Source organism: Dysidea avara, chromosome 1 (assembly GCF_963678975.1).
Source record: "Dysidea avara chromosome 1, odDysAvar1.4, whole genome shotgun sequence".
Classification (NCBI taxonomy): Eukaryota; Metazoa; Porifera; class Demospongiae; order Dictyoceratida; family Dysideidae; genus Dysidea; species Dysidea avara.
In genome coordinates, this window is record NC_089272.1 from 51481092 (window position 1) to 51553180 (window position 72089).

Here is a 72089-nt window from a genome sequence, read left to right on the forward strand (position 1 = left end):
AATGTTCTCCCATTTATTTATATGCTGGGCTGTTGACAGACGCCAGTCCATATGTACTCTCTTGCCCAGACCGCTTTTTCCCCTTTGTATTTGGGTGGGGGGAAACTACCCTAAAAACTGAAGATTCAAGATGTGTGGCATTCAAAGTGGATATTTAGCCGACAGTTTTTGAAATTTATGTAGCCAGTCATTAGCTACTAGCTAGAGTGTGTTACGAAGGGGCCGCTCTTGTTGATACTGTAACATTAGGCCACACCAAGTCAAACCTTAGTTTCTGGTCACCCGCCCGCATGGTAAACCTGGAACCCTAGTTTATGAGGACTATTATTAATATTACAGGTGCTTAAGTGCATGTGACCCAGCAAGACACTTATTTTTTATTGCAAAAGATCGAGATACTCTAATAGAGCAGTCAGGGATTCCAATAGAGCAGTCACACTACTCTTAACTCTAATATTAGGTATATATGCGACACTAATAAAATGTTTCTAACTATAGCTAGTTTTGTCGTTGATTATATAGCTGTTCAGATTATAACTGTTACTAATACTTTTGTAACCAAAGAAATTTCAGTAGCATTAACTACTAGCCCATCATGTGCAGATGGGCCATAGCTTTAACTTTATAATTCAAATGTAGTCCTCTAATGATTAGTCTAGTAACTTCAAATTCCTTATCACTGAACACTGCAGGGGTATGGAAAGCCGGCAACATTCGGTGAGCTTAAACTTAAACTTTTCCATAACTAAAATTAGATTGGCAAGTAGAAACCCTTATAGTTTAAACATTCCCAGATGATCACTAAAAAACACTAGTCTGGAGCGCTCAATGACTCAAAACTTTGACAGTTACTTTTCTCAAGGTTACTGAATAGAAGGCTGGAAACACATAGCTAGTGGGCTAAGACTTCACATTTGAATGAAGAATTTCTGATGTGAAAATAGAAGTTAAATTTCATTTTGGATCATGATCATTTGAACAACTTAGCTATAAGTCATAGTAATACTTTCCTGACATAGCTAATGAGACATTTATTTCACTTGGAAAGCATAAGTAGCTACATGAGCAAAACATTTCCTATAGTATATTCTAAATAAATAAATAAATATACTTAAATGCTATACATCAGTGTATAGCTAGCCATGATCCATCGTGTATAGCTAGCCATGATCCATCAACAACTTCCCTAGTGCATTTTTTGCCGAAGCACAACTACTTATGTTGTTGGTTAAGTTTGACTAAAAACAAAATCAACATGAATTTGCTAAATTGAGCAAATAATAATACCATACAGTATATTGTCACAGTAGAGTCTATAGTCCTGAAGTCCTGATCATCCGCCCGCCCGCATCCATTTGTAGGCTTGGGAGTGACCAGAAACTAAAGTATGACTTGGAGTGGCCTTATTGCCTAATTTTAATGTACAAGGAAGACCATGTGGATATACAATGAGCCTGCAGCATTTTCTGTGACTTCTCAGCTCCCCACTAGCTTGGCTTCTATCTAAACTTATATATTCCCTCCTTACAACAACTTCTTTGCTTGGTTGCTCTTTTTAACATGTGTTGGTAGCTACATTTCACTCAGTCAGTGCATGTAGAGAGTTCAGATGTGTGACAAATCGTCCTGTAGCTAGAGAACTGAGAAGGTGCCGTACTAGAGGTGCAGTGATATCAATATTATGATATCTGATATAAGCTAATATCAAAAAGCCGATAAACATAGCATAGATACGTTTTAAATTCCGTTGTAAAGCAACAGTGAAACACACATGTTTTTGGGTAGCTGTGTCAGTAGAAAAACATGATTATGTTCAAGGTATAAGCTATGGAAGCCCTACACGATTCAACCAAATTGTATCTGCGCATTGTTACACATCTTGCTGATCCCATGCCGGTACACAAAAAGAAGGCCAATATAGCCAAACCGATTATCGGTTGACCTCTAAGCAACACTGGTACATGCATTTATTGATTTTGATGCTTGAGTTTAACTGTTAGCACACATTGCCAAACCTTTGTTGTTAAAACCATAAAATTTAACTTTATTATTTGGTCAGCCAAGTGAATTTGTCACATTTGTAGTTCAGCCTGTTTAGATATATGTAGTAATGCTTGAATATAGATATGTCATGCATGTGTAACAAATGTAATAGACTACATCTAACCATGCCTTCTATGCAGATTGACGATACCTCAAAATTATGGACATTTTGGGACCTGACTAATTTTAGCTGTGGTATTCAGGTTTTCTGAGGTAAAAAAGTATTGACTTTCCCTGTTGACAGCAAACTTTTTTTAATAGAGAGTTTGTTAAGAGAGGTTCCACTGTACTCACAAGAAGGTAAATGGAGGTAACTCCATGAATATTTTGTGTCCGCGCTCATAACTTATGGCTAACAGAACCAAATTAGCTGCAAAGAATAAACATGACATGCACATGTACCTTATCACTTACAGTGACCACTATATGGTAAATGCCCAATGCCCTATGAATATGTAGGCCATGGCCTTTCAGTACAGTGACCGGCTTAGGTGAATATTGAATTTTGTAGGATGGTGATGCACACAGATCTGCTAAAACTTTATTGGCCATCCTCCATCAACACGTTGACCTGTAGTGCACCTTACAATGGTTTGTGTGAAGCAGTTGTGTCTGCTAATTGTCTTTCTAATGCAGTTGTGAAAACTGTGGTGTATATGTTGCCTAAAATTTCTGTACTCTGTGTGAAGTGGGATGATATAATTGTGAAACTTATGTAATTTTGATGAAAATGAAAGTGATACCGTATGCCTGGTACATTTGGCGAACATTAAATTTGGCGATTTGAAAGAAACAACGGTTTGGCGGACATTTAGTTTGGCGGATTGCATGAACGTTGTACTATGCTAAACTAGTACTGGGTAGATAATTTGCATTGGCGGTGACTTTAATTTGGCGATTTCAGCTAAGTTTGCCAAACCGCCAAATTAAAATCATCGCCAAATGTACCCTGCATACGGTATGATGGAATGGTGCATGTGAAATTTGTGTGATGTAAATGTGAATCATGTGATGTTGACGCGATCGATGTGTGGAATGTCTGCCACTGTAGTGAAATTCAACTGTGATCATGTGAAAGTGAATTGTACAAATCTTAACTGTGTATCTCAATTGTGAGATGTTAAGAGGACCACCACAATAAGACCACCTCATTATAGCATTATAGTGACCATGTCAAGTGTACTTCATGACCTCATTAATAAGACCCCCTTCATGTCAAAAGGTTCCAAATTATCAAGGTGTACTTGATTACCTCAAATAATGACCATCCCATAAAAGACCACCTTATTATAGTGACCATGCCAAATGTACAGCTAAGGTGTACTTCACGACCTTGTAAATAATACGTACCACTCCGTAATAATGACACTTATAAATATGTATGCACTATGGATAGTGTGTGCTTTTTGTTAATATAGCCTGGCACCTCCATTGACGAAGGTAGTTGGCAGGAAATGTGAAACACATCTGCTGAGGAAGGTAACTGCACTGAGGTATTGAGTCTCAACTGTATACAGCTACTTGAAAGATTCTCCGTGATCATGATGTGATTCAGTCAAGGTATGGTGTATGCATAAAATTTGTAACATTTTTAATGAATGTTTTTTTAGTGGAAATGTGTATGACATTCTTTTGACCACACCACACACAACTATGACTATGTATATTATATAATATTGTGGTCTACCTGTATACCTCTATTGACCTCATCTATTACAATATATCACAAATCTGCATGTACGTACATCACCTGACGTACATACTTGTGTGTTGTGCGGTTGTATGTACACTACTGCATGGAAGGACCACATTTAGAAGAGAGCGAACATCTGTGTGTGTATATGCAGTCTATGTTTTCTCCTTCAGTTTAGTCATGTTTGCTGACATAAGACTGCAGCTTCTAGCTATGATTATTAAACATGATGAACCTGACGCCAATAAGTTTTGGGAATATCCAGCTTTGGTAATTCCTTGAATAGACTTGTGGCTATCCGATGGTAGCTTAATGCCATTACTGTTATGAGCATGATTTATCATGCTCACATATAAAAAGTATTCATATCCACTTTCCATTACTGTCACGAGCATGATTTAATTATCATCATCAACTGTCATGAGCATGAGTTGTGCTTTACTCAAGGAAGTGGATGTGCTTATATAGTTTTGGTTCTGATGGCCCTGATACCTACAATGATATCCAGTAAATGAACTGAATTACTGGTTCCATACTTTACACTACAGTATATAGATACCCTTATGCACCTTCTCAGATTCAGGTATTAGTTATCAATGGGGCTTTCCACCATTGGCTCATAAAGTAGCTAACATTCATGTGGTCAAATGTCATGAAGATCACACTCTTAGTTGTATAAAGAAAATATCTGTTTGATAGTTTGGCATCTGGTAGTATTTCAATTACCTCACCATGCAATATATATGGCCAGCCAAATGCTGCACTTTTCCAGCTCATTTGTAGATCACCCCTAGCTACTAACATGTTGATGTTATTCCTTTTGAGTGACTGCATGCATGTACGTACTTCACCTGACGTACATACTTGTGTGTTGTGTGGTTGTATGTACACTACTGCATGGAAGGACCACATTTAGAAGAGAGCATACATCTGTGTGTGAATATGTAGTCTCTATGTTTTCTCCTCAGTTTAATCATGTTTGCTGACATAAGACTGCAGCTTCTAGCTATGATTATTAGATGAACCTGACGCCAATAAGTTTTGGGAATATCCAGCTTTGGTTGTTAAGTAATTCCTTGAATAGACTTGTGGCTATCTGAAGGTAGCTTAATGCCATTACTGTTATGAGCATGATTTATCATGCTCACATATAAAAAGTATTCATATCCACTTTCCATTACTGTCATGAGCATGATTTATGCCTTACTCAAAAAAGTAGATGCTTCCATTTTGTATTCTTACTTTATTTTTTTTCTTTTCGTTTCAGGTGTCATTGTGGTTACCAGCTGATGAGTCCCGCCACACTAAAAAAATAGGGACGAAAAGTCTGATAAACTTACCGGTTTGGTGTTGCCATTCAACAAGGTACAAGGTGTGTGTTTACCAATTCAGTATTGTAATTGTACCTGGATGTGTGTGTGTGTTTGTGTTTGTGTGCATACATCTGTAAGACTTACCAGTGTGGTGTTCCCATTCAACGTACAATATGTGTTGCTATGGTTACCAGCATGTTGCTATTTAGAGTTCTTCAGGACTGTACTTGGGTGCGTGTATGTGTGGTGTGTGTGTTTGGTGTGTGGTGTTTGGCGTTTGTGTGATGTTTGTGTTTCTCATTTGTAGATCACTCCTAGCTATCATTGATATTACTCCTTCTGAGTGACTGCATGCATATACGTACATCACTGTGGTTGTATGCATGGAAGGACCACATTTAGAAGAGAGCGCACATCTGTTTGTGTATATGCATGTATGCTCTACATTTTATCCTTCAGTTGTCAGTTTAGTTATGTTTGCTGACAAAAGACTGCAGCTTCTAGCTATGATTATTAACCATGATGAACCTGACGCCAATAAGCTTTGGGATTATCCATTGGTTGTTAAGTACAATGTTTACCATTACTGTAAGCATGATTTATCATGCTCATGTGGAAACAGTATTCATATCTACTTGTCATTACTGAGCATGATTTATCATCATCAACTGTCATGAGTATGATTTATGCCTTGCTCAAAGAAGTAGATGCTTCCATGTTGTATTCTCCTTTTTTTATAACTTTTTTTTTTCATTTCAGGTGTCATTGTGGTTACCGGCTGATGAGTCCTCCCACATTAAATATTAGGGACGAAAAGTCTGTTTATAGACTTACCGGTTTGGTGTCGCCATTCAACAAGATACAAGATGTGTTTGGCAATTCAGTATTGTACTAGGGTGTGTGTATGTGTGTGTGGTGTTTGTTTGTGTGGTGTTTGTATTGCTCATTTGTAGATCATCCCTAGCTACCTATATATTGATGTTACTCCTTGAGTACTGCATGCATGTACATACATCACCTGACGTACGTACTTGTGTGTTGTGTGGTTGTACGCATGGAAGGACCACATTTAGAAGAGAGCATACATCTGTATTATGTACATGTATATGCATGTATGCTCTTCATTTTCCCCTTCAGATGTCAGTTTAGTTATGTTTGCTGACAAAAGACTGCAGCTTCTAGCTATGATTATTAAACTTGATGAACCTGACACCAATAAGCTTTGGGATTATCCAGCTTTGGTTGTTAAGTAATTTTACTTGAATACACTTGTGGCTATCAGACTACAATGTTTACCATTACTGTTATGAGCATGATTTATCATGCTCATGTGGAAACAGTATTCATATCTACTTGTCAGTACTGAGCATGATTTATCATCACCAACTGTCATGAGCATGATTTATGCCTTACTCAAAGAAGTAGATCCTTCCATGTGTATTCTCCTCTCTTTTTTTCATTTCAGGTGTCATTGTGGTTACCGGCTGATGAGTCCCCCCACATTAAATATTAGGGACGAAAAGTCTGTTTATAGACTTACCGGTTTGGTGTCGCCATTCAACAAGATACAAGATGTGTTTGGCAATTCAGTATTGTACTAGGGTGTGTGTGTGTGCGTGCATGTGTGTGTGTGTGTGTGTGTGTGTGTGTGTGTGTGTGTGTGTGGTGTTTGTTTGTGTGATGTGTGTGGTGTTTGTATTTCCAGCTCATTTGTAGATCATCCGCTACTTATATATTGATGTTACTCCTTGAGTGACTGCATGCATGTACATACATCACCTGACGTACATACTTGTGCGTTGTGTGGTTGTATACATGGAAGGACCACATTTAGAAGAGAGCATACATCTGTATTATGTACATGTATATATGCATGTATGCTCTACATTTTCCTCTTCAGATGTCAGTTTTGTACATGGTTTGCTGACAAAAGACTGCAGCTTCTAGCTATGTTTATTAACCATGATGAACCTGACGCCAATAAGCTTTGGGATTATCCATTGGTTGTTAAGTACAATGTTTACCATTACTGTAAGCATGATTTATCATGCTCATGTGGAAACAGTATTCATATCTACTTGTCATTACTGAGCATGATTTATCATCATCAACTGTCATAAGCATGATTTATGCCTTACTCTGTATAATTATATGCTTAAATAGTTTTGATTCTGTGGTCCTGATATCTAAAATGATATTCCAGTAAATGATAGGTCCATACTTTCCACTATATAGATGCCCTTACAGATCTGAACCTTCTCAGATTCATGTACCAGTTATCCATAGGGCTTTCCACCGTATAAAGTAGCTAACATTCATGTGGTCAAATGTCATATTGAAAAATCACACTGTAAGTTGTATGAAGAAAATATCTGTTTGATAGTTTGGCTTCTGATAGTGTTTCAATTACCTCACCATGCAATGGCCAGCCAAATGATACACTTTTAATTTCGAGTTCATTTGTAGATTACCCCTAGCTACTTATATATTGATGTTACTCTGTCTGAGTGACTGCTTGCATGTCCGTACATCACTTGATGTACATACTTGTTATGTTTGCTGACAAAAGACTGCAGCTTCTAGCTATGATTATTAAACTTGATGAACCTGATGCCAATAAGCTTTGGGATTATCCAGCTTTGGTTGTTAAGTAATTTTACTTGATTTATCATGCTCATGTGGAAACAGTATTCATATCTACTTGTCATTACTGAGCATGATTTATCATCATCAACTGTCATGAGCATGATTTATGCCTTACTCAAAGAAGTAGACGCTTCCATGTTGTATTCTCCTTTTTTATAACTTTTTTTTTCATTTCAGGTGTCATTGTGGTTACCGGCTGATGAGTCTCCCCACATTAAATATTAGGGACGAAAAGTCTGTTAATAGACTTACCGGTTTGGTGTCGCCATTCAACAAGATACAAGATGTGTTTGGCAATTCAGTATTGTACTAGGGTGTGTGTATGTGTGTGTGGTGTTTGTTTGTGTGGTGTTTGTATTGCTCATTTGTAGATCATCCCTAGCTACCTATATATTGATGTTACTCCTTCTGAGTGACTGCATGCATGTACATACATCACCTGACATAAATACTTGTGTGTTGTGTGGTTGTATGCATGGAAGGACCACATTTAGAAGAGAGCATACATCTGTATATGTACATGTATATGCATGTATGCTTTACATTTTCTTCAGTTGTCAGTTTAGTTATGTTTGCTGACAAAAGACTGCAGCTTCTAGCTATGATTATTAAACTTGATGAACCTGACGCCAATAAGCTTTGGGATTATCCAGCTTTGGTTGTTAAGTAATTTTACTTGAATACACTTGTGGCTATCAGACTGCAATGTTTACCATTACTATTATGAGCATGATTTATCATGCTCATGTGGAAACAGTATTCATATCTACTTGTCATTACTGAGCATGATTTATCATCACCAACTGTCATGAGCATGATTTATGCCTTACTCTGTATAATTATATGCTAATAAATAGTTTTGGTTCTGATGGTCCTGATATCTAAAATGATATTCCAGTAAATGATGGGTCCATACTTTCCACTATATAGATGCCCTTACAGATCTGCACCTTCTCAGATTCAGGTACCAGTTATCCATAGGGCTTTCCACCGTATAAAGTAGCTAACATTCATGTGGTCAAATGTCATGATTGAAAAATCACATGCACTGTAAGTTGTATGTCTGTTTGATAGCTTGGCATTTCAATTACCTCACCATACAATGGCCAGCCAAATGATACACCTTTTCAGCTCATTTGTAGATCACCCCTAGCTACTTATATATATTGATGTTACTCCTTCTAAGTGACTGCATGCATGCATGTATGTACATCACCTGACAAATGTATAAGTCACTGTTCTTGGAAGCAAACAGTGTTGATTGGTAAAAGTTTTAAAGGCACCATATGCAGCCATATCACTTGACTTCCAGTTATAACCTATAGGATATGGATGCAGTTGAGTGAAGTTAAGCTTCAGTGTTCATGCTCTCAAGGCTTGATTATAAGTTACATTGCTTAAATAATTTCTTGCAGAAAAGCTGTTGGTCAAGGGATGATAGTCAACAAAATGTGGGTTAAATGTGTTTGTTACATAAGGAACCAAGGCAGGACACGCAATTTCAGTGTGCTCCCCATGCAGCAATATCCTTTCCTGCTTTTCAGTTTGTTGATACTTCAGTACTTCAATTCGGTAAACATAAATTGGACAGCTATACATTAATCATAGTTGTAAATACTAGACTAAAATACATGGTATTTTAATGTCACAAAATTTGAAGATATTGCAGTATCAAATGATTTACTTAAGGATAAAGGATGAGAATCAATTAAGTTTTCCTGCTTTAATATTATGTATTCATTTATCAATTCTACTTCATACGCATTGTAGTGCTGGTTGAATCATTGAGGTAGACATGTCTTCATGACAAACCAACAGACACCTCTTGAAACAATCAAATCTGTTAGCTTCCCAAATAGAGGCTCATCATTATGAATATTACATAAGAGGATACACCCTTTAGAGTACTTTGTTCCATTGATATTAGCATAGGAAACACTATATAAGTATAAATGTCACAATTAAGCTAAGATAATATTATGACAGTTTATTGAGCACAAACCTGTATACTGTTGAGTTTACATCAACATCAGAGACCAATAGCAGTGGAGCAGAATATTCTAGTTGATCTACTGTAATACTCCTAGCTGTATAAAAATTTATAGTTAAGCTAGCATAATGTAAATAGCATGCAGGGTAACTATTACCTGCTCCATATGTGTTAGGAACACCCAAAAACTGAAGGCAGCATGTAAGCTTGTAGCACATGTAGCGTTGATGACGAACAGCAACTGTTTTGGCAATGTTTTTAAAGTTGCCAATAGTCTGAGCCATTTTTTTAAAGTATTTATGTTTTCCTTCATATCTCATACACCAGTTCTTGATCAGTGGACCACACCTATATAATGTAATTATAATGTGCATGCAACTGCATATTACACAAAAGCCTGGCAAGGTAAATGCAAGCTATATAGCTGATAAGCATAAAGGTTGCATTTGAAGATCTTTTACCATGCATCAATTTGTGTAGTCAAGGCCTATATGTACTAGATAAAGCACTGCCGCACATACCATATGGGAATTATAGAACAAAAAGAGTGGGCGAGAGACAAATATAGCACAAGGCACCGAGTGCTATGTTTCATCTTGAGACCACTCTTTGAGTTCTATATTTACTATATAGTACAAGCAAAGGCAGTGTTTTATCTGGTCATATCAAAACGTTTGTCAAATTTTCTGGATTCCGCATTGATTATTTCCGTTTTACTACACTGCCTTCTAAACAAAACATCATGACTTTCACGTGCTTTGTTCGACAATTACGAAACTAGATTCATTAGATTCTTTGAATAAATGCAATTCAAGTGATGTGTAAGTTGTTTGTGTAAGAGTCAAGCAAAAGCCGGCCAGATAAAAAAAACTAAATACAAAATTTTTGTATTGGTCATCCAGCCAGTATTGTGGGCTAGCTATTTGCCTAGTTGGCATGGTTGACTACTCTTAATAGGCTATCAGCCTGCATGGCACACAGTAGTGTGCCAGAAGTGTTCTACCTGTATAGCAACCCAATATAGACACAAAAGTGTTCTATAACTACTCAATATAGAATACCAAGCATTTTATGGCGCTTAAAGTACACTTTTTCACTTTGATCCTCCCACGCAAAATTATATCATGATATATATGCTAACTCATAACTAAAGCATGCAGTTAAGGATTTCTACATCATTTAGTCACCAACCTCTTCACCCAAGAAACGATGTGTAAATGAAAATGAAGTTTCGGTGTCAAGGGTCTATCAGGGTATAGACAAACAAACTCAATTAGGAAATCTTGAATTAAAGTTTGAAGATAATCAAGCTTATCCAGTGTTAACACTGGCGCAAATGTGTATTCCATTATTTTTAAAAACAGTAGATACGCACTCCAGTGTTCATCACATTCAGGAATCAAATCCCCTAAAAGTAGTGGCAAAAATCGTCCCAGACACCATGCTTGTGAGGCTGTGTTGAGAAAATAGATGTAGGACACATTATAGCTTGAGCATCATGCATATATTATATATGGTATAACACATGCTTGCCTGCATTTTAGGTATACAAGTTCAGTTGCAACTTACATGACTGCTTTACAGAAAGCTTTGATGACATGAGAACATCTGGAGCAATACAAGTGGGTCTGTTTGATCCCTCAGCTGCACCAAAATTGAATGAGCGAATTCTCTCATTTAAGATATTTATTGAAAAGTATTTCATACGTATAATACAGTGCTTCAACAACCATTTAATATGCAACTGGAGTGATCCCTCCAGAACATCATGCATGATATCTGGAATCATGCCATCTACAACATGAAAGAATTTTGATTCGTTCAACACTGATTTATAAGAGACCCCATAGGTTGTAGCAAAATGATCATGAAGTGGTCCTTCAAGATGAGCACAATGACTAGTATGTGTAACTCTAGATCTTAGAACAAAGTCACTTTCACAAAACTGTAAAAGGAAACACGACATCCATAAAATGTATATAAACATATTTGTGTCCATGCATTCATTCACAAAATGTATAACACGACTTCATAAAATGTATTTCATCAACTTATATGTCTGGTGTAATGCAGTTCCATCCAGATTCCTTATATTTTGTATATAATCATGAGAGTCTCTAATATTGCGGTGATGGAGTTAACACAATAAACTTGTGCATGCATGTATAGCTATAATGTAGGTCAGTGCCATTAGGGCATGCACTATTTGGTGAAGTCATGCATGTATTTCATCACCCCATGTATTTTTACTACCACACAAATTTTACCGTTATATTAAGTTTTAACATTATTTGGCATTGTATATAGCCTGCAATTGCACATGCATAGTTTACAATGCCAACCTTTATATCTAAAGCAGCTCTCGCACTTGAAACATCGGTATAAAGTAGCTATTATAGCTATAATGCTGCAAACCCTGCTACACTAGTTAAAATTCCTGGAATTCTATACAATGAGCTATAAATGTATCTAGCTTTATTAGCTGGTACTACACAGACACCTAAACATTAATTGTTCTTTAATTTAAGTAGATAATTGTAATGACCCATAATGGATAATGGCATGCAATGACCCGTAGCAATATACATGTCATATTTGGAGTTTTCTGATGAAAATCATTCATGATTCCATCAAATAGTGATCTTAGCTAATGACATGGTATAAAATTCCAATCTCAATTGTACGTAGCTGTCCATGCATGTATATGTGTTGAAAATAATATAGCTATAGATAGAAGGTATGCTGGCATCTGCATGTACGTACAGTACGTATAATATAGCTATACTTTTGTCTGGATATCAGTGGCCATACATGTTCTGCATTTTCTAAACGAGGATGTAAGTGATTTATAACCACCCATCATATTTGCAGCTGGGTTATCACCACATGCTAGTGTAATAGTTCCTCTCATGTAGACCGTTTCTCTGTTTACTTTGAAAGGTACACCAACATCCTATATATGTAATTCAAATGCAACATAAACAAAATGAGTTTGTGTATCACATGAGCACTTACACTTTCCAATTCTTTAATATCTGTCATTAAAGGCTCCAATATTTGGTTAATTCCGTACTTTTTCAACAGCGGTGTAGTAACCACACAAAGTAACTGGATAACATGAAGATTGGATCTATACTTTGGATCAATGTTTCCCAGCATGCAGTAAAATATACCTATAATGGCAGCAACATACAATAATGTACATGCATAGGCATAGTGTTGTGTATGTACGTATAAATGCATTGTATACAAGCATGAATGCATGTAAATCTTCATATATACCTGGAAAATCGTATACTGATTAAAAGCATGCAAGTACAAGCACTATGATTTTCAGGTACACCACTGCATGATGAATTATATGCACACGTGTACATGGTACTGATAATGCATAATGACTTACTGAGTTTGTGAATTTTTGCTTTTGTTCCCAATGCATTACAGACCTCCAAATCATCATAATACAGGATGATCTGTAATGCATTTGGGCATGTGGCAAATAAAGGGTGAGTCTTGAACTGTACACCATCACAATAGTCATGTATTTTTCCAGAGGAACTTTGATGACTCATAAGCACCTGCAATGAAGTTATTGCACCAAGTATTGAATTACAGAATTCGTTTACTCACAATGCTTTCATGCATGAATATTTATAGCTACCTGTTTGCTGATGTCTTCACAATATAAAAGAGCTTGTAAGGAGCTCAAAATTGGTATATAATAAAAGCATTGTGCTTCATTTTTGATAGCTCCTCTGGGGGTAAGCACAAATTCTCTGCCTAACACTATTGGTCGTGGTTCCTGTATTGAAAAAAAAAGAATATACACAAGTTCCTATTTACGTATGCATGAAGACTCTTGAATTATACAACAAGCTAGTGGCTATATGTTTTATAGCCTAATAACTGTATGCTGTTGCATGTCGTAATGAACCTTATCACAGATAGGCATAGCTGAAATCCATGCACATGCATAGCAGCATGCCAGCTACACATTTGTATTTTAGTTGGATCCTGCACATGGTTAATCCCTATGGGCATGTGTGCATTAGTTTTGCACAGAGGTTACACTGTAAAAAATAAAGTGTGCTTTGCACACCAAAAGTGTGCCCTGTGACACCGTTTGCACACCAAGTGGTGTCACAGGGCACACTTTTTGTGTGCAAAGCACACATCATTTTTTACAGTGTATACTCTATAACGAGCACTATATACATACAACTATACATAGATAGCCATATCGGTTTGTTCAAGGGCTAGGCACAACTAATAGTCCTGTAGAACCACTTGCAACCTGGATCAAAATCAAATCAAGCAATTAAGAGCTGAAACAACCCAATAAGACGTCCCAAACAGCTTTGATTCAGCTACCCCCACAAGATAATTATGTTCCAAAAATATGTATACATAATAGTCAAGAATCAAAACCAGTTTCCGGCGAGATCAAGCGATCAAGGCATATTTTCTATTTTATCCTGCATGCTGGTCACAAATGCTTCTACCGAAGTACATATTAGTAGTGACTATATATACCCCTTGTTTCTTGCATGCAGAGTGGCCACTTGAATCATGATCATTCCATGAAGCCTTGACTGCATGCAGTGGTACACTAGTCTAGCACAGCACAGGCCAACGCACGGGGCAGCCGCATGTGTGCGGAGCGTGAGCAAGTGTGAATATTCATAGTGCACGAGCACATAAACATTTACATATATATGTATGTGACTGAATTTTGGAAATTAACCCTTAGGGCGCACACGAAACAATAGGTTACCATGGTGCTTGCTGGCAGAAACCATTCTTATAGATATTTCTAAAACTTTTCTAATAAAAGTATCTTCACTTGATTGTAACTGCAAATACAGGTAAACATTTAATTAATTTATTGCAACTTGTCTTTTAGAGCTAATTAGGTTAATCTATTATGCTCCCATAGCTAATTATTATTTTCCAAAATTCAACCACTGGCATCATATGCATGCATGTAGCTATACAGGCATACCACATAATTGAAATTTTCTGCAAAGAATGCTTCTTGTTTGCAAACGGTGTCTAGTCCATCAAAAATACTTCTTACAGGAGAAAATATCCCTTGTATACTAGCTATCTCACTGCTTGACAGTTGCGGCATTTCCGCTAGCTTGGCAGTAAGCCTCCTTTCCAAACTGTCAGTGGCACAATTAATTAATGTATCAACGTCACGCATAATCCCATCGGTGACAACTTGAGTCAACCCTTTTCCGTCTCTAACTCTTAAAATGTATTTCGCAGCTTCCAATTTGCAAGAGCTTGATCTGCAGGTTGGCTCAGCAACTATGTGATGAGCATCCGGCGATGATGACTCGGAGCCCTGGGGAAGCACTAGTGCTTCTTCAGTACTGGGAAAAGTAACTTCGAGTCCCACTTCAGTATTAACTTCTGGTCTAGCTTCCGGTATTAATGCACTCCTGTGCCTTTTGTAAAGATGCTGGCGTAAGCTTTCATAGGAGCTTGCGGTTGAGGGACAATCGTCCACTCCACAGCTCACTGGAGTGGAAAAGCTCCTGTGGACTTCTCTAATGTGACGAATTATTTCTTTTAACGAGTTTCTTGTGTACTGTTTACAAATTTGGCACTCATACATGCTGTATCACGGGTAGTATACCGACTGATCTACACGCACATATCCACACAGCAAGCTACAGATTATTTTTTTTGCTTATTGCGCATGCGTTTCCGTTTATTATGAGTGATGCAAAAGCAATAATAAGCGGATTCGCAATACGCCAAGTGTTCGAACGGAAGCAAAAACTCTGTGCTCATGCGTATGCACACCCCGAAAGTGTACATTAAAGACTTTGTTTTGTGCACCTATAAAAGCTGCTGTCTGCAAAGCTTAAGTTTAGTTTGTAGACTTCAGAGACAACTCGAACTAAACCGCTGCAACCAGCTCGAAAGAAGTAGATTAGCTATACCTATAGCTTTATGATGGCAGTAGACTTAAGAGAAAAATGGAGCAATAAAGAAGATTTTGTAACCTGGCTACAAAGCGAAGGTGTCAGTGCAGTGACTATTCACACACTTGAAGGTCAGATATGTAGCTATAGCCATGCACAACCTTTAACCTTCTTTTAACAGATAACGAAGTTGACAGTGTAAAATCTCTTAAACAATTGACTGATGATGATATAAGAGAAGCTATCAAGCCAATAGGAGCAAGGAGAAAGATAGTTACATTAAGAGACAGGCTGAACGATGTGAGTCCATAATGCTTACCATAATATTACACCATGCATGAAATATGGTGTCATTATATAGTCTAATGACAGTCCATCATCAATTGAGTGCTCACAAGTCCCATATGATGACAGCTCCCAGTCGTGGACGTTAGAACAACCATACATGTCCAGCACTAGCGAAGCTGAACATGAATACACTGATTCAGATTCCGAAGCTGAAAATTCAGACACTAAGGTATACAGTGTATGCATCAAATATCTGTTTTAGCTGTTGCATGTACTTAGCCTGACGAGTCAATAGCTACTACATCTGCAACAACCACCAAAGCATCTGTTGGCACAAAGGTATAGCTATAAAAGTCTACAAAGAGATATTGATGTAACTTATTATGCATGTGCAGCCGAAGCCAATGTTTGCTCATCTAAAGATTGAAAAAAAAGAAGAACCATTACCAATCCCATTCGAGCTTCCCATAAACTATCCCAAGGATGTGATGGAGGAATTGAGTCACAATAGATTGAGTGGGAAAGCATGCAAGGGCAAAGTTTATGGCTAGTGTGTGCTCTGCAATATTTACATACAAGTCATTGCCCACAACACCAGAATATGATCATGTTGCAGAACAAATTGTAAAGAAATACCCATTCTTAAAGGCTAAATCTGGATCTGGACATGTAAGGCAATGTGATCATATAGTAAATAAATAATAACCTTTTTATACACAAGGGTTACTTGGTGGAGGCTATGAGAGATAAAATGAAAAACATTCGAAACTCCAAGCCAAGAAGCATAAAATCTAAAGCTCATCAAGAATCACTAATACCTGCAGCGAAAAAACCAAAAATCTCACCATGTCTACCAAGGTTTCCTGTGCCACCTGTGCTACCAAAGAGTGAGGATGATGCTTCTTACACAAGACACCTGAAAAGGCTGCAACTGGAGGGGAAAAGGCAATCACCAGACAAGCATGTCGTCGCCACTTTGATGGATGTGACCTATCCTTTGAGGCGTCACGAAATATTGGAGAAACCAAAGCGAATTGCAGAAGTGCTAAAAGTTTATCCTCCTCTCAAAAACATCAAGCAGGTAAGTATACAATGTGCATAAAGATAAATATTATAATACACTTTAGATTTTCAAAAAATTTGATCGCTTGTTTGAAAAAGAGATGATACAAAAGATTAAGGAGATATGGAGGGAAACAACTCCCAAAATATATGAGGTGGCGCAAAATGAACGTACCAGTAACCTACAGGAACTCTGTGATGATTGTAGCACTTGTACTTCTGAAGGTATGCCTTTTGTGTGTATGCGCTTGTTTTTCATAATAAATATTATGTTTTTAGAATGCAAAGCAGTGTATGCGACAATGATGCTAGTGAATCTCCTCCCTGATGCACGTACAGCTACCGCTACAAATTCCACCAAGATAGTGATATTCACCAATGTAAGAAAAAAAATATTATAAACTTCCCCATTCTATGCATTTGTATAGGAATTTTGTGATGTGACTACTGAAGCAAAGGCACTGGAGTACCCTCAACCATTAGTTCTTATAAGGGGCTCTGCCAGCAACCCAAAAGATGGATACCTTGTCATTGAGAATATCGTGATGTTGAGGATAAAAGTTGAAGAGCTGCCAATTGTGCTGTTTGCGGCTTACTATGTCTTCAATATTGAGTATGCCACAGGGACCAGAAATTTCTACCAGTTTCTGGAAGCTATTTTCCTAAATGTCACTGTGCCAAAGACTAAAACCAGATTAAACCATCTATTGAACATGTTGGACAATGTAGTGTAGAACCTTAATAATTCTCTCTAAGGATGATTTTTCTGTAGGAAATGTTTTATTTAGACAATGTATTTTTCTGGATATTTGATCACACCTATTCCAATACACTGAGCTATCCTGTTTCTGTGTTATTGAAATATTTCTTTACCATAATTATTTACATACCCCATATATATAGAAATTACTAAGTTGTACCATATCTGTCACAACAATGTGAAGCAGTTGTAATGCAAGATTGTGACAAAGTTGTCAACAACCATGTCACATAATTGCAACAAGGCTGTAGAATGCTTGCAGCAAGATTGTGACAAGCATTTCACAACATTGTGGCAACCTTGCAACAGTCTAGACACAAGGTTGTGCAGACACCCACTATTGTGACACTCTCTGACTTGGGACAAGGTTGTCACAAGCATCTTCATTAGTTGCATGCATGCATTTCATGCTAAAAGCTAACCATCGATGAGTAATCGTTACATGCCTGTTACAAGCATGTGCAACATGCATGTTCCTATATTAATGCAGTATATATAAAATTCCAATGCATCTATATATTAAAAATGACAACTATAGTACAATATAATTATATGTACACTCTCGAATAAAGTTACGTGTTTTTTTCTTCTGAAATTGAACACTCGGTCAATGGATCTGCAATGGTGAAAGAGTGGTTGTACTTCATTTAGCTGGAGGATTATAATCTATACAAAACACAATATTTACTAATCTTGAAATACTTAAATACACTCAACTTACATAAAATTGGAAAGTAGCAAAATCTTCACTGTTATTTAGCTGACATCCTGGTAGAGTTTCTGTACATTATAGAGGTTTGATTTTGAACTGTATAGTAAAATATAAAATGTATACGTGGACACCAATAGTCTTGCATGAATACATTTTGGTATATAGTCTTACCCTGAGACCACAAGGGTCTCGTGACACATAATAAAAACTCTTGGCAGTGACATAAACGACTGAGGAATTGTTTGGTCGCCAATCAGATTCAAGAACACCTAGCTCTGACATCAGTTGTTCTCTCGAGTACAACCCACTTTGTGTCTATTGCCATCTTTTTTACTGGTCGTAGTTCATGAATGTTTCTTTTGCTTTTTACAACCTATATGATCATTGCCCATGAAGATCAAGCTCATTTGTGATATCACAGATATTATGTGGCTTCAACTCACAGCCAGGAATGGGGACGGAGAATTGGGAAGAAAATATGGGAAAGAATGGTTGTCACTAACATACGCATGTATAGTCACCGTACACACACTTTTGAGGTCAAGGTACACACATTTTGGGCCCCACTGAAGTAGTTATAAACACAATTTCAGTCAGTAATAGAAACGTGGCACTCTTAATTATTATTAGTATGACACCACAAACATTGCATTGACAGACAGACATACGCAACACATATAAACTGCATTTAATTGCAGCTACTATTACGTTAGTTCCAAAAAATTGATGCGGCAACTTGGTGGCTCAACCACTATTTGTAGGGATGCCTCCAGGTTTAGAATAGCGGTGGCTACAAGACACAGGAGTTTCTGTATAAAAGTGTAAAGCATCTGTACAAACTTGTTCATAAATGTGCTGTAAAGCATTAATAAATAAACTAGTGTCCATTTGGTTCTACTTGGGGTACTTAGAGATAATGAGTTACTCTCTAGAATCCCTATGGATATAATTACATGAAAATAACAAGGAGAAAACATCCTGACCACCTGGTAGACTCCTGTAAGCGTTCGAGCGTAAATCGGATGGCTGCAGGTTCGAGGCTACCTAGGTCCAGTCATGGATTTTTTCTCCTTTCTCCAACTTTTCAAACACACCTTAAGTAGTTAAAGTCTAAGTAGCTAAAGTCTTTGAGCAGGCTGTAGGACCAGGTGTCCTACAGACCTTCAGCACTTGTGTTGTAAAGCATTAATAAATACAGCCGACATTTCTGTTACAATGGAGGTGAAAGAACCCTATGGGAAACGGGCCACCATGCCAAACTAGAGAGATTATGCAGGGGGTGAGACGAACCGTGACCAGAGAATTCAAACAAATGCGGAATATTTCAGGATTTTCTCGTGTAATGAGTGGATTAAGTATCGGGCATTCTACAGCTTTCTATAAAAGTGACTGGCTGCATGGTGCTTGAGAAAGTCAAGTTGTCCTTTTTCTAATGTATTGTGGGTATCTGTAAATGCTCCACTCAAAATGATGTCGCATTTGGTTAGGAATGCTCCCCCCAGGGGTGGATCCAGGGGAGGAGTCTTGAGACCCCCTCCCCTTCAGGTTGAACTAAGATGCAAGATCGATCTACTCTAATAGAGCAGTTACCATCACTTATGTTCCAGTATCACATGGTTAGAGCACACATGATGTTAAGTGTACCAAAGTGTTTGAATCTCAGTTTGGAAGACCTCATGCATGTTCTTTCTGAGTAAAACAACCGGCTGCTAAAGAAACAATGGCAATTTTAGTTACTGATATTGTTCCATTAGGACGTCAGGTTAGTACTCCATATAAAACTATGACTTTTTACTGATAATTGTTCTTTGTGGTTAATATGGACTCACCCATTTGGTCTATACTATAATCACGTGATGATACTCAGCAGTCATCGTGATGTGGGTGTACCGGTACGAGCTACTTCAACTCAACCTGGATACTCTGTTCAAGATAGCTGCTGCTAGTGAAAACAAATTCTCTCCATTCAAAATGCATGGGCCGCACAGCAAATATTGACAAAAATCGTCCTAACTTTTAAACACGGTAATGGAGAAACACTCTACACGTTTTTAATTGTATAATTTACCCAGGGAAACATAATGGCACTGTACTTTTAATGTATGAAGCTTGCACCAGTGGCGGAGAAGGGGACTTTATTTCAGGGGGGCTCCATGGCTGAGAAGTTGTGGTGGTATGTGTGCAAAGCACACTAGCATGCAAACCTAGGGGGGTCTGGGGGCATGCCCCCACAGGATAATTTTTGAGATTAAAGCTTCTGAGATTGAATTTCAAAGTGATTTTAGCAGTTTGTCACAGTATACAGGGGCGGATCCAGAGTTTCGAAAGAGGGGGGGCACCTTTCTGAAAAACAGTTGAAGACCAAAAAAACTTGCTGAAAACCAGTTGAAGACCAAAAAAAAAAAGGTCACAACAATAATAGCTATAGTTATCCTTACCAACTATATCACGTCTGTTATGTAAAATAAAATCCTATTTGTAGCTTCATAGGTAAGCTACACTGCCTCATGAACATTGTGACTGCTTTATTAGAGTAATTGACTGCTCTATTAGAGTATCTCGATCTTGTATGCAATTTCTTGAAGGGGGGCATTTGCCCCAAATGCCCCATCCTGGATCCGCCACTGGTATATAGCTCGATTGTTGCATGGTGACTGCACTATTAGAATTCAATCTGAATAATGACTGCTCTATTAGAGTATATCGATCTTTTATACTGAAGCTTAGTGTACCAGCTACAAGTATTTTAAGGGGGGCTAAGCCCCTCCATAATATGTTTGGAAGGGGCTGTAGCCCCCTTCTCCGCCGCCCCTGGCTTGCACCAAGCAGTTGGCTCCGCTCCCATCCAATTTTGCACTAAACAACTACAGTAATCCTCGCCCTGAGGGTTAATCAGCTATTTGAAATCTTTATTATTATAAGAAAACTCTCCAGAAATCTGAAATCTTTTAAGATTTCGGAATATGTCGTGAGCTGCATCTTGACTTCCAGAGACCCACCTTTAGAAAATCCTGAATCCACCCGATAGTAGTGGGGCAAAACATTGATAGGTAAATAATAAACCATACAAGCAAGCATACCTTATATCTGTTATTGTTTCGACGAAGGTTTGTATGGCTCGTGTACCTTTGAATCCAAGTTTCCTGCACTTAAGCGTCGGCTAAACACAGACATGATGGGATCATCGTACACACCCACAAGTACATAAAAAGGCTTACGGAGAACAGTTCAAGCAGAACGCGAGGCTTGCCACCATCAAATCAGCTATCGTCGAGGCTATCGTTTCTGTTTTTTTAATGAAGGAGCACTTAATCGGATAGAGGCTTAACTGCTATGAGCACGTGATTAAAAGGCGGGCTAACTTAAAAATGGTAGATTCATAGGAATGGTTCGACTTCGCTTTAGTCGCTTAGGGATTTCCTGATGGATTATAACAAGCGCTGTTCGCGCGCCATTTATGAGTTCACAGGAACAAGGTTTATCAAAGGTAAAGATCTGCGTCTCGGCATCTATTGTGACTGTAATGCTGTAATGCGTGTTGATATCGCAATAATTATATTATTTAGTTAAGTAGCATAGTAATAACTTGTTTGTTTCCTTTATACCTCTAAGGCGATGCTAACACTACATTGACCAATGAACTTAAGAGTATTTACTCTTCAACAGCATTTCTGTAGTAGTGGCAGGTGCGTGTGTGTATGGTACTAATGATAGGCTGTGGGCTCAATGCCTAGTCAAGACACTTTGGTGTTCTTGAGAGTTTTAATTGTTACTCACACATGTTCAGTCAAAGCATTTTTATCAATGTGAACAGTATATGTGGCGTGCTAGCATATTGACTGCCATGTTTTGTGTTACAGTTTGACAGAGTAGCTGAGTCAGTCGTGCAGAAATCAAAAATGGTGTGAAAGCACAAGAACCTATTACAACAACACAGTGAACTTCAAACATGGGTAAGTACAGTAGTTAATAGTACAGTATGTTTTTGTCTCCATAGTTGTGTTGCAAGGTGAGCTGATCTTGTTTTCTAGGCTGCAAGAATGGGACAGTGAACTGCATCGAATGGGACAGTGAACTGTATCGAATGGGACAGTGAACTGCATCGAATGGGACAGTGAACTGCGTTGAATGGGACAGTGAACTGCGTCGCACCAACAATACTACTTCCTGTAGCTACTGTAAGTGGGTATTTTGTAGCAATTGTCAACTTATACTACAGTCTAGCATTTCCACAACCAAACATTGGTGAATGTAACTAAGTTGACGGACAAAGGCTTTCCCTACCGGAATCACTGTACAAGCATGATGCATGACACCTAGCAAAGAGCCTAGCTCTCTTTTAGGATAGGATAGGTGTTTTTTTTGCTAGTAGTTGATTGTGGATTTTGACTGTTAGATCTACAGTAAGGTTCTGCAGACGCTCCAATTTATCAGCTGGGAGGTGTAGTTCCTGACAGGAAGTGTCAATGACTATTCCCAGGAATTCAATTACTGTGGAAGGCCCTGCTTGCTTCTCAGGGGCCAAGGGTATACCTAAGTCATTACATACAGACTTCAGAAGACCAAGGTTATGGCCGCATTCCTCTGACTCGGGTACCCCCAGGACAGCAAAATCATCGAGGTAGTGATAGACTATCTCGACTCCTGCTGCTGCAATGCACCATTCTAATGCATCTGCCACTGCATTAAAAATCTTGGGTGCTGACCTGAGACCAAATGGGAGCTTAGCATCGACATATTAATCTGGATTAACCTCTATTTAAAAAAGTTGAATGGGCTGAATTTATGTACTTAATGATTAGAATCATGATAACGATACTATCACTGTTGTAGCTACTACTGGAAGAGATGAATGACATATGCATATGGTGTGTATCACAGTACACTAGGCATTCTCTGATTACACTCCAAATACACACACCCTCAGCTTTTCAGGAGGACATTATGTCCTGCCAAATACAACTTTGGCCGGACATTTGCTAATTATCCAGAAATTATCAGATATCAGACTGTTATCGGGATCACTGTGTCACATTTGAAGTGGCAGCGTGATTACAGGGAACACTTATTCAATCCTTTATCTAGGAAACGACTCAAGGGGGGGAGGTTTGTGATACTAAGGGGGCCCATGGTGTAATGCTCGAAAGGACGTTGCATCTAGGGTGGTCTGGGAGCATGCCTCTCAGGAAATTTTTGCATTTTAGACTCTTTCAGATAGGTTCTGGTGCATTTTCAGGTGCTTACACCCTCAAAAAGTAGAAGAATAGTAGTTGATATGTAGTATACGTATTTACGTATATGTCTGTAATACAAGCTATGTAAATATAAACTTTTTGCTTGAAATTTAAGGGGGGGGGGGGAAAGTTTGCCAAGAAGGGGGAGGGCCTTCTTAAATGAAGCCCTGTTATTGATAAGTACCTTGAAATTATGAACCCTCAGCTGACTGTTCTATTAGAGTATTTTGGCTCATAAGTGCATGATCTTTGTATGATCTATTTTAGTTGATCAAAACTTTGTGTGTGATGTGATATTTCCTGACCATTAATTGTGTTATTACAGTGGAACAAATGGTACTGATGACTTTAAGCTCCTCCCCCTACAACAACTGCAGAAGAGGAAATTAAGAAGCAGGTAGCCATGACCACCTTTGTTGTGTGATTGCCTTTATCATGTTAGGCTGCTTGTTGAGGAGTTTAAAAAGAGGAAGACCATCTTCATCAGCAGGTATCAGAGCATGGAAAGAATTTGATAAGAAGGTAGTATATGTGTGGTGTTTGTGTGTGTGTGTGTGTGTGTGTGTGTGTGTGTGTGTGTGTGTGTGAGTGTTGGCTGTGTGTATTGTGCAATCACAGCTCCATTCATTGCAGATTGAAGAGCTCCACAAGCAGCAACATTGTAGCATAAAAAGAAACCTCAAAGGTATGTGCACTATACATTATTATATGTGTACAAATGGATGGGCTTTACTTATCTAAACACTTTATGACTGAGTTGGCACATCGATGTTCGGATTATGGAGGTTCCATTGCACACTGACTCATTTGCTCAGTGGTATGCCCAAGCAAGTGCATGAGGGAACATATCTTGGCTGCTAGCACTGTCATTTTCTCTTGTTCTTCAGCTTAGCTGAATTTTGAAATTGTTGCTTGTACTTATTTGTTTGCTTATTAGAAAGGATGGTCTATGAGCATGCCCCAGTAATTAATTAGCGGTAGATTCATAAGCCAGTGCATCTCGTATTCAACCAAATATACAGCGTTATTGGTAGGGAACACTTTGAAAAGTACTTCTGCAGTCAACCCAGCTACTACGGAAATGCAGAAATTTTCACTTATTAAAACGTGCACCCCAGCTATTGATTAGCATAAGGCATATCCATTGCGCTCTGTTTTTAACTACTAGTGTGTCAAACACATTGCATAATGTTTGTGCAAAGGCCATAGGAAGTATGTCAGTACTTAATGGAGTCTTGTAAGTTTTACTCTGCTGCCATAATGTGCGTACCGCAAAAATTGTCACCTATGAGAAAGAAACTGGGTACAAAGCTTTGGAGGACACCATTGTGCATGTATTAATTGTAGCTGCTGTGGCTAATGAAAAGCACGTCTCGGGATGAAGCGATGAAGGAATCAGGCCTCTTGCCTTTGCTATTACAGTGGACCCTCGCTTATCCAGCCTTCACTTATCCGGCTGCTCGGATTATCCAAACTGGGTTTTGACTGTTCTATTAGAGTATTTTCTTAAAGTATTTCAGTGGTGCTCTGTATATAAATGTATGGGCTTCAATTATCCAGATGTTTCGGTTAACCGAACGCACCCAGGTCCCAACAAAGCCGGATAAGCGAGGGTCCACTGTATTTGTATGAGGATGTTGGTTAGTAAATAAGTCAAGTCAGTCAGTTAGTAGGAAATCTGCTAAATACAAAATTTTATAGCTAAAATTTTAGAAGGTATATGTGGTTTGGGTGATATAGTTAAAAACCTCATCCGTGATCTCTACTCTAATATACAGTCCTCAATTATCATTAACAGTGGAACTGACTGCTCTATTAGGGTATTTTGATACCATCTGTATGTTCTATTAGAATATTTGATCAAAGTTTGTATATATAAGTGAATGGGTTTCACATATTTTATTATTTAACTGGCACACAGGTGTTTGGATAATGGACTGTATGATAAAACAAGATCTTAGAGCTTAATTTATTCTTGATCCATTCTGTCACACCTCCACAATGATGTGATTATCTTCTATGTTATAAGTCTTTTCAGTATTATACTTTCAGCACACTTTTTTCTGTTAGAGTATTTTGGTGTACTGTAGTGAGATCACAGCTTTGTATGTAAATAAATGGGTCACAAACCTGTATAGGGTGGACTTGTGACGATTGTATAATTAGAGTATTTCGTCCTTGCAGTATGTTCTATTAAAATATGTTAAACACGTATATGCATGTTAGTGTGGCGCCGCCCGCCCCTTCGCTTAAAGTAAGGGTCTGTTTTTTCAGCTGACCAATTATCCCTTGGATAAGTGGATGTATGGACACACCATGTCCATCACTGCATGTAGGTCAGTATATATCATGTATATAGATTGTATTTATGTGTGAAACTGCAGAAGAAATCGATCGAGGTATGGTGATGGTGTTTGTTGAGACTATCAAAGAACTTGGTTAGTGTTTCTTATAATATGAGTTGTGTGCTGTTATTGCAACTTCTGTAGGAGATGCATGGCACCACATGCACATGGATTATTAGAACATATACAGCAAAATGGTATGCATAGTGTGTATATCAATGTACATGGTTGACTGCACTGTTTCATCATATAGCTTGTGATATCATCAGTGATGAGTAGTGGTACTGAAACATTATGATGGTTCGCCTGCTTCTCAACTGAGTGAGTTTCCTGTCATGTATAGAAAGAGGACACCATACAACAGTCTTCATTGATGCAGTTCCAATAAAAAAGATCCCAATGCCCTGCTCACACTACTTTCTATAGCCCAAATTCTTATGGAGTAATTTAAATGCTTGATACTCCGACTGACTATTTTATTAGGGTATTATTAAACTCTTGTATGTTCTATTAGAGTAGTTATCAAAATTCTGTATGCAAATGGGTCGAAAGGGTGTATATAAATGAATGGGCTTCACTTATCTGAACACTTATGATTTAGCTGGCACACAGGTGTTTGGATGTTCGGGTGTTCTATTAGAGCGATACATGTATGTTGTTAGTGAAGTTGAATGTACCTCTGAATAGATTGTATTTTTATGCCTACCTGTCTATTAAGTTTACGATTTTTGCAGAAGAAATTGATGGAGGTACAGTGATGGTGTTTGACTACCAGTATAGAGTTGTGTGTTCTTTCCATGGCACCACATGGATATGTACGACAAAATGGTATGCACATTGTGTATATCACTGTATGGGTTGACTGTACTGTTTCATTATGTAGCTTGTGTCATCACCAGTGACAAGTAGTGGTTTGTGCTGATACTGAAGAGGATGTTAACACAGTGAGAAGCATGCTGCTGTTTCGTCTGCTGCTCAACTGAGTGAGTGTTCCTGACATGTTCTCGGTATAGACGGGACACCATGAATGCTTCAAATAGACATCCCATAGGCACAATTTCAATTGAAATAGGTCCCAACACGCTGTTCACACTGCCTTCTAAACTAACCCGAACTCCAATAATCTGATTGGTTGACAGTAAAACTAACTGTTCTATTAGAGTATTATTTGAGTGGTGTATATGTTCTAGTAGAGTGGTTGATCAATGGGCTTCATGAATGCAAATTCAGTAATCTGAATACCTGCAGCTGTCTATGGACAACAATGATGTTGTTTATACCTACTTGGCTTGATTATAAAGCTACCACGGCATAGGTGACAATACATTTTTGTAGCCCAGATCAAGGACCATGAGTACACACTATAATGACTTCTTATGTTGTCCCACTGGCGATTCTAGACCTGACATACAGGAGAGGCCCAACTTGTATTATTGTCTGACTTTAGGGGGGTCTGGGGTGCAATCCCCAGAAGCTGGATTTTTACATTTTAAGGCTTAAAAATGGCCTAAAATTGATAGCAACCCTTCCCCAAGATTTTTGAGAACATATGTTTCAACAGGGGGGGGGGGGGGGGGGGGCTGTACCCCCCAGGCCCCCCTGTAAAATCGCCTATGTGTTGCCCACAGTATCATTAAGCATTAAGTACATTAGTACTTAATGGTAGGGATCGTCAAGGTTACCAAATGTCCGCCAAAAAAATTCGCACAAAAAGCAGACTTACACAACCATTACGGCTATTCAGCAGTATTGTATACAAAAGTGAAGCACTATTCCACCTTCAAAAGTGATTGAACGGCATTCTACGAGTTGCTATTACGCTTGAAAAAATTTTTATTTTAACGAATTTTCTGACTGACTGACTCACTCCCTCCCTCACTGACACCTTCAGCCAGGCCTAGCGGAACAATAGTTAAAGCTACAGTTCTAATTCTTGCACGAAAACGCTTCACTTTTCCTATATATTAAACCTTTCTTACACCGATACAAACACAATCCTAGCGCTATGGTCTTACCTTTTATCCTTGCTTAATGCCATCGTTGTCTTATTGTAAAGACAGGTCACTAATGGTGTTGATTCGTTCTCAAGGGCTTCTGTGCCCGGTATGGGTACATCACTAAATAAAGTACTCAGCTAAAATTTGTTCGTAACAAGATTGGCAGCTGGAGTAAACACGAAAACAAGATGTAGCAGCTGTGTCATTAACTTGTTGGCACCTTCAGCAACATTTGCAATATGGTGGGCATGGTCTTTTGCGAATAAGCTAATTAACTCAGCAGACAACTAATGGATTTGTCTTTTACCAGCTTCAGTTACCCTCTGGTATCTCAAATGTAGCTCTCCATGGCGAAAATGATTCATCCTGGGACAGGGGGCTGATTTGTTGAACACTTTTCAGGCAAGACGAAAATTTGTGCCAAAGCGACTATTCAGTTGCCAAAACCTGTATTATCAGTTTATGTGTTTTGTCCTGCATGTAATCCTGAAGATTGCAAATACATTGATTTTAGTGAATAAAAAGTACATAAACAAGTGTAACAAAAAATTTTAAAATTTTCAATATGGGTAGGGGTCAAAGTAATAAAAAGTACTGAAACAAGTGAGATCTACATCCTGAAGGCATAGTAGCTACACACATATCTTTACTTCAGTTCCTGAGAGTCTAAACTACTGATGAAAGTCCGATTGTCTACCTCTTGAAGTGTGGTAGTACACACATTATCCCTACTTTAGTTGCCAGGAATTAGATGCAATGGCACTAAAGTAGGGATAATGTGTGTACTACCACGACTTCAAGAGGTAGACAATCGGACTTTCATCAGTAGTTTAGACTCTCAGTAACTGAAGTAAAGATATGTGTGTAGCTACTATGCCTTCAGGATGTAGATCTCACTTGTTTCAGTACTTTTTATTACTTTGATCCCTACCCATATTGAAAATTTTAAAATTTTTTTGTTACACTTGTTATGATTAATTTTATGCAGTTACTGCTCAAATAGAGTATTTTCTTGGTGTGTGTTGTATTAGAGTTTAGTGTTCAAATGCATGCGTTAATTCTTTGTACACAAAGATTTCATATTTCTTCTATGTTTTATATATAGATGAGCACTTACCATACAGTGATGATAAACAAACAGATGCAGCCATATGAAATTAATGGACATGTGCTTGTGTGAACAAACCTACGGAACTTATGCACTTGCCATGCATATACATGAATGCATATACACTATGCAAATAGACTAAACAAACTTGGTCACATTATTTCATTAATAAATTTTTTGCTATATCTGTAGAAGCATGCATCCGTGTCATTTTGTACATTTGTGTACTCTGATGAACAGAATAAGGAATGGTATAAGGGTTGGAGTAAACTATACATATTGGGTTGTGAGAATGTACTGCATACCATGTAGTAGATGGGGTGTGGGAATGTATAACACACCATGTAGTATGGAATGCACACTGTATGAGGAGCATGTAATGCACACTGTGTGATATAGTATGTAATACACACTGACAGTGTGTAATACATACTAAAAAACGGTATGCGCGGTGTAAACTCCTGTTTACACCGATTTTCGGGTAAACCTCATACTTTCGTTTTTGCTGTGTAGATCATAAAGAAACACTGTCCCTCCTTTAGGTTGGACGGGAGGATTAGATTCCGAAGTGTTAATGTAATCCTTGTAGGTTGTGTCAGCATGCTCCAGGTAATCCACAACTTGGCTATAGTCTAGAGCTTCATTCAAATCGTTAGAAAGAAGTTTACAGTCTGACTCGGGTGAGCATGAACTACTTTGCGGATCTTCCGCTTCACAATCCATTTAGAAAGCCTCCCAGTGCGAGATTAAGAGTCTCTCAGTGTGAGATCTGGGCTTAAATACGTACCAAGGACGACAAAATCTCTCAGACCCTATATGGTACTTCAAAGGTTGCCACAAGTTCATTTAAAAGTAAACCGCCACATCAATGCAAGCATGTATGCACGCGTCATCAGCTACCTATAGCTACGTACGTAGCTAACTATACATGCGTCCCGGTTTTACTCCAATTGACCGTCCCCGTCCCTGTCCCGGTTTTACCCCTGATTTCCCCGTCCCCGTCCCGGTTTTACCCCATCCCGTTAACAGTATGTGGAATTACAACAAGGGTGACGCACATACAAGGTCCGGGAACAGGTCACCAGTTTGTGCAACTACAACATGGATAACATCAATACTTTGGAGCTCGTCTAGTTCGCCATTAACAAAATTAACACACTAAAATGTATATTAGAACACGAACCTGACTACAGAGTCTTCACGAAATTGTAGAACACGGGTCAGCATTGTACTACATCACACTGTGACGCTTGCACTGGATTGCTTATCCTACGGCACTAATTAGAGTTGTCTGACAGTGTGCTTCTCACGTGATGATGTAACTGTTGAACATGGCGATGGAACTCAGCCTGAAGTAACCACTCTTGTTGTTGTTGTGAAGTTCGCGTCGTATGCAAGCGCTTTGTAGATGGTAAAGTGCTCGTACCAAAGGATGAGTGACGAATCGACTGGAAGACTTCACGTGTTCAGAATACGATATGTGGAAAAGAAGTAATTTTACTTGAATGATGCCTCTGAAAGACGTAGTAACAGTGGATGGAATGTGCTAGTCGCGTAAAAAGTTTCTTCCTATTGGCGCTCATTAATAAGAAATTTGGACAGGAAAGCCGTTTCTAAGAGACTACCAAGTATGTTTAGTTTTTACACTGTTCAATTACAACATTATTTTATATCTAGAGCAAGCAGATCGTAGATGAATTGACATTTCAGGTGATCAGCTACAACAGTTCTTAAGATCCTCCCAGTGGATACATCAGCAATGAGATGGTGAGTACAGAATTCTTGAATGTTCAATAATGCTTTGCTTAGATCAACAAAAGAATTGTTGGAAGCAGAAGAAAAGCTGATTAGAGAACAAACGGAAAAGAAGAACTGGCAAAGCAAAAGGGTGCTTTTGATTCAGAGGGATACGGCTATAAATACTGATGATAGTGCAAGACCTGAAAACAGTGAGATGGTGCATACAGCATTTGATTTTCTAGTAGGGTGATCGTTTTGGTTAGGGTGAAACAATTCTTGGAAAGGCTGACAACAGTAATAGAAAGACTGGGACTGTATCTATATTATAACATCTTTGGGATTGGTTGTTTGAAGAAATGTTGACTGTAGTGGCAGAGTAACAGAATGAACAGTAGCACTATATGTAATGGCGGATCCAGGATGGGGCATTTGGGGCAAATGCCCCCCCCCCACCTCACCTTGTGGAGGAGCTAGCCATAGCTACTTCTGAGTTTGATTAAAATACTAAACTTTATGTCAGGCCAAGATCAGTTTATAAAACTCATGAAAATATGCAGATTTTATTACAAATTCACCTGAAACCAAGCTGTGAAATTATCATCCAGCACCTTCGTGCGTACTAAGCGCCTCTAAAAATAATTATCGTGTTGGTGTTGGTAAAGACATTCAAGCAGCTTTTAAGACTTCACAACCATCTGCAAAGGCCAAAACGACAAAAATCAACAGTGAAATACTGCTAAGAGGTGATTATTTGTTGCTTCAAAAATGCAGCAACTACAACTTGGCCTGTTTGTGCCCCTCCCCTTGCCAGCTCCTGGATCCGCCCCTGATATGGATAAGAAAAAGACTTTGAATGATTAAATGGTATGTACAACGTTCTTTTTGGAATAGTTTAAAATACAAGGCTTTGTGTGTGTAGTTGTGGAAGTTGACGTATTACAGTGACAGACCTCGAAATGGTGAGATGATGTGTACAACATTAGTGAGTGATTTCTTCATAGCACCATAAACTTTGTGTTTAGAGCAAATTTTGTTAGAAAGAATTCCAGGGAAGATGATAAGCACTAGTAGAAGAGATAGATTCACCACTGGTGTTTACAGTGAAATGGCTCCTCGATATGTTGGAAGTGGCAGGAAAGGAAATGCCAGTATCCAAATGGTAAGTATAATATTGTTGAGGAATTGTGAGTGAAATTGTATCTTTAGAGTGAAGCGTGTACCCAACATCGTGACAGAAGTGACAGGAAAGGAAGTGCTAGTAGCAAAATGGTAAGTATAACTCTCTTGAGGAATTAGTCGATCAATGAACTTATGTGCTAGGAGTGAAACAGCTAGCCAACATAGTGGTAGAAAAAATGCCAGGACCATAAGTGCCAACAGCAAAACGGTAAGGCTAATATTATGAAGGGATAAGTTGGTAAATGAAATTAATTGTGTTTAGACTGAAACAGCTGAGCTACATAGCACCAACTAAACAATAGTCGAGAACCATTTGAATGCAAAGACAGTGGTACATACATAATTATTGTATATGCAACAGTTTATTACTATCTGTATACGTTATAGTATCAAGAGGAAGGAGGACTAGACACACTAAGCGGAGATAATGGGAGTGACAGTGATTATGGGGGAATTGTGTTGTAAATAATTTTTTATATTGCAAGTATTAAAATTTTACGCGAATTTTATAACCCAAACCCGGAGTCGCGAATGTAAATTAGCGATCACGTGCATGGCACAATTACGCCCATCATGACGAAGCGTCTCGAGATCAAGACGAGTATAAAGACGGGTCCACGTCTTGAAAGGTGGTTCCACCACGGGTAAGGTCGAACCTCGTCTTGGGGTTAAGTACGAAACCCGTAGTTGTCGCGTATTTGCTCAGCTACGGGTATCTTTACGGGATAATTTCGTCCCGTAATGGTCTCTTATTTAGCTGTGCTGGTATTTCCATCAGCAAAAGTTATGTAGTCTGTGATATTAAAAGAGGGAGAGGGATACTTGAGTGATTTTAGCGTAAACACTAGTTCGTTAAGCTCAAAGGTGTACATTAAGGCCCCTATTCGGTGATTATTAGTTTCTCATCCAGCCTTTGTAATTATTATGATGCGGGCGGGAGGGTATTACCATTATACCATTATTTTATAATATTAACACACTGATGTACAGACCTTGTCCAAATTGTCTTTCTTTCTTACTACAAACATTTCCTTCACTACTTTTCGTGATCGATAACTGTTTTTCGACAGTCAACTGAAAGCCTGCTTTGATGACGTCGATAGAGCACGATTGCAACTGGCACTGCAGCAATTTGCTAAGGAAGACAACAGTTCTCCTGGTGATATATAGCGCATTGTAGCGTTCATCAACAAAAATTATAACAGTTTGGTATCACGTGTTCTTCTGAGCATGCGCAGAGTAAATAATGGCTTACCATGCGGTAGCTTAAGAAGGATGCGGGCGGTGGATGAGAAACTAATAATCACCAAATAGGAGCCTAAAGGTAGTAGGTTAAGTTGTTTGAGTCTATCAAAGTAATCAGAACTGTAGTCATTTAAAATAAACTTTGTTGCTCTCATCTGGAGCTGTTCAATAAGTGTGATGTCCTTGATAAGGTTAGGCCTACAAATCACTGAACAGTATGTAACTTGCGATCTCACTAAAGAAATATACAAAGTTCTCTTGGCTGTCACTATTTGATGCCTGCTGAAGCTGCGACGGAGCAGTCCTAGCATTCTGTAGGTCTTAGGGATTATGGTTTTGTAGTGTTGATCCCAAGATAGGTCTGATCGATGATATTATAATACCAAGATCTTTATGTGAACTATTTGTTAAAACCTGTGTGTCAGCTATTTTGTAATTAGTGATGACTTTTACATTAATACTAAGGTGGACACTCTTTTTTGGATTAAAGAACATATCATTTCTCGTACTCCACAAAGTTGCTGAGTCTAAATCATTTTGAAATGCTGAAATATCTCCAGGACTGCAAACAGTGTTATAAATCTTGGTGTCATCAATGAATAGTAAAGTTTTACTGATGGTAACACAAGATGGTGAATCATTCATGTAAATAATGAAGAGTAGGGGTCCCAAAATACTCCCTTGGGGAACCCCAGACAGAACCGGCAAGGGGGCAGATAATGACTGATTAATACGAACATGTTGAATTCTACCAAATAAGTACGTAGCTCCTGAACCACTTCCACAATTTGCCCTGAATGCCAATACTATATAGCTTGCAAAGTAACTTGTCATGGGGAATACTGTCAAAAGCTTTCTTTATATCCAAATAGATAACATCAATTTGCTGGTTATGGTTGTTGTGCATAAAATTTTAAAATATTAGTAATTGCTGAAGAGTTGACCTGCCCAATGGATACTTCATGTTTCAGACGATAATTGATATAGCTGGGGCGTGGCACCATTTCAGATGCAGTATGTGTGGGTTCACCAATCATAATAAAATTATTTACAAAAGAAGTTTACAAACAAGTACACAAAAAATTTGGAATTTTCAAATAGAGTAGGGACCATAGCACATCGATAAAAAGTACTGAAACAAGCTGGAGTAGTGTACGATGTTAAATCACAATAAAACAATAAGAAGTGTTATATCCCTACTGTGCATTTCCGTTGTGGTATCTTAAGCACAGTAGGGATATCATGACACTTCTTATTGTTTTACTGTGATTTAATATTGTGCACTACTCCAGCTTGTTTCAGTACTTTTTATTGATGTGCTATGGTCCCTACTCTAGTTGAAAATTCCAAATTTTTCATGTACTTGTAAATATAACAATAAACTCATTTTGTGCTAAGCCTTTACACAGACAGTTCAAATTGATGCACAAAGCTGGTATGTTTGTATCAACAAAATTAATTTCCATTAGCTAGCTCATAGAATTTCCATTAGATACAACACATTCAAATATGTCAACAGAAACCAGACAACAGTAGAGTGAAAATATTGTGCACTGATGATCAGTGGGGACCAGAACATATCTTAGGGTAGAACATGTAAACCTTAGTTGAGTGAAATTAAACCCACAATCAAACTCCAGGCTTGGTGATATAGGTTTTATATAGTTTGAAAACAATGTTTAAGGAGAGAGTTGAAAGCAGAGTAAGTTGCTGATTGACTGATAGTGTTGTGTACTGTTTGTAGATTGTTGACATTCAAGGAATGTAACACCATTTGCAAAATTGTAGATGATGCAGTCAGTGGCGTAACTAAACCTGGGCCTACCCGGGCCCAGGCCCGGGTGTCAGCAATCAAGTCACGCCCATGGAATTATCAATACAGTAGTAGAAAAAGACTAGTTCACCGAATAATCGATTGAGACCTTGACAACAGCACACATTTTTGGTTGCAAAACAGCTATATTACCTTTCGTTACAGTGAAATCACTTCAAACTACCAGGTTGTCAGTATAAGCGCCTCTAGAAATAATTATCATTTCGATAATTCCATTACTGTAATAGCTTTACTTGTGAATACAACTTCAACTTATTGCACTGGGCCCTGGTGTTGGTACAAGTCTAGTTACGTCACTGGATGCAGCAATTCACAATAATACTATGATGAGTGGTTGACTTTAATAATAAAGCTATCACATTTATTATTATTTATTACAGGTAAATTTGTAAGGCTAAACAGCCTGTTACACCTGATCAACAGGTAAAAAGTACAAGTAGACTAATTACATACACTATTATACATAGTGATAGATGAATACTGGTCAATCAATTTCTTAAAATCATCAACTGATGCTGCACAGACCACTTCTTGGGGTAAGTTATTCCATGGTTCAACAACTCTTCTTGTAAAAAATATTTCCTGGCATCTGTTCTTGAAAAAGATTTGAATAGCTTAAATGTGTGACCTCTGGTATGGGTAATGGGTGAAAAAGTAAAAAAGTCAGAATAGTCTATATCATACTTACCATGTAGCATATTGTAGACAGCAACCATGTCACCTCTGTAATTTCTATAATGCAATGATGGCAAGTTAAATACTTTCAATCGTTCCTTGTAGTCAAGATTTCTTATAAATTTGATCATTCTAGTTGCTTTCCGCTGGATTTTTTCTAATTTTTGGATATCTGTTTTATAGTAAGGTCCACATGCTACCCATCTGCTACCCATCCACTCCTGAATGCATGCACAAGTGATTTTTTCAGTCCCATGCATATATATGGTGTGTATACTACTCTTGTAAGGATGTGCCGGTTTGGACACAATATCACACCTGTGTTAGTGTGTTGTGACCACTACTGTATTAACAGTGCATGCAGTACCTCTTTTAAGCTATAAAACAGAAAATGGACCAATGTGCCAAAAAGGTAGGTTTTCCAAGATCAGGTCACATATATATATAATATTAGTATTAATTTCAGGAAAAAGGCACAGTCTGTGAATCCTGCTCAATTACATGCATACAAATCAATCGTAATAAAAATAATGATAATCAGTCCAATGTTTATCTAAGAGAATCTTGAATGAAGCTAATGAATCAGCATTAACAATGTAATTAGGTAAACTATACCAGTCATTAATTACCCTGTTCGAAAATGAGTAAACCCTTACAAACTTGTTAAAACTCTCCTTATATAATTTGAAATTGTGACCTCTTGTAGGTGTGTAAGTAGTCGAGGAGAAGAAAAATGAAGCAATATCTGATACACTAAAATCATGTCTCCTCACTTCCTTCTATATAGTACAGGTATGGTAATCTGAGGTGTGATAAGCGCTCAGCATAGGGCAATTCCCTCAAAGAAGGTACATGTCTGGTGGCTCTCTTCTGTACTTTTTCTAACATTTTCTGATCTGTGATATAATGCGATCCCAAACAGAATTTGCATATTCTAAAATATGACGGACAAGAGAAAGCTAAGCTATGCGCACATATCTTTTGCTGCGAAAGGTTTTCTTATTATGCATGAACAGGCAAATTCGATGGTGCATAAGTTTAATTGATTTTAGTATTGGGATTAAAACATGAGAAAAATTTTGTCTTTTTAGCTACTGTAAAATAGATTTTTGTGAAAACGGCTGGGTTTCACTCAGCGGGTCATATAGAACGAGTAGCTATCTGTTTTAAACACATTTGGCACAATCACTTCTATTTGTTATTAATAGCTATACCCTCGGTACATTATTCCTAGAATATAGCTATAGCTAATGCGTTCCTGTTCAGATTTAAAGCTTAATGCTTTAGCGGGCTAGCTATTCATATGTACGTAGCTATACTCCTTCCTGCACTGATTAACAAAATCGAGAGCAGCGACAGTCTCGAACATGATCCACCCTTCTTTTGTGGTCAAATGTGGTCCATGGTTTGAAGTAGGAATGCTCTTTCAAAACAATCAACATATATACGGCGCTACAGTGTATCAGGTACACACTACACAGGCTGTGTTTTCAGCGGCTGCAGACAGCTAGACGCTATTTGCGTTGCTTGCTGGTCCTAGGCTATCAAATGTGACAACCATCCTTTCTACACATGCAAAAGTTGCAGGGAATCTCATTTGAAAGTTTCAGCAATTTAAAAAAAATTATTTATTTTGCACATTTGAATAAAGTAACTATTAAACCTTCTTGCTGTGAAGTTTCACACTCAGAGCTTCTTTTTCCTAGGAGATATGAATGATTATATACCATGTACACAAATTAATGACAATTCAACTATTGAAATAGTGTGGGCTCACGTTCATCTTGACAAGAACAATGACTTTATCGTTGGCTCCTTTTACTGTCCTCCTCACTCAAGTGATACAATACTCGACAACTTGCAGTCTCCCATAGACACGATTAAGCAAAAGTATCCCCACACTCACATCATTCTTGGAGGTGACTTTAATTGTCCAGGTATTGACTGGGAAAACAGTACACTAATAAATTCCTATGTATCATGTCACTTTCGTGAAAGACTTATTGACTTATCACACAACTACCAACTGTCTCAGTTAGTCACCTTCCCTACAAGAGCTCAAAATGTTTTAGATTTATGCTTTACTACTAATCCTAATTCTGTGATATCATGTGAACCACTTCCAGGCTTGAGTGACCACGACGCTGTTTTAGTATCCATCAAGATTCCTAAACGTGTAATCAAACAACATCCCAGAACTGTTTACCTTTACAAGCTAGCTGACTGGGAAAAAATAAGAGAGGAATTATCAGACTTGTCACATGATTACTTTGAAATAAATCAAGCATCACCCCAAAGCTTAGATGAAAATTGGTCCTTCTTCTTACAAAATTTACAAGAAATAATAAACACTCATACTCCTACCAAGAAATTAAGTACAAGAATTCACCTTCCCTGGCTGTCTTCTGCTTTAAAACGACTCATACGTAAAAAGCAAAGAGTTTATAGAAGAGCAAAGCGTTATTGTCGAGATAGTGACTGGAATGAATATAAATCATTACAAAAAGAGATAGATCATAAACTAAAGTACCAACACAAATCCTACCTGACAAACCTAACTTCATCACCAGACAGTAACAAAAAGTCTTTATGGCACTACATCAAGTCACGAAAACAAGAAAACAATGGTATTAGTACATTAATAAATCCTATAAATGGTCAGATCGTAACCAATCCTGTGGAAAAAGCAGACACTCTCAATCAACACTTTCAGTCTGTCTTTACATCCGAAGATAATAGTAACATTCCTGACAAAGGTCCATCCTTATTTCCATCTTTACCTACATTTGAGATTACCGAACAAGGAGTCTACAACTTGTTAAGTACCTGTGACACATCCAAATCCCCAGGACCTGACTCCTTGCATCCGTATGTACTGAAGGCCACAGCTGCCGAATTATCTCCCATTCTAACTCATATTTTCAAACAATCACTAGAATCTGGTGAAGTCCCATTACAATGGAAGCATGCCTATGTCACCCCAATATTTAAAAAAGGTTCCAAAGCTCACCCAGGCAACTACCGTCCTATCTCACTCACCTCAGTGGTTTGTAAAACAATGGAGCATATCATCGTGAGTCAAATTATGAAGCATTTGGAGGACCACAATATTCTTTCAGACAACCAGTTTGGATTTAGATCAAAACATTCCTGTGAGACTCAACTACTCATTACTGTTAATGACATTGCAAAAGATATTGACAGGAACCTGCAAGTTGATGCTGCTATATTAGACTTTTCTAAAGCGTTCGACAGAGTAGCTCATTCTAGACTTCTCTACAAATTAAATTACTATGGTATAAGAGGAACTGTCTTACAGTGGCTAGAGTCCTTCCTTCATGGTCGTACCCAACAGGTTGTAGTAGAAGGCTCTAGATCTTCTACATGTCAAGTTACATCTGGTGTTCCACAAGGTTCCGTACTTGGTCCTGTGTTGTTCCTAATTTACATTAACGATATTGTAACAAACATCAAGAGTGAAATTAGATTATTTGCTGACGACATTCTACTCTTTAAAACTATAGCTACGCCCAACGATCACAGAATACTGCAAAATGACTTAGATTCCTTAACACAATGGGCTAGCAACTGGCTGATGGAATTTAACATTCCCAAATGCAATATTTTACAATTTACAACCCACCACAGTAAAAGCACTTTTACATATAAAATGTCTAATATTCCATTGAATATTGTATCAGAGCACACCTATCTTGGTATCCGCCTCCATCATACACTATCATGGGAACCTCATGTTAACTATATTTGTGGAAAGGCAAACCGTCTTCTTGGATTTCTGAAAAGGAATTTATATAATGCCCCAATACAAATCAAAGAACACTTATACAAACAATTATTGTTACCTTCTATTGAATACTGCTCAGCCATCTGGGATCCTTATCACCAAACAACAGTTAGCAAATTAGAAATGATCCAACACCGAGCTGCAAGATTTGTTCTTAATAAACCATGGCACAGATCCAGTCAACAACACAGTATTACAGATATGCTTAATTACCTTCAATGGCCAAGTTTAAAAAGTAGGAGAAGGAATGCTAGACTTATATTATTATTCAAGATTGTAAGAAACTTACTGGTGCTACCTAACCATTTTTTACCCCAGCCAACCCCTGTATCATATACTCGTGCCAATAATCCCCTCAAATTTGCACAGCTGCAATCCAGAATTGATTTATATAAGTATTCTTTTCTGCCAAGAACAATTATTGATTGGAATAACTTGAAAATTGACAACATTAACACAATTAACCTTGACACTTTTAAGAACATTATAGATAAGCTAAACAATTTGTGATTTGTAATGCACATTAGCGTGTTGCCCCTGGTGGGCTTTGCTAATTAATAATAATAATATATCAAGCCATACAGTAATATTTACATACCTGGGACAGCAATTAACTTACAAATTGGGTGATTTCTTCAGGTTATGGAAAGGATAAAACTAAGTAGTGAAGCAATGATAATAAGTTATTTAATAGAAGAAAGGTCCAAGAACACTTCATTTAACTGTCAGAAATCTCTTTATATATTTTAAATGATGGGAATGGAAATATTTGTCAACAAAGTGATTTGTAACCATTAATTTTGTCACACTTAATCACTCACAGAACTCAGTGCATTACTACAAAAAGCTAGTTTGTAATGTATTAGACAGTAAATTGGTCATATCTCTGGAATGCTTAAAGATATCAAACTAAAATTTTAGTACATTAAAATAGATAAGCACCCAGTGCTTCATTTTAACTTTAAAAAGAAAAATGACCAATGTGCAGAAAAGGATGAGATTTCCAAAATTGGGTCACAAATACACTAATATAAGAAACTAACACAACTATCTAGCTAATTGTTATGACTGATTGACAAATGTGGTCCGTGGTTTGAAGTAGGAATGCTCTTTCAAAACAATCAACATATATACGGCGCTGCAGTGTATCAGGTACGCAGGCTGTGTTTTCAGCAGCTGCAAACGGCTAGACACTATTTGCGTTACTTGCTGGTCCTAGGCTATCAGATTAGAAAGATAAATACACTAATCCAAGAGGCTATCACAACTATCTAACTAACACGTTTCAAAAGTAAGTTCTAATTTTGAAATGTTATGACTGATTGATTGATTGTTTATTACCTCTAAACAGTCGGACAAGCCGCTCTTCCCTCATCGTTCGGTTGCTGCACTAACTAATTAGTATAGCATATAGGTGTTGATTTATTCACAGTAATTTATAGACTATAGTAGGGTCCGCAATCCAAAAAATCAACTTCTACAAATCAATCCCCCTACCATTGTGGGATGTTCATTGTAGTATCCCATTGCTTGATCCACCATGAAACCGGAGGCATGATTGTTGTCTTCACAGAAATATTGTTTTCAGTATCTCGCAAGATGCAAAATTTATTTTTAAAATTTCGTGCTCCACACAAAGTACCGGATGAAACTTGCTACTTAGCCAAATCGTATCCAGAGTTGTTGTAGTTGAAAAGTACGTACAGAAATAAGTAAATGATTTGCTGGGTGCCCGGCACAGGGTTGCTTTCTTTGAAAAAACAGACAAAGAGATACAAAGTTTCGAATTCAAACTTCCCTATCACCCAGGGCAAGAGAAGCCAACTCTTCCTCATAATGTTTCGATACGGTTGGGTACATAGTCTGTCTATGCTGTTAGTTTGGAAAAGATCTGAGACTTCTCACCATCTGGGTGACGAGCGTCAAAAATTTCTGCAGCATCAAAGAATTGTGTCGCGCTTTCTAGCCATTTCCAGCGCTTCTGCAGCCACAACAATCATCAATTATAAACTAAAACTATGGCAAAAGATGTCCCTGAACGTTTGGTAGCAGCGGTTGTCAATTATTATTTCATCCACGGCTTCCACGCCTCGCTCTAAGGTATGCATCAAGGGAGGCAGCAAAATCGTCCAAATTTGACTTCACCTCTCACGCTCCACAGCAGCTTCAAATCACCACTAGATCACCCTACATCACCATTATGCTGCAAAACATCCAAAAACAAACAGAAAAAAGCACAAAACCTTTCATTTTTGATTCGAGCTGGGTGGAGCTCCTGGTGAGCTGCTGGTATACTGCATCATATGAAATCACAGAAACACCAACTACTACTACTACCAAACGTTTTAATCCATCATTTATCATCATTCTAAACAAAATTAAGTGACCAGTGTGGCATCAGAAGTACTGGAAAGCACTTTGGTACCATTGAGAGAATCCCTTGAAATGACGCACGTAAAAATTTTGACGTTCTTCACCCAGATGGTGAGAAGTCTCAGATCCTTTCCAGACTAACAGCATAGACAGACTATGCATCCAACCTCATCACATCACTATGAGGAAGAGTTGGCTTTTCTTGTCTTGGCTGGTAGGGTAGTTTGAATTCGAAAATTTGTGTTTCGTTTTCTGCTTTTTGAGAGAAAGCAGCCCTGTGCTGGGAACCCAGTGAATCATTTGCTTATTACTGTGCGTACTTTTTAACTACATTAACTCTAGATAATAATTAGCTAAGCAGCAAGTTCTATCCTGTTCTTTGTGTGGAGCACGAAATTTTAAAAATAATTTTCGCATCTCACGAAATACTAAAATCGATATTTCTGTGAAGACAACAATCGTGCCTCCGGTTTCATGGTGGATCTAGCAGTGGGATACCACAATGAACATCCCACAATGGTAAGGGGTTCGATTTGTAAAAGTTGATTTTTCGGATTGCGGACCCTAACTATAGTTTTTTTTTTTTTTTTTCATAGTAGTGAACTATCAATTATCGAGCAACATGATTATTAACACAGCTGCCACTCACTTCATGGAAATCCAACAGCTTAAGCTATTGTACCACAAAGCAGCTTAGTAATTACCACAAAGCAGCAATTATTCTCCAATAATTAAGTTTGTAGGATTAATATCGTGAGAGATGCAGCTAATAGTATGCTTGGTCTTTTAAAACTATCCATTTTCGAACATCGCGTTTTACTAGAGCAGCTCAGGTATTTCCGACCACCATGTATTTTCGGACGCAATATTTCCTAGAGGAGCAACAAGACTCCATCAATTATTACACTATTATGAAGACCTATGACTATAATCTTCACATATAAAATATAAAAGGATTTGGTTATATCGTGTGGCTGCAGTGACTTTGGAAAGCCACAGTCCAAAAACGTCGATGCTCGGACAACGACATGTGCACTCGGACGCCACCCTCTACACCCTTCCCATGCAACTTCAAAAGCTATTGTGTGGTAGTGATTAATAGAGCTAACCTTGAGCTACCCCATGATATAAGCAGATTAGATTTTTATTAACTGGTATTGTAGATGGGAGTCTATATTCCGCGGAATACGGAATAGCGGAATAACGGAATAGCAGAATTACGGAATAAGCGAAAATCACATTCTAAATATTTTGTTATTGTTTATAGCCTCTATAACACTTTAATATACATTCCTCACCTCGTAGAGAACACAATCACGATGGCACCGATCCTCGGGGCGATCTTTAAATAGGATATGTACAAAGATATTCACTCTAGAACAATTTAACTAAGCTAAACTACTGTTAAATACACTTCACTACATAATCGCTAGAAAACTAGAAGTTCTTTGTGCTATACTTGCTCATACCAGCTGTCACATACGAGCAGCTAGCTAGCTAACTGGCCGAATAGTTTAGGACAAAACAATCCACCCCCTAGGTAGCTACCCTGCATGCATGGAATAATCTGACCTTTCTTATAACTCTGTTACCATTTCCTAAAGTGTTTCAAATAAATTCGGAGGATAATACTGCTTTCAGCTCCCAACATCAGAGCTCCAACCTCGGCTCTAACACTTCGTAGCTATATAACTCTAATAAATTCGGCCAGTTATTCGTGTGTGACAGCTGGTATGATTAAGTACAGCACAAAGAACTTCTAGTTTTCTAGCGATTGTGTAGTGAAGTGTATTTGATGGTAGTTTAACTTAGTTAGATTGTTCTAGAGTGAATATCTTTGTACGTATCCTGTTTAAAGATCGCCACGAGGATCGGTGCCATCGTGATTGTGCTCTCTACGAGGTGAGGAATGCATATTAAAACGTTATAGAGGTTATAAACAATAACAAAATAATTATTTAGAATGTGATTTCACTTATTCCGTAATTCTACTATTCCGCTATTCCGCAGAATACAGGCTCCCATTGTTAGGGTCCGCAAACCAAAAAATCGATATCTTCAAATAGGACAACCACCAGGAGTGGCATTTCTCGTGGACTAGCATACCACCATCTGCTAGAGCAACTCTCTGTTTGTCTGTGGCGCCACAATGCCCGGACATTTTTACATCTATTTAGCCTGTTGCCTGGCAGTCCTTTGTGGGAGTTGAACTCTGTTTCATGTTCCCACTCCCTGCAGTTTGGTCAGTAGTCTGCAGGGCTTTCTTGTTAAGGCCCCTGTCCGGGGGTTTTGCTGTGTGTATGCTGGCGGTCCATGCGGTGTTTTTGTAGGCCTGTGTAGGCTCTGTAGGTTTAGCTGCTTTTTCTTTTTTCTGCTTTTTGTCATTTATAAATTAAATTAGGTTTAACTTCTAGCTAGAGATCGGGGAGGATGGGAGTGCCATTAGGGCCGGAATTAAAAATAAATAAATAAATAAAAAAGAAAAAATCTTCAAATCGACTTACAAACTATAGTCATGTGTAGGGGTAGGTATAATCAAGAAAACACAAGAGTGGCAGCAAATGTCGCCCATGTCTTCTAGTGAATATAACGCGAAATATCTTGAATTCGAGCGATTTTTTGCCGTCATAATTTACAATGTTATTCTTTTGAGCCAAAACTCTCTCTCAACCTTTGAGAGGTTGTCCACTCTTACTTTGGAGTATAGGTAGTTTAATATAATTAATTAATATTTGGTAGTGGCGTCGCGCGCATCGCCGATCGTCGAGAAAAAAGACTTTCGTTGATCTGGAGCACAGCAGACTTGCAGTAAATACTGTAACATTTACTGCAATGATTACCTCCACGTCATGTACCTGTGTGCAGAATATGGTGTGGATTGAAGTTTGTAGACCATCTGGCTGAGACCAGCCTCGCCTGATTTAGCAAAAATTTCTCCGCGATCCAACAAATACTGCAGTCTCGTGCACATAAGCACCTTTAAGTGTGTTGAATTATGGAAATGATTACTCAGTACAAGTACAAACTTCCAGCGAAGGCTAGATTACGAACACTTTAATCAATTACGGCATGCGAAACGCGATTTATTGCACAAAACCAAGGCTCTCGTAACTAATATACAATTTTACAAAAATATTGTGAAATATACTTGATAACTACTTTGAGTGTAGTTAAATAAACATGTTTGTGATTGTTAATTAATTTCAGTGACATTATGTATAAAAAATCAATTTCTGACTTCTATAGGAGTATCTGACTGCTCTATTGGAGAGTTTCCTTTATGCAAGTTATACATATTATAGCTATGTGGCATTGGTGTAAATTGACATATATAATTAATTTTAATGCTGGAATATTGCATGCTATAGTAAAATCATTGTGCTTTTTTCTGAAAATCTTCTTCCTCATATATACTCAACAGGGCTAAAAGGTATAGTCTAGACATAGCATCTGTATTTTCATTTCGATATGCAATGTACTATTTGGTATATATAATACTGATCCTACTTATACATGGGGGCAGTATTAGCAATAATTATAGTAACTATCAAAAGCAGAAACCAAGGGTTTGCTCCAATTCCATAGTTGATGGTATAGGGAAGAGTGGCTCTGCTGACTGCTGTAAGGGTATGTAAAATAAAATCAAAAGTTGAGATATATACCTAAAAGCAATCTTCAAGACAACGGTTTAATGTATGTACATATTTGTATATCCTATCTGTGTGGGCCACTCTTATACATTCTATGTAATGTTCCAGCTACTAAAATTCTACCTCAAAAACTTCAAAATCAGGACCCAGCGCAGGACAAATTTTCAACTATTTCAATTTTGTGAACAGATCTATATTAGTATGACAAAGTCATTGTTATAATTACTCTAAATTCAGTGACATGTGACTACTGCTCTTATTAAAATTAATGTTGATCTAATCCATTAAATCTATGTCAATTTTTAAGTTCCAGTAAATCATCCAATTGGCATCTCATTATAACAATTAAAATCAAAATTTCTTCCAAATCACAAATAATAAACTTCATTTTTAGAGATTTTGTGTCATGGAAGTAACATTATGTTTTTAATGTCTTGCACAGGATAGACATGATTGAGACTGAATAAGTTACAATTGGTACCTTGGTACAAAATTAGCTACCAAGAAATATCACAGCATTGCATGATAGTTTTCAATGCAGATGTGATTTCAAGGCATGTAAAAACTTGTCTGGGGAGCATACCATTTGACCTTGTATGCTACTGCATCTGAGTATCACATAAAAATAGATGATCAGATAATTATAAGCTCTAATTAACTATCAAAAAGGTGTGCATGATTATAACTATGCTGCATGACCTGCATAGCTATAGCTATATAGATCTGGTCATGCACTCAAGACTTCTGGACTCCATCTTGCTACAGAAATGATCATCTTACTGTGCTCACAGTGATTTATAATCACATCAAGTCAGTAACATTATGCTGAATTCCATAGAACTTTCATTACAAGAGTTTTAGTTTTGCACCGGAAATAAATTGCATTATTGGCTAGCTGTAAATTTTCCGTCAGTAATCAAGCCATTGCTGTTAGTTTATACTTGCTCTGAGCAATCATTTCCATACTTCAGCACACTTAATGGTGTTAATTTGTACGAAACTGCAGTATTTGTTGGATCGTGGAGGAAATTTTCGCTAAATCGGGCGAGGCTGGTCTCAGCCAGATGGTCAACAAACTTCAATCCACACCATATTCTGCATACAACTGCTTGACTTGGAGGTGATCACTGCAGTAAATGTTGCAGTATTTCCTGCAAGTCTGCTGTGCTCCAGATCACGAAACGTCTTTTTTCCCGTCGATCGGTGATGCGCGCGACGCCACTACCAAATATTAATTAATTATATTAAACTACCTATACTCCAAAGTAAAAGTGGACAACATCTCAAAGTTTGAGAGAGAGTTTTGGCCCAAAAGAATAACATTGTAAATTACGACGGCGAAAAATCTATCGAATTCAAGGTATTTCGCGTTATTTTCACTAGAAGACATAGACGAAATTTGCTGCCACGCTAGTGTTTTCTTGATTAGACCTACCCCTACACATGACTATAGTTTGTAAGTCGATTTGAAGATATCGATTTTTTTGGTTTGCGAACCCTACCATTGTAGATAGCCGGTTTTCCCAGAGGTGGTAACTTGATCAAACGTCGGACGCAAAAAATCAATTATTTATGATAATTTTGGTCATTTATATATATATATATATAGTAAAGCACTACTTTGAAGTTTTAAATGCAACAAGTGAAACAGGTATAGGGTGTTTTTCGTCAATTCTAAGCGTCTAGCTTCTATGCTATCTACTCAACGGGGCCAATCTTACAGCAGTGTTGTATCATGGATTAGATGTTCCACCAGCTTATCTTTGCTCAGGTCAGCAGTGACCTACTTGCGTGGAGCAAGGTCACACCGTGGCAGCCCTGTGACCATTGGAGCACTTGACCTTGCTATTTCGGAAGGCCAAGTGTTGCCATCTCATTGATTTTTTGAGTTTACAGTTTTTTTGTCCAGCACTTTTACCATCTGGTGCTGGGGGTGGTGGCAAGGGGTGCAGGCACCCCGGGAAAAAAATTATTAAAAAAAAATTCTAGGTGGAAGAAGACTTTGAAGAAGACAAAACTACATATAGCTGCAGTATAGTACGTCTTTACAAATTAGCTAAATAAGGCCACTCCTCTTACTCATTTGACATTTTTTATGGTATTAAAGTCAATTTCAGATAGTGGAGGCCAGCAGTAAGCTGCAACAGTGTGTAAAACCTCGCTACCGCATATATGACTGTTCTATTAGATTATTATTATTATACAGTGGATATTCGTCCAGCAGCCGGACACTATTTCTGTTTGATATCCGTCCGGCAGTGTCACCCATAACTCGAGTATCAACCACACAAGTTGTATGAAGGTAGACGCTCGCTTCGCTTGCTCCAACCCTAGCTCGTCTCGAACTCACCCAAAAACTTGCCTACATACAGACAGTGAAGGTCATCATTATACTTAACAGGCTATCGTCAGGTTAGTGTTAGGGTTGGGTTCAGCTTTGGTTTCTTCTTCACTGGGTATTCTTGTTAATATAGGTTTCTTCTTGAATGACGTAGCTATATAAGGTAGAAACTAAGGGAGGTGGGTAGCTGGGAGGCACATAGCACAGAGGTTACCACCCTGGGCACACTGGAGGTACTGGGTTCGATTCCCGGTCAGGATTTTGTTGTTGTTTTTCGTTTGGGACCCTTTTTGTCTACGTTTTTTATTCACGTGACTGCCGGACGGATATCCACTGCGTATTAGAATCTAATAAAAAACAGCCAAACTGTAAAAGGGTGTGGCCTCCAAAAAATCCAGGGTGAAAAAAGATGTGAAATCCAAGGTGGCGGCCAAGAAATGGCTGTGACGGTAGGTTAATGGCAAAAATTTTAATAATGACAATTCAGGTGGATTTGTGTTGCCTCCTCCAAGTTTCACTCAGATTCGGCACCAAATTCACTTGAATTGTCGTTATTAAAAATTTTGCCATTAATCAACCTACCATCACAGCCATTTCTTGGCCACCACCTTGGATTTCACATCTTTTTCACCCTGGCACCCTTTTTTTTACAGTTTGGCTGTTTTTGATTAGATATCACTTCTTTTGTAGTTTCATACCTAAAGCCAGCCTATGGCTAGCTTTGGGTATTTCTTTTAACTTGTCTTTTTCTTTTCTACAGGAATGATGATTATTAAGGAGAAACTTATTTTGTTTAATTGTTTAGCGATACATGCACATTTAACAATTTTTGTGTTGATTAATATACTCTAAAGGGAAATGTGTATGTAGCTGAAAGTTTTACAGGGAGAATCATAATGTAGCTGTACTCTTAGACTACATGGTGAACAGTTTGTATGTAGTTGAACTCACCACAGAGTGACTTGTAACATAGCTAAAGTCTACAGAAAGAATTACAAGATAACTGAACTTTATACAGGGTAGTTTTATTGTAGGTGAACCCTCTACAAGGTGAAGCTGAACTTTCTACAGGGTAACTTGGTTCTATTTGATCTCTCTACAGGGTGAATTGCTTCTAACTGATCCTTCTACAGGGCGATATGTTTCAAGCTGACCTTTCTACAGGGTGATTTGAAATGTAGCTGAGTTTTCTACATGGTGACTTGTTTTTAGCTGAGCTCTCTACAGGGTAACTGTTTCTAGCTAATCTCTCTACAGAGTGATTTATTTCTATATAGGTCTTTCTACAGGGTAACTGTTTCAAGCCGATATCTCTACTGGGTGACTTGTTTCTAACTGATCTCTCTACAGGGTGATTTGTTTCAAGCTGACCTTTCTACAGGGTAATTTGAAATGTAGCTGATCCTTCTACAGGGTGACATGTTTCTAGCTGAAATTTTCTACAGGGTAAATTGGTTCTATCTGATCTCTCTACAGGGTGAATTGTTTCTAACTGATCCTTCCACAGGGTGATGTGATTCGAGATGACCTTTCTACAGGGTGATTTTGAAATATATCTGATTTTTCTACACAGTGACTAGTTTCTAGCTGATCTCTCTACAGGGTAACTGATCTCTCTACTAGATTACTTGTTTCTGACTGATCGCTGTACAGGGTGATTTGTTTCAAGCTGATTTTTCTACAGGGTGATTTGAAATGCAGCTAACCTCTCTACAGGATGACATGTTTCTAGCTGACTGCTCTACACAGTGACTTGGTTCTAGTTGATCTCTCTACAGGGTAACCGATCTCTCTACTATTGGATGACTTGGTTCTGACTGATCGCTGTACAGGGTGATTTGTTTCAAGCTGATTTCTCTACAGAGTGACATTTTTTTCTAGATGAACTCTCTACAGGGTGACATATTTCTAGCTGAACTCTCTACAGAGTGACTTGATTCTATCTGATCTCTCTACAGGGTGATTTATTTCCAACTGATCCTTGTATGGGGTGATTTGTTTCAAGCTGATCTTTCTATATACAGGGTGATTTTAAATGTAGCTTATCTCTCTACACAGTGACTTGTTTCAAGCTGATTTCTCCACAGGGTGACTTGTTTCTAACTGTTCTCCCTATGGGGTGATTTGTTTCAAGCTGATCTTTCTACAGGGTGACTTGAAAAAAATTTAAACTCTTTGCAGGGTAATTTATTTCTAGCTGATCTCTGTACAGGGTGATTTGTTTCTAACTGAATACTATACAGGGTGATTTGTTTCTAGCTGCTGAGAGATTTGTTTGTACTGTAGCTGAACTCTCCACAGGGTGACTCGAAATGAGGTTGGACTCTCTAAAGGGTGATCAAGCTGACCTCTCAGGGTGCCTGGTTTCCAGATCTCTCTACAGAGCGATTTTTCCATCTGATCTCTCTACAGTGTGATTCGTTTCTAGCTGATCTTTCTACAGGATGACTTGTTTCTAACTGATCCTTCTATGAGGTGATTTGTTCCAAGCTATAACATTTCTATAGGGTGATTTGAAATATAGCTGATCTCGCTACAGGGTGACTTGTTTCTAGCTAGCTAATCTCACTACAGGATGATTTGTTTCTAGTTGATATTTCTACAGGTGCACTGTTAAAAATAGGGTGTAATCCAATCACCTTTGGGGGAGTTCTAACTGCTGTTTAAATTAAACTCCTTTGAAGGGAGTTGTAGTACTCCCCAGGGGTGCTCTAGGAGCAACTAAAAGGTGTTACAAGGGCATTGCAACACTCCCTAAGGGTGTTCTAGGAATAGCTATAAAGGTGTTCTAGTGCTCTCCATGGTGGCATTTTGTTGAAAAGAAATGTAGGCTTGCTATAGCATTCCAGTAACCTTCATGTTGATTTCAATTTATACTCAATGACTACCAACAACAAAGCACATTAGCAGTACACAATAATATATTTGCAACACCTTATACTTACCACATAGTTGTTTCCAAGTCACTCTTATAGAAGTTAGCAAACTGTACTTATAACCTAATTTTCAATAGAAGCATCCAATTGTGGGTTTCAATATACCTAGGTGTAGGCAAACACCTTTACAGTGGCTTAGCTATTATTGGGGAGTAAAATGACATTTGTGGTGTTCAACAACACCCCAAGTGCTACAATACTCCCCTAGGGTGTTGTAAATACCATGGGTGTACATGAACACCTTTACGATGGGTGTACCTGTAACACCTCGTTTTAACAGTGTGACTTCTTTCTGGCTGTACTCTCTGTACAGGGTGACTTGTCCTTACCAGATCTCTCCACAGAGTGATTTGTTTCAAGACAAGGTGATTTGAAATGTAACTTTCTGGCTGACCTCTTTACAAAAATGTAGTTGAATTCTTTGCAGGATAACTTGCTTTTACAGTAGCTGATCTCTCTACTGAGAGAATTGTTTGTAGTTGAATTCTCCACAGGGTGGCTTATTTCTAGCTGAAACACTACAAAATGTAGCTGAACTTTCTATAGGATGACTTGATTCTAGCTGATCTCTCTAGAAGCAGATCTAGAAACACATCATGCTGTACAGAGATCAGCTAGAAACAAGGCACCTTGCAAAGAGTTCAGCTACTTTTCAAGTCACTCTTAGAGAGATCAGCCAGAAACAAATCACTCTGAAGAGAGATCAGCTAGAAACAAATTACCCTAAAAAGAGAGATCAGCTAGAAACAAGTCACCCTGAAGAAAATTTAACTATGTTCCAAGTCACCCTGCAGAGAATTCAGTAGAAACAAGCTGCCCTACAGAGAGATCAGCTGGAAACAAGTCAGTGTGTATGCAGAGTTAATGCAGTTAAGCAAGTTGCCATGAAGAGAGGTCAGCTAGAAACAAATCGCCCTGTAGAGAGATAAGCTTGATCAAGTCACCCAGTAGAGAATTCAACTATGTTTCAAGTCACCCTACAGAGAGTTCAGTAGAAACAAGCTGCCCTGCAGAGAGATCAGCTAGAAACAAGTCACTGTGTATACAGAGTTAATGCAGTTATAAGCAAGTTGCCATGAAGAGAGTTCAGCTAGAAACAAGTCACTCAGTAGAGAGATCAGCTACATAATAATCCTGTAGAGAGATCAGCTGGAAACAAATCACCTTGTAGATCTAGGAACAAGTCACCCTGTGGAAAGATCAGCTGGAAAAAAGATTAGCTAAATTACTATGTAGAAAGATCAGCTAGAAACAAGTTACCCTGCAGAGAGTTCAGTAGAAACAAGTTGCCCTGTAGAGAGATCAGTTATAAACAAGTCACACAGTAGAGATACCAAATCTCTTAGTAGAGAGATCAGCTAGAAACAAACCACCCCTTAGAGAGGTAAAATCTTCCTGAAGATTGTTCAATAGAAACAAGTTGCCCTGTAGAGAGATCAGCTATAAATATGTCGCACAGTAGAAATATAAGCTAGAAACAAATCTATTAGAAGAGAGATCAGCTAGAAAACATTACCCTGTAGAGAGATCAGCCAGAAACAAATAAAGATCAACTAGAAACACATCACCCTGTAGAGAGATCAGCTATAGAAACTAATCACCCTGTAGGGAGATCAACTAGAAACAAGTCACCCTGCAAGGATTTCAGCTACATTTCAAGTCACCCTGTAGAGAACTCAGTAGAAACAAGCAACCCTGTAAAGAGATCAGCTAGAAACAAGTCACTGTGTATAAAGAGTTCATGCAGCTACGTATAAGCAAGTCACTATGAAGAGAAATCAGTAGAAACAAATCGTCCTTTAGAGAGATCAGCCAGAAATAAATCACCCTGTAGAGAGATCAGCTTGATCAAGTCACCAAGTAGAGAGTTCAACTACATTTCAAGTCACCCTGTAGAGAGTTCAGCTAGAAAAATATCACCCTGTAGAGAGATCAGGTTACACTGTAGAGAGTTCAGCTAGATACAAGTCACCCTGTTAGCTGATATCTCTACTGTGTGACTTGTTTCTAGCTGATCTTCTTCAGGGTGATTTCTTTCTGGCTGATCTCTCTAAAAGTGACTTGAAAAGTAACTGAACTCTTTGCAGGGAGACTTGTTAGCTGATCTCTGTACAAAGTGATTTGTTTGCTTCTAGCTGATATCTCTACTGTGTGACTTGTTTATAGCTGATCTCTCTACAGGGCAGCTTGTTTCTACTGAACTCTCTGCAGGGTGACTTGTTTCTAGTTGATCTTTCTATAGGGTGACTTGTTTCTACCTAATCTCTGTTTGTGTCTAGCTGATCTTTCCACAGGGTGACTTGTTTCTAGCTCTACAAGGTGATTTGTGTCCAGCTGATCTCTCTACAGGATGATTATGTAGCTGATCTCTCTACTGGGAGACTTGTTTCTAGCTGATCTCTCTACAAGGTAACTTGTTTCCAGCTGAACTCTCTACAGAGTGACTTGAAATATAGTTGAATTCTCTTTAGAGTGACTGGTTTCTAGCTGATCTCTTCACAGGGTAACTTGTTTTTAGCCAATTTCTCTACAGGGTGACTCTAGCTGAATACTCTACAGGGTGACTCAATGTATAGTTTAACACTTTGCAGGGTGACCTGATCTTTCAACAAGATGGCTTTATTGTAGTTGAGTTGTATACAGAGTGGCTTATAATTGAATTAAATTCTCTACAGGACATAGTTGAACGCTTAAATAGAGTAATTTTATTTCTTAGTTGACTGCTTTATTAGGGTGACTGCTCTATTAGTATATCTTGATCTCGCACTTGCTACACCGAGTTGGATTTCGTGTTATAATGCTGTTGCTTTAAGTCTGATTCTTCTACACAGTTAAAGGTCCTTTCTAAGATGATTATTCCATCTGTACACCACGTTTCAAATAGTTCCCCTGAACTAGTCTGGCGCGGCCGCCCCTTCGCAAACAGGAAGGGTCTGGGGACTCTAGCATTGTGTACTTGTGCGAACTTACCGAAAACTGGTGCGTCCAATCAAATAAGTCTAAGTCCTTGAAATTAGGTTAGGTAATCCTAAGGCTGCAGCACATGTTGCTGCAGCACATGTTGCTGTCAAAACTGGTGAAGTCACACAGTAAAAACAAACTAGTGAACGTCACTACTAAATGTAGTGAACGTCACTACTAATGTCTGCCACAATACTCACTATTTTTGTGTAGTGACGTTCACTACTAAATTTGTAGTGAACGTCACTACATTGACCACCAAGTAGTGACGTTCACTGCAAAATGTAGTGACGTTCACTACAAAAAGTAGTGAACGTCACTACTCAAAAGTAGTGAGTATTGTGGCAGAGCAATTCACTACTAATTTTTTACAGTGCAGTCACTAGGTCAAGTCAATAAGTCTAAGTCCTTGAAATTAGGTTAGGTAATCCTAAGGCTGCAGCACATGTTGCTGTCAGACCTTCAGTGCTGGTCACTGTAAAGTGTTAGTAATAATAATAAAAAAATTAAAAAATCGCTTGCCTGCTCATTTAGTGACGTAAATATCCGCTTTGGCTAACTTGATAGGCGGCAAACTATGGCTTCTGTTTTGCTTGTCACGAGTCTTGTCCAATTAGAACAACTTATCGTGAAGGAATAAGGATGGCATATTTAAAAAGTACAAAGAGTACGTTAAAGTAGTTTTGTAAGTTAGAAGCGGTGAGTTTTTTGAGCGTTCCACTGGATATGAATATCGCAATGACTAACGATAATGGTGTAATCTAATTACGGAAAACCACGTCTCTCCCCCTAATTACATTCCATTCGCACAAGTACACTATGCTAGAGTCTCCAGACCCTTCCTGTTTGCGAAGGGGCGGCCGCGCCAGACTACCCCTGAACGGTTTTTCTAGTAGGCGTGGCAAGTGATCGTTTTTTGTTAGCTGATCTCGATTGCATAATTGTTACACACTGTTGGCTTTTTTGTTGTATCTTCCTGGTTTTTAGCTCGATTTCTTTCAAACCACAAAAGGTTTGTGGTTCAATAGTTAACCTATTCACATACCGATTTTCAGCTTATGATTATGATTAAAGTACCGGTAAAGGCACAGCGGTTATTGTATACCGGATCTGCACACAGTAGTACAATTAACCATTATACAAAAGTAAATCAAATATGTGATTATCTAATATAATATAAGGATTAAAATATCTAATATCTAATATAAGGATTTAAAAATATCTAATATAAGGATTTAAAATTATTTACAGAATTTATGTTAACTACAACTGCAGGCAAAGCGTTCCAATCATTAATTAATCTATTAAAAAAATATTTTGATCGACAGTTTAATCTTGAGTGACATTTGAAAAGCTTAAACTGATGCCCCCTTGTAATGGTGGTATCGGAGTAGGTATATAGAGTGGAAAAATCTGAATTGAAATAGTTATTGATAATCTTGTAAAGTAGTATCATATCACCTCTATGACGCCTGTGAGCCAGGGATGGTAGTTGTAGTACTGCTAGTCTCTCTTCTTACGGTTTATCTCTTAATGATGGCAATAAATGTGTAGCCCTACATTGGACTTTCTCCACTTTCCTTTGATCAAGAACAAAGAAAGGCCCCATAGCTTCTTCCTATAAGGCTCTAATAAGCGTTTTACCCTGTAGGCGTGACAATATATTGGTGTTATTTTTCGTAAATAATTACTAATAATTCCTTGACTATTTGTTGTATTTCAGCCAAACGTGGTACCAAGATGTGCCTTTATTCCGCCCTTCTGTGTGCCAAATATCAAGGCAATCAGATATGGTGTTCACGTTTTATGGCAGTTTTTGTAAGTGTGCGAAAATAAAAAAACAGCCAAGTTGTATTGGATATTGAATATTGCGGCCTAGCCTGGCAATATTCATTTCCTAGGCATCTCAGCTCATTACATAATAATAATAATTACATAACCAAGTAATAACTGAGAATAATAAAAGTTTCATCATTATACGTCATAAATAATTAATGTACGACGAAACCGCAACGTATGGAAAGTCATGCTCACCGGTATTGTGTTCAACAATAAGTTAAGGGAAGAGTAAACGAAGGAATTATCTTTTAGTCTTCTAGCAGAGGAGGTTGGATATAATACAAGCGCTTCTGAAATTTATTACTGTTAATTGCATATTTCTAATATGTGACAAGGAGTAAGTGATAGAAGAAATGTTTAGCAATATCCACACTACGTTATCTTTTTTTTTTAAGATACTAAGACAATGATAATATAAATAAACACTTAAACAGTGGGCAGAGAGGCAAACTCTGCCCAGTCCTGGGATGATGGTATTGTTGTCATTACAGAAGCAGCATTGCCACGTTGAACATCAATGGCAACCTTCTGAATCAAAAATTGGGTGGTCCTATTATCACCAGACTGTTCCATCACCTGGGAACCTATCCACCTCACTAATGAGCGTGCACATGATCCCCAAGTACCCAAGGTCTCAACACATAAAGGGGAGAAGTGAAATGATGGAATCAGAGAAGAATACTTTCTGTACTTTACTGACTCTGCAGAGTTTGCCAGCTGGCTGGCACCACTTGCAGAAGTAGATAAATTAGATGGGGCCATTGTGTCTGAACAGGTAAAGTCCCAGAGCAAGGGTAAGCCCCGTGACCAAGGAATCAATGACATGCCATCTGGCCTCTTACCATCATTACGACACACACTGACTGGCTCCAAAACAGCAGGAACACCTCCAGACACCAGAGCACAACGAATAGTTTCATTCACTGCAGCGTGCCGAGGAATACGGCCTCCACTACGCCTGCAAGACAAACCGTGAGTTCCAAAAACATCAACTTTACTGCCACAAACACACGTATGCTCGACAACGATGGGAACACTGAGACGTAGACCAAGAGCAATCCTCAAAGATTCATTGTCCAGCTTAGTGCCCAAGGAAGGTACAGGTAGAGCACCAAGCCACACACCAGACTCTGAGGAGGAAACTGACAGTAGACGAGGCATCAGAGGCAGAGTCCAAAAGAGATGAAAAATGGTGTTCATAAAGCAGTTCGTCCCAACTATGTTAATAATGTCTGCGGTCTTCAGGGGGCATAGGATATTCAGCAGACCATAGGTCAAGAGCCTCGTGGAGGAGAGAAGATTCAAAAGTTAAACCGGAAGGAGTCAAGATGGAAGAAACTAGTTCGGAGGTACTATGAAGGGAAGAAAGATAACTGGGCAGACTTAAATCAATAGCACTACGGATTCCCGAACCTCCTTTGGCAGCAGGAAGAATGGACTGAGCCCACGCAGAATAACTGATGTTTATGTTGGTAATAGTCTGGAGGGAAGTGCGGATTAACTCATCAAACTTCTCTAAAAGTCCAGGAACCCTCCAGGATGGAGAAGTGCGCAGGAGATAAAGGAGTTTGGGGATGGCAAAACAATGACGCAGCAGATAAAAGGCATCATGAGCAAATAAAGTCTCCAGACGTGAACTAAGGGTCTGAATACATCCAAGCTTGGATTCGAAACTTGAAGGTAGTGCATCAAGAGTAATAGGGTAACCCAACAAAGTCACCTCTGAAGAATCAAGGAGACGGACCCCAGGTGCAACAGATTGTAGTTCATCAATAAAGGGGGTGGAAGATGCACCTACGTTATCTTATGCTTCTTAAGATGAACAGCAAATTCTTATTGCAAGGCGGGTGTGCGAGTTGCTGATTCTCTGTGAGGCCAAACTAGCGGCGTCCGCTCTTCTTTTTCAATACCGTGAGAGGCTTCGTTAGCATGCACATTGCTTTCTTCGACAATTATTATGCTTAAATACATGTACATAGGGCGTCGCTATAGTATTACACATGGATTCCACCCAGCAAACGCTTACACACGTGATCCCCCTAGATTTCAAGAGCGATTTACTTGCCTGGAGTAGTGGGGTTGACCGGCTGAATATACTAAACTTGAAGCGCACTCTTGAATGGTATTTGTGAAAACTTTCGTGAACGCTTGGTTAAACTTTCAATACAAAATGTATGCGCTCACGTGTGCGTGTCCGACCTCCTCTGGTTTTAGTTAAAGAATACCAAATATATTCCAAATAACGCCTGCTGACGCTTATGAGATTGCTAAGCAACGAGTGGATGAAATGCGGTGCACGCGACCCTTTAAGAATTTAGTATGAGAATTATGACTGGTAGCAGTAGCATTGTATGCTAAGCTTCAAGGTTAGTTTCTATGTTATATATGACAAGGTAGCCAACTATAACTAAAGCTTATGGGGCAGTCATGAAACGCGCAAAAACATTAGAATACACTTACTTGAATTCAAAGCCAAGATAATTGATGATTTCATTGTTGTCCCATCTATATCATTAATTCCAATGTCCACATCCACCAGGAAGAGAGAACACCTTGACACTTACGTACCCTTTCCCCTTCTTGCCTTCAACTATTAAATTATGGAATAATCTCCCAGAAAACATAGTCAACCAGCCATCTTTGAATGATTTTAAAGGAATATTGAATAGTTATTTATTTTAGATGATGTAGATGTATTAAGTAATTGCTTTGTATCTGTGTGTCATGTTCTGTAGAAGTAATAAATAAATAAAATAAAGCCAGATTCGTATTCCCTGAATCAGGGCATTTTTACAAGTTTGTACTACTGTTTTTTATCACTGATACTATGCTGTTTAGACTCTGTAGTCTATTATTTTAAGACTGGTTAGTGCTTTATGAAGGAGGCTGCTAGTGCTGTACAGAATATCAGGGAATTTTTTCCAGCGTGATACACCAACTGAACAATTAGTTTCAATTCTAAAGAGGTACTTTTACTTGTGTTCAAAGTTGAGGGGAAGGTCCTGGAGAGACATCAAGAAATAATTTTGCTCAAAATCCAATCTAACCAAACAGTTATTCTTTTGTACTTTATTGTATCTGTATGCACGGTACCTGTACAGTGTATTTTGTACAAATGGTCACACATGTCAGATGTGTATATGTAATGGAACATCATAAGGTTTGTTTCTTCTCTTCCACCAAACTTTTGCAGGGTTTAGACAAATTTATTGCACTACACTTACATGGTACAGAACAATAACATTTCTAGAGATATCCATTTGCAAATTAATATTGGTTGATAGATGCACACCTGGAGAAATAGTGGAAAAAATCATTATGCTTAGTTACTTATGGTAACAGTCAATGCAAGAGTGAGATTTTAGGATACTGGGTCGACTCTGGTACAAACCAACGAGCAGCTGGAGTCTAGTGACCCTCAGCTGCAAAAATCAACAAACAATGCAACAACTGCAGCACAGCTTGAACTTATTTTTGCTTGCATTTTCTGCTTATAGCTCACTGCTTCACTTTTTTATGAAGTCAACCTGTGATTAGGCTTGAACCAATGAAAACAGCCTATTATGCTTTTGAGCAGTGTTAAAAATTCAGCTAAAAACTATGCTTTCAAATCAGCATTTCCTAACTGCTGTATTAGAGTAAGTGACTGCTCTATTAGAGTATATTGAAGATATCTTATTTCCACAAAGTGTGAATAATCAGCCAACAAGCAATAAAAATAATAACATTGCACATTTTCTCAATATGAAATGCAGTAATAATGTGTATTGTCTCCATGATTTGCTGTAATTTGCTGTGTATTTTACTTTAAAATCTTGAAAATCAACCTATTATGCTGACATAATGCTTGATGCTTTATGCTAGCTTATTATGCTTGAAATTATGCTGCCATATTTGGCACAAGCCTACCTGTGATCTTACAGAGAATATTTAGTCTGAAGACTCTCTATATCATTCTCGATCAATGAAATAATTATTATAAATACTAATGGCTGTATACAATAGCAGAGCTAAGATAGACGTAATGACTGTGGAATAACTCAGTTTGCAAATACATGTAGATAGTCTTGTAGTGTAATTACTAAGGTTCTGTTATATGTAGTTCTACTGTATGGCCATTTTACTGTATCAAACTGTACGATTACTAGACCATGGAAGTTTGAACTTTAAAAACCTAGACCAGAAACCAGCCTCACAATACATACCATCCTGGTGTCTTTACAGTATTAATTCAGTACTGTATAGTCCAGACCAACTGTACCTTCAGTATAGCCCGAAATACTTTCAATAACTTTCTACAATTTTTTTTTTACTCAGTTGAAATTTTTAGACCAGCATGACTTAAGGTTACTGGCTTGACATTTTATTGTATAGCTTACAATGTGTGACTGTTGTTGTACGCATGTACGGTGAAATAAAATGATGGATAACTCTCAATATGTTTCTATGATAGTTCTGTTCTGTGCTGGCTGGTCCATGTGTTGCCCTAGCATGGTAGCGAGGTTGTACTGAACTTTCAGTGTCTTTGTATTAGTACTGGAGACATCAGCTACCATATTATGTGTATGTACACTGTGCACATGGCTTTCCCCTTGTTATCTGTACAGTGGTCCCTCTATTATTTTAATTAATAACTCATTGGGCCCTTAGTTCATTTAAATAATAGAAAGTTTTGTTAAATAAAACCCATTGATTTATTATATACAGAACTCCATTCAGATACTCTAATAGAACATACATACTTAAATAAAATACTCTAATAAAACAGTCACTTCTGTTTGGATAACAAAATATTTGGGTATCGATGGCCGAACATTAAAGGGACCACTGCATGGCACTTGGGTATGTGTGACCTATTAGAGTATTTCATCATTACGTGAATATTGTAAGTGTTTGTTCTATTAGAGTAGTTGAATGTAACTCTACAAATGGGCTTCATTTATTCAAACAAATTCACTTAACTGAACACTTTCAAGATTGAACTGACACAGATGTTCGGATAATAGGGGTCCTACTATACTTATTATACATCACAGTTAGACAAAGCAAATTGTAATTGTAATATTTAAACAGGGAGTCCACTAATCTTAAGCTGATTTTCAGTGGAGCCCTGTAAACAGCATACAAAAATACACAACAACACAAATATACACACTAGCAATAAAGATACTTAATTAAAATACAAATACTTAAATGATGACAAAGAGATAGCCTGTACAACTGTTAATGCCAAACTGTTCCATAAAATCATTCCACGATAAAAGAAGCTGCTTTTACCAAAGTTAGTGGCAACTCTGGGAACAAATAGACGATTAATATTGCATCCACAATAACCTGCCACATCTTTAGAATACCGAAAAACATTTAGCAAATATGAGGGGGAATAATTATTTACATTCTTGAAAACTTAAATGACTGTGTGGTAACATCGACGTTCAGTCAAAGTAAAAGATAACCTGGAAGCACAGGATGGTGGCAACTTCTTGGTAAACTTAGAATGTACTCTTTCAATCATACTAGTAAACTTGGCAGTAGTAGGACACCAGACAACATCGCAATGGTAAAAAACTGGCAACACAAAAGCAGTATACAGCAAACAAAGTATTCTTGGTGATAATGACCCAAACCGAAGGATTGAAACAATTCTAAACTAAACTCTTGACACCACATTAGAAACATGTAAATTCCATGAGAGTGTAGGGTCAATTGTAACTCCTAAATAATGAACAGAACTAGCTTGAGTCAATATTGTGCTTCCAACAGAAACATTAAGGGTTTTATTTGCAATTCTCTGATGGTTCCCAATAAGCATTGAATTAGATTTGACAACATTTAAACATAGAAAATGCAAGTTGTTTTATACGTTAACAAATTTACTTGGTTATGTGTGACCTGGTCCTAGTAATAATAATAATAAGAAAAAAAACGAAGAAACTAAGTCAATTTGTAAAGTCACATATCTCGGGAACTCGTGAAGAGGTTTTGCTCAAATTTGGTATGTGGAGTACTGACGTTGGCGGGTGTGTCCACAGCAAAAATCTTCTTGTTTCGTAAAGGCAGCACAGAGCTACAGAGGTACAAAAATCACATTTTCTTCCCGTCAATATACTTACGAGTGTTGCATGCTGGCTTCTTGGCCGCACAACACCTTCCGTGTGTCTTGATATTAGCTAAAAGTAGAAACTGTGTTAAAATGTGAATGGATTTTGGGAAAGTAACCGTATGGGCACGTTTTAAAAACTCACCAGGCATGGCAGCCATGCAATAAAAGTTTTAGAGTCTGGAGCACTAGGCAAAGGTGTCCCCATAGTTTTTTCCCATTGGCTTAATAACTGTATCGCATGGTCTCTGATAGGGGTGTAGACGCCAGGGTTAGCACCATTTAAGTTACAAAATAGTTTGGGATGGTGGGTATAGTCCCAAAACCAAATTAAAACCCAGCAGGGGGTACTGTATGGGCTAAAATCAATTATTGTACTATTGGTCCACTCAACGTTCCTGTCCAGGCTGATCTAGCCAACCCAGAGTCCTCACAGAACTAGGGGCACGTTTGTGGTTCTGTGAGGACACTGGGTTGGCTAGATCAGCTTGGACAGGAAAGTTGAGTGGACCAATAGTACATTAATTAATTTTAGCCCATACAGTACCCCCTGCTGGGTTTTAATTTGGTTTTGGGGCTATACCCACCATCCCAAACTATTTTGTAACTTAAATGGTTCTGTAAGCTGACAAAAGCATAGCTGCCATAAGCAACCTAAAATAAAAAAGTAGATTATTACTGCTTTTGTACAAGTGTAGTACATTTTTTACTTCTGTGTTACTTACATTTATAAATAATAAGATAACCCTCCCGCCCGCATATGTTTTTCTATAAGAAGCTGATGAGAAACAAGTTATCTCATTGTAGTGGCCTAATAGGATGGGGAGCCCAGGAACAAACAACGTACTCTGAAATTGGACGAACATAAATCAAATACGCATCAGACATTTGCATGAACATTAGTATTAGTATTATGTAATCGGCAAAAATTTACAAATCAACAATTGTAAATTAATAGGCCTTTGGCCTTTCATTGTGTCCATATCCAGATTCTGTCCAAAAAACTGAATCAAGTCTGCTCTTGAATTGGCTAATTGACTATGCATTAATTTCCTTTTAAGAAACCTAAAGCACCATTTGCGTTTTTACATACGGAGTCGATATATTTGTTGAAATTAAGCTTTCTTGAAACTTGGAGTCAATGACAATTCCCATTCATCAACATTTTGGAGAGGCTGGTCATACAGTGTATAAGAGAAAGTGAGTATATTTCTTAAAGATATCTGGAGCGCTTCACATTTGTTGATATTGAAGGTCATCAACCACTTATTGGCCCATTCTTCTAAACTGTGTAAGTCATGTTGGAGAATTTCCTGGTCATTTTTATTATTGACTTGTCTATATAAAAGCAGTCATCTGCAAACAAGCTACAGTACATGTACAACATGAAGAGATAGCATTAGGTAGGTCATTAATCTAAATAAGAAACAACAAAGGGCCCAAAACAGTTCCTTGGGGAACACCACTTGTGACATATTACTGGTGCTGATGTAGAACCATATTGTGCCTTCTAGCCATTTTCAGTGCTTTTGCAGCTACAATAGCCATCAATGGTTGACTAGAAAGATAGCAAAAGATGTCCCTGGACAGTTGGTACCAGTGGTTGTCAATTATTATTTCATCTATACCCTCCGCGTGTTGTTTGAAGCTGTACACCACTGGAGGCAGCTATATCGTATAAAATGACTTCACCCCTCATGCTTCACAATGGCTTCAAATCTTTACTAGATCACTTTACAGCATCATCATGTTGCAAAATATTCAAAAGTAAACTGAAAAGCACAATTTTATTTTATCTTCGAATCAAGTTAGGTGGGGCTCTTGGAGAGTTGCTGCTAAACCAACTGAACTGGCATTTGCATATGCCATTATTGTTATCAAAAACAGTACATTTTCCTGTTTCCTTTCATCAGCAGTAGGCACTTTCCTTATGGGTTATTCCATGTCAAATCAACAAGGAATTTAGGGTCACCTCTCAGATTTTGATGAAACTTGGTGTGTTTGTAGTACCTGTGATGCTTATCAATCATGCAAATTTTTAGCTCCATACACCCTATAGTTTCTAATTTATGACCACAAATATTTAGAATATTTCATGAAAAATTGGTCCATCTCTAGTTACAAAATTGACTGTAACTTCACACTGTGTAAATATTTTTAAACACAATTTTCACTAATGGAAGACTGTTGATTGACCTTTCCAGTGATCTGGGATATTTTGATTCAAAAATACTTTATTGAAAACTTTAATTCTTTATATTTCAAAAAAGGCTGCTTGAAATTCTTCGTATTTTCTTGTGAATAATTATTGGGTCATAGTCTATAATTTTTGTGGTGGGACCACAATTGGCTCAAGAGATATAATGAATTATGTTGTGGTGTGCAGTACAATTTTGTAGTCTATTATTGCTGCATGGGAGTGTACACCTCCAATAACCCCTCACAACAAGGCCATGCCAAGTTTGTCTTACAGAGTGAAGGTGTCTAGGTACAGTGCAATCTGTATTAGTGACCACCTGTATTGAAAGACCACCTATGTGCTGCAATTAATTTATACTTCTCTAATTGGATATTAATGTATATGTGGCCCAGTCTGGGAAAACCGTCTTATTGCCCATGTCAGCAGATTTGATTTTTCACCCAGAACACAAAACTACATAAATAAACTATCTACTTTCACAATCAAAATCAGCTAGACTTGCAGTGGTCTGGTTTTGCTGGCTGCTTTTCCCAAGCCCAGTGGTGATCCGTACTTGCGGTGTGGGACCTCAATGGAGCTCTGGTCAGCCTGGGGATGGTGGTATGTGGCTGTACAGCTCCATGGTGTTGATTAAATACCTCTGCTGTGAATTTCCTTTCATTTTAGCCAGTTTTGAGACCTGAATGGCCCATAACGTGGCCTAATTCATCCCTATGCCTTCCTTTTCAATATTGTGAACAGCCCCATGCCTTCCTTCCGAGCCTCCGCCTTCCTCCTCTTATGGAGTTCACCTGATACAGTCAACCACAGTTTAAGAAATGGCGGGAAACTTAGCTGTTGGCTACTTGCACAGTGGGTGCTCTGGAAGGTAAGGAATTGGTGTAAAATGTGTGAAAATGTGGTATACATAGCTTCAATCATTGGCGAGGTACAACACACTAAATACTTAGCTAAAACCTTTTCTCGATACTTTTACAGTAAATAGGCGATAAGACCGCTTTATCCAGACTGGGTCACATATAGCACCAAAGCATTAATCTTTTCTAGCAAATCCAAAAATGGTCCTTATTGGACAGGTGGATGTTAAATGGGATCACCATGTATCCATAAACATGTGAATGCTGTACCGTCTCTTCAGAAATACCTTATTTATTAAGTCAAATCCTGCCGTATTACACTTACATACGTAGCCCCACTCCACACTATTCAAGTTACGTACATGGTAGGTACAACAGACCTCCTCAAAAAGGATACCTGAGCTGTTATAGGGTTGGGCAATATTGAATTTTTGACATGCGATTATTGCATGAACACTTTATCAATATTTATTTATTTATTTAAAGCTTTATGGTATAAGGTCTGAAGGTAACAGATACCAACAGCCACTGTCTGCAGTACACTATATGTGATCAGATTTTACAAAACTGATCCAAATCACACATCAGGCAAAAATCAAACTAACACCTCCAGTGGATAGCTACACTATTGTACTAGTAGTTTTGACACTCAGTACCACTCAAACTACTCGAGGCTGGTTTTAACAGACGTCTTTTCTGGGTGGTGTGTAGAGCTCGAGTGGCGGTTTTAGGCCCTATGAAGGACCTGGCTTGGCAAGAGCCAGTGAGTTGCTGGTAAACAGCCTGATAATGTTGGCCAGACATTTTTCTGCGGATTTTGCTACGTACATATCAACCACTAAGGAGCCAGCACAGCCCTGTAATCTCGTCTCTGGACTCCAATCGTGGTCTGCCTCCATTTTGAGGTCTAACCCTGGCCCACCCCGCCACCCCCACCCTCCACCCCTTTGTGAGCACTCGTGATACTACTTCACTCGTCCAACTGCTTAGATTTTCTATCTTATTTGGCGGGAAACTCTACAAGCAGCTACAAGTACTGGAAGTGGCCTGAAAGGTAATAGATTGGTGCATCTTTTGTGTAAATTTCATACGTGTGCTTGCTATCCTTGGAGAATTATGCTGGCTTGAATTCTTTAAAACCATTTATCTCGAAACTTCTAATGTGCGATTTGGATCATTTTTCCAAAATCCAGTCACATATACACTACTTATTTACATGCATATACGTACAGTTGAGATTACTTACTACTTATATTCCAGGGAATAGAAGAGTCACACTGTATGCAGTAGATGCATTACTTGTACCAAGAGTTTTTTTATATTATGAACATTTACTTGCACCTCAATGTGTGATTTATAGTACTGTAATTACTAAATGGTTTTTGTGCATCACGCTTTGAAGATCAGTACAGGAAAATGTTAAATACAATGAAGATGTGGTCAACATGTTTGCCTATTGCGTGAGTATGTGCATGAAATTATGTCTTGATCTTCAACAAATAAATAAGTAATTTAAAAATGAATTTCACATATTGAGGCGCAAGTAATGCATGTATATGGTAAAACTCCTTCATTCCTAGGACCATAACAAAGTGCTCATTTACAGAGGCCACAAAAGTATCTTGGTTCAAAGGTACGTATGTACACCACTAGAGTATGAGTATAAACAGGCGTCCTGGTTATCACAGTGTCCAGGTATTCCTTTTGAGGAGTTCTGTTGTACGTACCTATGCAGCCACATATGCAACTAAAATAGGGCTAAGTCCACTACAGTGGGATTCAACTTAATAAAGAAAATAATCCTGAAGAGATGGTACAACATTTACATGATATGTTTATGGACACATGGTGGTCAGATCTGTAATTTAAAGACAACCTGTCTAATAAGGACCATTTTTGGATTTGCTAGAATGGGTTGATGCTTTGGTGCTATACATTAATATCCAATTAAAGAAGTATAAATTAACTGCAGCACAGGTCTTTCAATACAGGTGGTCACTAATACAGATTGCTCTGTACCAAAACACCTTCACTCTGTAAAACAAACTTGGCATGGCCTTGTTGTGAGTGGTTATTGGAGGTGTACACTCCCATACAGCAATAATAGACTACAAAATTCCACTGCACACCGCAACATAATTCATTATATCTCTTGAGCCCATTGTGGTCCCACCACAAAAAATTATCAAACAAAGACCATCACCCAATCATTATTCACAAAAAAATCGAGCAACCTTTTTTGAAATAATAGACATATATATAAAGAATTAAAGTTTTCAATAAAGTATTTTTCAACCATAATTAAGTAGATATCCCATAATTTAGGGATCACTGGAAAGGTCAATCAACAGTCTTCCATTAGTGAAAATTGGGTTTAAAAATATTTACACAGTGTGAAGTTACAGTCGATTTTATAACTAGAAATGGATCAATTTTTCATGAAAATATTCAAAATATTTGTGGTCATAAATCAGAAACTATAGGTTGTATGGAGCAAAAAATTTGTATGAGTGATAAGCATCACAGTTACTACAAATACACCAAGTTTTGTCAAAATCCGAGAGGTGACCCTAAATTCCTTGTTGATTTGACATGAAATAACCCTTATCAAAAAATACACTTGACAAGTCCACTAAAACGAAATTTTGGCACGTGCGTCTACATGGAGTGTAATTATAGGGACTTTCCAAGGGATTTTCCGCCTAATGGATCACGTGATACACACTCTATTTCTCGATCCCTTTTTCGAAGTCATAGTTCAACAAATGAGGTACACGTTTACACTATTAAAGTAGGATTGTTTTGTGTGCTGCTGTGAATCTTCACGTGAATCTTATGCTATTTGTGATGGTTGGGCAAACGTTTGTAATGGTTGGGCAAGAAACTGTGATGGTTGGGTAAATGCCCGCCCATGCCCATCCTTGGCTACGCCTATGGGCTTCTCTTTCCCTGGGTGGTAGGGCAGTTTGAAATCGAAAATTTGTATTTCTTTGTCAATTTTTTTCTTCAAAGAAAGCAACCCCGGGCCGGGAATTAACCCAGCAAATTATTTGCTTATTACTGTGCATACTTTTTAACTACAACAACTCTGGATATGATCTGGCTAAGTAGCAACTTTCATCCGGTCCTTTGTGTGGAGCATGAAATTTAAAAAAAATTGCATCTCGCGTAATACTAGCTATAAACGATATTTCTGTGAAGACAGCAATCGTGCCCTCTGGTTTCATGGTGGATCTAGCAATGGGATACTACGATGAAAATTCCACAATGGTAGGGGATCGATTTGTACAGCAGATTTAGGTTGCATTCGAATTTTCCGTTATCCATGGATAGTCACACATCAAAGTGAGTTCAAAGAGTTATGGAATACGGAAAATTCGAACGCAATTGAAAAGTTGATTTTTCAGATTGCGGACCCTAAGTAAGCAAACGATATGTTTGATTCCCAGCACAGGACTGTTTTCTGTTGAAAATCACAAAATGAGAAGCACGAGTTTTCAAATTCAAGCTGCCCTACCGGCCAAGACAAGTAAAGCCAACTATTCTTCACAGTATTCTGATAAGTTTGCATGCATAGTCTATCTATGCTGTTAATATGGAAAGGATCTGAGACTTCTCACCGTCTGGGTGATGAGCATCAAAATTTTCGTGCTTTATTTCACAGGACTCTCTCAATGATGCTGAAGTCCCTTCCAGCACTTCTGCTGCTACACCGCTCACCTAATTTTGTTTAGAATGATGATAAAAGATGGACCAAATTGTTTGGCAGTAGTAGCAGTCGTTGTTTCTGTGATTTCATATGATGTATATTCCAGCAGCTCGCCATGAGCCCTACCAAGCTCAATTCGAAAATGAAAGATTTCTATCTTTTTTAGTTTATTTTTAAATATATTGCAACATGATGGTGCTGTAGGGTGATCTAGTAAAGATTTAAAGCCACTGTGGAGCATGAGAAGTGAAGTCACGGGGTGGGGTAAAACCGGGACGTGGACAGGGGACAGAGTCGGTAAAAGTGGATACTATACTTAGTGTAGGACAGGGAAATGAAAGGATACAGTCAGGACTCTCTACCAGCTATACATGCAGTATGACAGTGAATGGATAAGACCTACTTAAGGATGGTTTCTGAGTGGTTTCCAGAAACTGGTCAAACTGTAAGATTTAGATACCCTAATAGAACATTCACCCTAACAGAGTCACCTTAATAGAGCAGTCAACCTAGTGACCCTATAACCCTAGCGCAAAATGATAATACCAGAAAACTTCAAGGTGTCCAACTTACAACTTTCCAAGGATCATGCCCAAACCCTTGTAGATTCGTCTAACACTAAGGTATGCCTTCATTTCTAATAACAACTATTGCTGTGTATCTATAGGCTATAGATAAAATGAAAACCAGTAATCAAAATTCTATGAATGATTATGGATAAGATCATCAACAAATTTATACATTATTATAATTTTAGCTCTCTCTTTTCCTTGTTTAAAGTAGGTAGGTTGAGTGTGTTCAGCATACCTAGTATATAGTGTTGAAAAAGTATTTGACAAAATCTGGTTGCTCTTCTCTACGTGATTATGGTGTCGATTTTCACTGGAATTTCATAGGTTTACCCTATGAAAATACAATGAAAATAATTATATCGAAAATTGCAATTTCATTGGGCCACCCAATCAAAGCTTGACTTTTTTACAGCAAAAAGAATTCTTGATAACTGGTTTTCAATCCAGGCTTATGTAATTCCAAGGCCTAGAGCTGCACAGCCATGGATATCACTGACTATATTAAATCCACTTCAGGAAACACACAGTTAGGATATCGCTATAAATTGCAAGACGTAAGAAATACCAATGTTTCCAGCAGCAACTTCTATTTCAGCAGACTCCCTCGGATATGGAATGTTTTACCAATAATAAATTACAATCTTAGCCTACCTACTATCAAGTACAAACTTACAAACTTTCTACGGAATCATTTTGAACAGAATTTTGATCCTGACAACACATGCACTTTTTCTTTTGTCTGTCCCTGTTGTAATTGTAATAAGTCCCCCAAACCTCCCAACTTTGATCACCTGTAACCCTTGCTTTAAATGAGTTTATCAGTGGACCTTCAGCATACACCAGATTTAAGGACTACTAATGTTTGTACTGAATGTATCTTGTTTTATGTATGCTGTAAAGTAAATAATAAATAAATAAATAAATGGTTATGTAGAATGGGAGGCATGCCTTAGTGTGGGACGATGCATTTAGTGAATTCAAATCTACAAGGATCTGGGTAATGATCCTTGGAAAGCATTACATTAGACTCCCTATTATCATTTTGCATTAGGATACATACATGATTGCTTTATTAAGGTGGCTGCTCTATTAGAGTGACTGTTCTATTAGGGTATCTCGATCTTGCAGTTTGACTACTTTCTGGAAAAGTGGAAACCACTCAGAAACCATCCTTAAGCAGGTCTTATCCATCCACTGTCACTCTGCATGTAGCTGGTAGGGAGTACTGACTGTGGCCCTTCATTTCCGTGTCCTATAGTATCCACTCCGTCCCCTATCCCTGTCCTGGTTCACCCCTCTTGGTACCCGTCCCTGTCTCCATCCTGGTTTTACCTCACCTGAAGTCAGTTTTGGACGATTTAGCTGCCTGCAGTGGTCTAGAGCTTCGAACGATGCGTGGAGGGTATTGTTAAAATAATAATTGACAACCACTGGCACCAACTGTCCAGGGATATCTTTTGCCATCGTTCCAGTCTGTCATTGATGGGTATTGTGGCTGCAGAAGCATTGGAAATGGCTAGAAGGCACGATATAATTCCCCAATGTTGCAGAAAATTTTGACACTCGTTACCCAGATGGTGAGAAGTCTCAGATCCTTTCCAGACTTACAGCATAGACAGACTATGCACCCAACCTTATCACAATTCTGTGAAGAATATTAAGGCTTTTCTTGTCTTGGCTTGCAGGGCAGCTTGAATTCGAAAGTTCGTGTTTCATTTGTGACCAAATTTTGGAAAATCGCCCATATGGGCGCATTTGACATGTAAAATATTTGATGATCAGATTACAAACTTCATAGTGTTAATCTACTTGTTGATGATTTAAAGCCATTCTCAGTACCTTCAATTACAAGAAAATTCTTGAAATATTTTTAGAACTGTTTCCTGCTCTTATTAGCAACTCACTAAACATGAAAATTCTGATTATTTCACGTGTGCCCATATGGGTGATTTTCTAAAATTCAGTCACATTTTGTAATCTTTAATGCTGTGTCTATTCGTCTGGCAGTCACGTGAATAAAAAAAACTTTGACAAAAAAGGGTCCTCAAATGGAAAAAAAACTAAATTCCTGACCTGGAATCGAGCCCAAGGTCTCCAGTGTGTGAACCCAGAATCGTAACCACTGCGCTATGTGGCTCCCAGCTACCCACCTTTCTTAGTTTCTACCTTATAAACGTCATTCAAGAAGAAACCTATATAAGAAGAATACCCAGTGAAGAAGAAACCCAAGCTGAACTCGACCCTAACCCTAAGCTAACCTGACATTTGCCTGTTAAGCATAATGATGACTTTCACTGTCTGTATGAAGGTAAGTTTTGGGGTGAGTGTGAGGTGAGCTAGGCCCGGTTGACCTGGCTTCGCTGGGACGCTCGCTTCGCTCGCTCCAACCCCAGCTCTCCTCAAACTCACCCAATAACTTACCTTCATACAACTAGTGTGTTTGATACTCGAGTTATGGGTGACACTGCCGGACGAATAGTGAAAGTTTTTTTTTGCAAATTTCTGCAAAATTTCTGCAAAATTTTAAAAGAAAGCAGCCCTGTGCTGCAAATGTAGCAAATCATTTGCTTACTGGTGTGTGCACTTTTTAACTACAACAACTCTAGATAAGATCTGGCTAAGTAGCAAGTTTCATCCGGTCCTTTGTGCAGAGCACGAAATTTATAAAATAAACAATTTTGCATCTCATGAGATACAAAAAGCAATATTTCTGTGAAGACAATGATTGTACCTCTGGTTTCATGGTGGATCTAACAATGGGATACTACCATGAACATCCCACAATGGTAGGAGGATCGATTTGTAAATGTTGATCCTTCGGCTTGTGGACCGGACCCTAGCTTACTGTTGTGTGTACTTTTAACTACAACAACTCTAGATAAGATCTGGCTAAGTAGCAAGTTTCATCCGGTCCTTTGTGCAGACCATGAAATTTATAAAATAAAT

The 72089-nt window shown here is 38.2% G+C and overlaps 3 long non-coding RNA genes across 4 annotated transcripts; all 3 read left to right on the plus strand.

Annotated features, from left to right (window-relative positions):
• Positions 1-22569: 22569 nt before the first annotated feature.
• LOC136250963 (uncharacterized) lies at positions 22570-26845 on the plus strand. The gene is made up of 9 exons (XR_010698856.1): positions 22570-22621; positions 24003-24074; positions 24120-24199; positions 24311-24362; positions 25952-26013; positions 26062-26115; positions 26167-26219; positions 26276-26343; positions 26757-26845. It is a non-coding gene; the product is annotated as an uncharacterized lncRNA (long non-coding RNA).
• Positions 26846-30584: 3739 nt separating this feature from the next.
• On the plus strand, positions 30585-31271 carry LOC136250951 (uncharacterized). 2 transcript variants are annotated; one of them, XR_010698853.1, is made up of 4 exons: positions 30585-30755; positions 30805-30894; positions 30937-31076; positions 31131-31271. It is a non-coding gene; the product is annotated as an uncharacterized lncRNA (long non-coding RNA). The 2 variants fall into 2 exon arrangements; XR_010698854.1 differs by having other exon boundaries at positions 30937-31084; positions 31131-31265.
• A 631-nt stretch (positions 31272-31902) lies between these two features.
• LOC136250958 (uncharacterized) lies at positions 31903-32456 on the plus strand. Its single transcript, XR_010698855.1, has 5 exons — positions 31903-32026; positions 32074-32136; positions 32188-32254; positions 32309-32377; positions 32434-32456. It is a non-coding gene; the product is annotated as an uncharacterized lncRNA (long non-coding RNA).
• Positions 32457-72089: the final 39633 nt, after the last annotated feature.